This window comes from Archocentrus centrarchus, unplaced genomic scaffold (assembly GCF_007364275.1).
Source record: "Archocentrus centrarchus isolate MPI-CPG fArcCen1 unplaced genomic scaffold, fArcCen1 scaffold_27_ctg1, whole genome shotgun sequence".
NCBI lineage: Eukaryota > Metazoa > Chordata > Actinopteri > Cichliformes > Cichlidae > Archocentrus > Archocentrus centrarchus.
In genome coordinates this window covers 703,390-775,478 of record NW_022060257.1, presented here as the reverse complement: position 1 = coordinate 775,478, position 72,089 = coordinate 703,390, and the positions used below count along the sequence as shown (strand labels likewise).

At 38.7% G+C, this 72,089-nt stretch overlaps 1 protein-coding gene across 3 annotated transcripts; it reads right to left on the bottom strand.

Annotated features, from left to right (window-relative positions):
• Window positions 1-25,161: 25,161 nt before the first annotated feature.
• On the bottom strand, window positions 25,162-37,220 carry lhx2b (LIM homeobox 2b). Of its 3 annotated transcripts, none has more exons than XM_030723825.1 (6): window positions 36,683-37,220; window positions 36,168-36,330; window positions 34,612-34,814; window positions 33,407-33,777; window positions 30,313-30,518; window positions 25,162-27,519 (listed from the first exon to the last, which is right to left on the bottom strand). In XM_030723825.1, the coding sequence occupies exons 2-6, from the start codon at window positions 36,285-36,287 to the stop codon at window positions 27,229-27,231; spliced, it is 1,191 nt and encodes a 396-aa protein (XP_030579685.1). In that variant the 5' UTR covers window positions 36,288-36,330; window positions 36,683-37,220; the 3' UTR covers window positions 25,162-27,228. The 3 variants fall into 3 exon arrangements, with proteins under 3 accessions (XP_030579685.1, XP_030579686.1, XP_030579684.1); XM_030723826.1 differs by having other exon boundaries at window positions 36,916-37,220; XM_030723824.1 differs by having other exon boundaries at window positions 36,168-37,220.
• Window positions 37,221-72,089: the final 34,869 nt, after the last annotated feature.

Sequence of the window (72,089 nt, the reverse complement as noted above, 5' to 3'; positions counted from 1 at the left end):
GAAACCTGCTAGACTGATTGAAAATCATTACTCGTAAAAAGTTACAAAATAGAGAAAAACAGAACCATGAAAAGTCATTATTCTGTAAATTCTAGACAAAGAAACTTTAAATCAAGGATGCCACCTGAATGCCTTCTAATTGGGGAAGTTTTACATCTAGCAATTCTATCCATAAAGGTTACAACCGGAATCTAAAACCAAGGGGCACAAGGTGTCAAACTGGTGGTCTCAGGATCTTGTCTCTGCTTTTTGCAGATGAACTGGTCCTGCTTCATTGAGTGATGACCTCCAGCTAATCAAACTGGAGTGTTTGCAGCTGAGTGTGAAGTGGCAGGGATGAGAATTGGCACCTCCAAGTCTGAGGCCATGGTTCTCAACCCAAAAAGATTGTGGTGCCCACTCTGTGTTAGGAATGAGTTTCTGCCTCGGGTATCCTGGGGACTTTTTCATGAGTGAGGTGAGAATGGAGCAGGAGATTGATAGACAGACTGATTTAGTGGTCTGTTGTGGTGAAAAGAGAGCTGAGGGTGAAAGGAAAAGCTGTCGATTTACTGGTCAATCTACTTTTCTACCTTTACCTAGGCCCACAAGGTCTGACTAGTGACAAAAAGAACACAAGCTGGAAAATGCATTCAGCCTTAGATATAGGGTGAGAACCTTGGTCATTCAGAAGGGGCTCAGAGGTGATCAAAATGAAAGAAGCCAGCTTTTTTGGGCATCTGACTAGGATACCTCCTTGGCAAGGTGTTTTGGTTTTTTTTTTCAATATTTTCACATAAAATTACACAATACACCCAACAAATAACGATAGTTTTTTTTTTTTTTTGTATATTTAAGCATATTTATATTACAGTAATTTTGATTAGCTTTATGGGTAATTTCATTGTTTTTAAAAATGTAACTATTGCTTATTAAAATAAATACCCTCAAAATACACAAACTAATGTATTTTGAGGTCCCCAAAATACACAGACTAATGGTCAGACTGAGAGAACCAACCAAGAACTGGAAGCTGCTCTGCATTATGTAGGCCAGTCCAACCAGTCTAGATGAGAGTACCCAGTTGCCATGGATTGAATATGCCAACAACTCCATTGACCTCCTCTGGATTATTTCCCTTTGAGGCATCTTTGGGGTACCATCCTCCCTCGTTCCCTTCTCAGGAGAGTGAGCTGTCTGTGCTCTCCATCCAGCATCTCCATCTCTCATCTCTCATCTATGGCTACCAAGGCAGCATTGCTTTGGTCGCAGGAACAGAACAAACTTCAGGTCGACCTGCAGCTAATGCTGGCCCATTCTAGTCAGGCTACACTGTTCGTAGACTGCTGTGTATGAATACCTCCAATATCTTGTGACAACCAAAGTCTAATCAATTTATCCTTGACACAAATAGCATGATGACTTAACATTTGGCCACCAAAATATAACAAAATGCAAGAGTTCATTCTTGAGTGCAAGTGTTGTTTGCACAAAAAAGAAATTTAGGTCAGCCAAAATTGCACCAAAAGAAACAAAACTGAACTAAAACTAAACAAAAGAAAGATATTTCTCATAAACTCAACAAAAAATGTCAACACTGATTTGACACATGGTCAGAACAGTTTCATTTCACTTGGCACTAATTCCCTAAGTCCTTGGAACTCTCCTGGATGGATGAATATCATTCTTTCAAAATGTGTACAGTCATTTGGTGTTCAGATATTGGTAAATGGTAAATGGACTAGTTCTTATATAGCGCTTTTCTACTCAGATATGAGCACTCAAAGCGCTAACACAACACGTTCACATTTACCCCATGCACACACATTCATACAAGCACTTCCATGATTAATTAATTAAGCTAAGTGCTTTAATTGTCTAACATTCACTCACATTCATACATTCATATTGGTGGGGAATGTGCTAGACTGTTAGTCAAAAATCTCCCTCTGGTCTTCAAGTGGATTGAAATGTGATGATTACAAATGCCATAGGATATAATTAAATTTTGGTTGACCTCAAGAATATAAGTTGATCAGCCAGAAGAATTTGCATTCCAGTTGCAGTCACCCTATCTTTGGGGACAAGTGGACCTAAGAAATCCACCCAACTATTGCATTAACCATTTGCTCAATGAGCTTCAGAGCTATAATCAATTAAGAATGATCCATAATGTCTTTGGTCTTTTGGAGGAAACCAGAGTGCCTCAAGAAAATCCATGCTGGCAGACCCAGAACATGCAAACACAACACCAAAAGGCCCCAGGTGATGAGGAGCTTTGAACCAAGACCCTTCTTACTGTGAAGAGACAGTGCTAACTACTACGCCACCATGTTTTAATGAACCCAAACCCTACCAGCAATGTGATCCCGTCACTAGACGTCTCAGTTTTTCCTTTGTTTCCCTTCTGTATATTCTGCTTATAAATAACAAGGAAATCCATAATAATTTAACCCAGTACTTATTTGCCAAAACTTAACCCATGCACATTCTCATTGGCTGCCATGATAATTCTGTCTGACACTGACAGGTGTTAGACAGGCCCTGTGAGTAGGTGGATATTTCATTACAGGATATCTTTATGATATCTACAGCTTTTATAGAGAAAAATTTGGTTTCCATTTTGTGTGTGTGTGGTGCGATGGTGGTGGTGGGGGGTGTATCAAATCTGTGACAGATTTTACACTGAATGTGTGGGTGGAACTATGTGAGAAAATGTGTTCTCCTTCTCTCTGCTGTGCGTGTGCGTGTGTGTGTGTGTGTGTGTGTGTGTGTGTGTGTGTGTGTGTGTGTGTGTGTGTGTGTGTGTGTGTGTGTGTGTGTGTGTGTGTGTGTGTGTGTGTGTGTGTGTGTGTGTGTGTGTGTTAGTTCCATGCTACTCATTGCACAGCCGGGTGGCGGCATGATGGGTCCCACACATACTGGAACTCCTCAATTATTCTGGTTATGTGTACTCTACAAAGACTTCATCACACAGTGTTTCAGGGATGTTTTCATACTGCTAGGTGAATCAAAATGGCAGTGACATCCATCCTCAGCCTGCATGTCATCTGTGAATAAACAGGGTGTCAGTCTGGCTGTGCTCCTGCTACCTGCAGACAGCCTCTGTCAGCGTCAGACCAGGAAATGCCACCTCGCTGCTGACAGCTGACGGTGCTGCACTCACACTGGCACCCGCGGGGAAAGAGCCCGGCAGCTCACCAACCAGCTCTGTGCACCACCACGCTAAGTACAGATCCCCAAACCTGCTGCTCGCTGCCCTGACAGCACTTCAGTATATATCTAAATAGAGCAGGAGCCCGGCATGTCCCAGGGAAACTTTTACATTCCCCTCCATTCAGGGAGGATTTGTCACCTGGGAAGGAGGATAATGAAGCAGTGTTTCTTCTCTGGTTGTTCAAGGCAGTCCTTTCCTGCAGACATGGTAATGGCTGGATTGGATTAAATGAGCTCTCCTCCTTGTCTGTCAAGGTGAGATCTGTGAAACTTTTGGGTTTTGTTTTAAGCTGTAGGGGTATTAAATGAATATGATTAAGGTGCAAAATGAAAAAAGTGAGGTGTTTGACTGAAGACACTGGCTTTAGATAGTTTTAGTCATACCTGAAGGCAATCCCTACAAGTTCCAGGTAATAGGTTGGTAAAGTCTATTCACATTTCCAAAATTGCAGAAATACTGCTATTCCCTTATGTTTTAATACAAATTATGTTATATTAAAAGAACAAAACAAAACAAAAAACATATTTTGTTATATTAAACAGAAAGGTTATGTTAGGTAAGGGGTGAAAAAAAAAACATAAAAGAGGCTGGGCCAAAAAATAAGCAGCAATCTAAAAAGGCCAATAATTTGCAAACGTTCGAGCTGGAAACAACGCCTATATGATGGGACCACATGATTAGTAACATGCAATTTAAGATGGTGTCGCCATGTGCATTTTTATTTAATGAAGAGCACCAGTTCAAACTGGAGCACCACAGTGTGTGAGTTGCTAATCTTTTTCTTTAGTAGTAAATAGCAGGGTTGTGCTAATAGACAATGATATCAGGAACTGATGATGGTTGAGTCAAGTCAAAATTTTTTTTTTCTCATTTGCCCAAACAACAAAAGAAAATGCAACTTGAGGTGACTGTTGTGATTTGGTGCTACATAAATAAAATTGAATTAAATGGATGTTTTAAATTAATATTATTATGAGATTCAGAATGAATTGAATCTGCCTTGCTATAGTTTCATGTTTAATGGCCACATATAACTGACATTTGCAACAAAGACATGGCTTGATGTGCACTGGAGTACACAGGTTAATGCCAGGACTTCTGTGCCACTTTAAAATTAAAGTGTGTGTGTGGGTGTTTGTGTGTGCGTGCGTGCGTGCGTGCGTGTGTGTATCTGTGTATGCAACACCGATCTATCATCAATAGAGAGAAAACAGGAGGATACTTCTGATTATTCTTTTTAAACTAGTGTGTGATGTCATTACATTTACACAGATGCAGGATGCAGTATTTTTTTTTATGTTGTGCATTTCTATGAAAAATTCTATGTGGGAATGGCAGGTAGAGAGTGCAGGGGAGACAGGTGTCATATTTCATACAGAAAAAAACAAACAAAACAATAAAACAAACAAACTGGACCATTCAATTAAATTCAGCTCGATTTTATTTATATAGCACAACAACAGCTGCCTCAAAGTGACTTTTGGGCTGGGAGTCTAAGTCTAAGGCAAATAAGTAAAGACCCAGCAAGTGTAATGACTTAACACTATTTTAGTTGTTATAGCTGATATTCATCCAGTTATTATAGTCTGCTAAATCAATCAGCATTGTATGTTAGTGTGTAAGTGCCTCATCATCCTGAAAGTGAGAAATAAACTCCTGGTATGTTTTTCACTTGTCCACTATTTTTGACATTTGGGTCACACATTGTGCATTATGGAGGGTGGATAATTTCCTCTTTAGCCCTGCGGTGATGCTATCTGCCATCGCCGGAAGTGGCAAAGGTAGAACTAGAAGTAGAGATACTTGTGTACCAATTCAACTTCTTCACTCAAAAGTGAAAAAGTATAGGCTGTGAAATGTACTCAAAAAAGAAAGTAAAATGTAGTTCAGTTATTTTTGTTCAAAGCTAATTGTATTTCTTGCTATATTAATTTAATAATAGAGTAACAAACAACAAGAGTAAAAAAACTTTTCTTTTACTTTGCCTCCTCACCTAAACAGAAAAATAAATACAGTCAGGGGTTAAAATAGGATTGGGCAGGTGGAAGAACCATAAGATTGATTGCAGTGGCTCAGCGTTTGGAATCACAATTCTTAATAATTTCTATTGAGAGCTCCAATAAATTTTGTTTTGTACAGGCTTTGATCAACTGACCTGTGTTGCTGCTCTGAGGTTTACTGCTCTTTGTGGATTTACACAACTGAATTCAACAAGATGACACTGACAGTATACTGTTTATACTGTCTTTATACTGACAGTATACAGTTGGTATAAAGTTTGAATTCAGGTAATTAATCTAAGCATCCTCAGCTTAAATTCAAATTCATCTCTGCTGCACTTGGCACCAACTAACACTGACCCAGGAACACCACAGCTGCTGTGCACAAGTCAACAAAGAGCTTTATTTTAAATTCACCACCGTACAGCAAACTATCCAGTTTATCCAGCACTAAACTGCAGTATTTTCATGCAACATTTGAATAAGACAATGCTACCTTTGCTTGTTACCTCACTTTGTTTTGCAGGACTTTTCACAATATGAAAAACAATTTAATTTCCTTTAAATATAGCCTCTCTTCTTTCTCTCCTGTCCTGTCTTTCTTATATTTTTCTCAATCTCTGAATGAAGTTGTCTCTTCTTGTCTCTCCCTGGAAAATAGAGCGGCTCTACTTTTAACTAGCTGACATACCGTGTGATAAACTGCACAGTTTGTGTGTTTGCTGATATTTGTTGAGCACTTTGAAAAGTTGCATTTGAAATGACCTGCCCCTTAATGAACACTGCTCCCTTACTGCTTGCTCCTCTTCTGTAGTGCGAGTTAGATGCTGAACTACTGCAAGCACAACTTATGGAAATTTGCACCAAGAGGCATTTCAGATTGTTATGGTCCACTTCAACCCCTGAGTATAACAGGTTTTTGGTTCTTTCATCTCCTTATTTGCTATAAGCCTCAGTAATAGATACACCAATAGGATTGTCTTTTATGTGTTACTGTTTCCTCCACTTAGGCTCAAATCAGTTTGATGTTTGAAAGCATGCAGTGACAGGAAATAAAAATTTCCCCCAAATGCGTTAAAAATACTACCTGTTTTGAAAATGTAAAAAGTACAAAGTACAGATATTTGGGTAAAGATATAGGGAGTAAAAGCAAACAGTTGCCAGAAAAATAAATACTCAAGTAAAGTACAAATACCTGAAAATTCTGCTTCAGTACAGTAATTAAGTATTTGTACTTCATCACTTCCCCAGTTGTACTTACTGCCCCATTACAGGACATTGTTTATTAAAAACTGTTTTTAATGTATGGTCATGTTCATATATTCATTTTCTAAGAGCAAAAATGTCCCAGGCTTTACTCTGTAAATGGACTAGTTCTTATATAGCGCTTTTCTACTCAGATATGAGCACTCAAAGCGCTTACACAACACGTTCACATTTACCCCATGCACACGCATTCATACAAGCACTTCCATGATTAATTAATTAAGCTAAGTGCTTTTAGTCATCTAACATTCACTCACATTCATACTCCGACGGAACGGTCGGAGAGCAACTTGGGGTTAAGTATCTTGCCCAAGGATACATTGGCACGCAGCCTGCAGTAGCCAGGAATTGAACCACTGACCTTCCAATCAGTAGGTGACCTGCTCTACCTACTGAGCTACAGCCACCCCTGTAAAAGTGTTTTAAGAGGGGATTGATAGACATGTTTTATCTGAAAAAATACATTATGTATTTTGAAGCACTATGCAATTTCAATTCATGTCTTTTAGATTAAAACAGAATTTGATGAAACTTGTTCTGATTTTTAAAATATTTAATTTTGTCTATTCATTGCCTTCAATTAAGCAAAAATGTATGTTTGATACTCTTTATTTTATTTAAAACACACACACACACACACACACAGGGCAGAGGAGAAACAGGGTGGACAGCACATAACAAGTGACATCACACCAGCCAATGCTTGCCCCCACCCTCCTATGCTATATTACGATAACATGCAATTTTGGTCATGTGATTTCACAGCTAAAAATACTATAATAAATAATATTATTTTTTTAATTAAGTGGCAATTCTTGCAGTTGCATCACCTTACTTGCAACTGTTTTAAATTTGAAAAGACTTGCTTCAACACCTGTATTAGCTTTTGGGTTTGGTCCCAAGGCAATACATATAATTTTTAAATGAAATAAATTCAGCTCAATTCAATTTTAATTGCATAGCCAAATCACAATGAAGAGTCGCCTCAAGGCGCTTTATATTGTAAGGTAAGGACCCTACAATAATACAGAGAAAACCCAACTGTCAAAATGACCCCCTATGAGCAAGCATTTGGTGACAGTGGGAAGGAAAAATTCCCTTTTAACAGGAAGAAACCTCCAGCAGAACCAGGCTCAGGGAGGGGCAGTCATCTGCCGCAACCAGTTGGGGCTGAGGGGAGAGAGACAGGACAAAAGACTTGCTGTGGAAGAGAGCCAGAGATTAATAATAACAAATGATTAAATGCAGAGTGAAGTATAAACAGAGTAGAAAGAGATTAATAAAAAGAAACAATCAGTGCATCATAGGAACCCCCCAGCAGCCTAGGCCTATAGAAGCATAAGTGAGGGATAGTTCAGGGTCACCTATTAAGTACTAACTATAAGCTTGATCAAAAGGAAAGTTTTAAGCCTAATCTTAAAAATAGAGAGGGTGTCTGTCTCCTGAATCCAAATTGCGAGTTGGTTCCACAGAAGAGGGGTCTGAAAGCTGAAAGCTCTGCCTCCCATTCTACTCTTAAGTATCCTAGGAACCACAAGTAAGCCAGCAGTCTGAGAGCGAAGTGCTCTCTTGGGGTGATATGAGACTATGAGGTCTTTGAGATAAGATGGGGCTTGATTATTCAAGACCTTGTATGTGAGGAGAAGGATTTTAAATTTTATTCTAGATTTAACAGGGAGCCAATGAAGAGAAGCCAATATGGGAGAAATATGCTCTCTCTTTCTAGTCCCTGTCAGTACTCTAGCTGCAGCATTTTGGATCAGCTGAAGACTTTTCAGGGAGCTTTTAGGACAGCCTGATAATAACTAATTACAGTAGTCCACCCTAGAAGTAATAAATGCATGGATTAGCTTTTCAGCGTCACTCTGAGAAAGGATGTTTCTAATTTTAGAAATATTGCGCAAATGCAAAAAAGCGGTCCTACATATTTGTTTAATATGTGCATTGAAGGACATATCCTGGTCAAAAATGACTCCAAGATTTCTCACAGTGTTACTGGAGGCCAAAGTAATGCCATCCAGAGTAAGTATCTGGTTAGACATAATGTTTCTAAGATGTGTGGGGCAGAGTAAAAGATCTTCAATTTTATCTGAATTTAGAAGCAGGAAATTAGAGATCATCCAGGCCTTAATGTCTTTAAGACATTCCTGCAGTTTAAGTGATTGATGTGTTTCATCTGGCTTCATGAATAGATAAAGCTGGGTATCACCTGCATAACAATGAAAATGTAGGCAATGCTTTCTAATAATACTGCCTAAGGGAAGCATGTATAATGTAAATAGAATTGGTCCTAGGACAGAACCCTGTGGACCTCCATAATTAACCTTAGTGTGTGAAGAAGACTCCCCATTTACATGAACAAATTGGAGTCTATTAGATAAATATGATTCGATCCAATATGATTCGATCCACTGCAGTGCAGTACCTTTAATGCCTATGGAATGCTCTAATCTCTGTAATAAAATGTCATGGTCAACAGTATCAAAAGCTGCACTGAGGTTTAACAGGACAAGCACAGAGATGAGTCCATTGTCAGAGGCTGTAAGAAGATCATTTGTAACCTTCACTAATGCTGTTTCTGTTCTGTAATGAATTCTGAAATGTGACTGAAACTCTTCAAACAAACTGTCCCCCTGCAGATGATCAGTTAGCTGTTTTACAACTACTCTTTCAAGAATTTTTGATATAAAAGGAAGGCTGGGGATTGGCCTATAATTAACTTAAACAACTGGGTCATATGATGTTGATCATCTTTAAGTTTGAAGCATCAATAAATGAAGGACTTCTTTGAATAGTCTAGTAGGAATGGGATCTAATGAACACATTGATGGTTTGGAGGAAGTAACTATTGAATTTAACTCCAAAAGATCAAAGATAAGTCTTTGAGATGGTTATGAATATTTTTTCTCTAATGTCTAAAATTGTATTTGTAAAGAAATTCATGAAGTTATTACTAGTTAAAGTGAAAGGAATACTCGGCTCAACAGAGCTCTGACTCTTTGTCAACCTGGCTACAGTGCTGAAAAGAAACCTGGGGTTTTTATTTTTTTCTTCAATTAATGATGAATAGCAAGATGTCCTAGCTTTATGGAGGGCTTTTTTATAGAGCAGCAAACTCTTTTTCCAGGCTAAATGAGCATCTTCTAAATTAGTAAGACACCATTTCCTCTCCAGCTTACGGGTTATCTGCGTTAAGCTGTGCATTTGTGAATTATACCACAGAGTCAGGCACTTCTCACTTGAGGCTTTAAAAATGTATTAATAGGAAAAATAAAATTTAGTGCAGTATATTCCAAACATGGTTGTGCCACAGTAATGAAAAATGCCAAATTATTTTGATTTTTTTTGTTAGTTACTTTGGTAACTGAACTTGAACAAACATAAGGACACAACGTTTTAGGTTATTTCTACAAAAAAATGATTATTGTAAAAATAATCTGGATACATATTCAATTTAACTCAATTAAATTTTATTTATATAGTACCAAATCACAAGAGTTGACTCAAAACTCTTTACATTGCAAAGTAACAGCCATACAATAATACAGATTTATTATTAAAACTCCAGCAATCAGATGAACTCCTATGAGCAAGCACAATAGGAAGTAGGAAGGAAAAACTCCCTTTTGACAGAAGACACAACTTCACACAGCACTACTTTAGGCAGGCATATACATTCCCCTCACTAGCAGCTGCTGTTCTTTCACAGCACTGAACAACACATTCTGAAAAATCTGGTGAGGACAGTAAAGCTTCCATTTCAACAACACTGAAGTATTAAACAGTTATTGTAAATGATAATCTGGTTGGTGCACACACTAACTTTAGCCATTTAACTACTGACAATTACCTGACAGCCACATTAGCCACCTGTTAAGTCATTATTAAGATAGTGGCTATGGCTAAAAAGAGTGCAACAATGTTAATGTGGGAGTTTGGCAACAAACTTTCATGTTCCTGGGGCTGTCACCCTGAGTTATGCATGTTGAACTATGTCTTGTTTTAGGTTGTTTGTTAGTTGTGTTATTTTTCTGCTTTGTGCTTTGGATATTATTATTAGCATTGAGTTTATTAAGTTCCTGCTTTCAGCTTTTCCTGCCTCTCTGATGTTAACCATGTTTTCAAGTGTCCGTCTGTGATGTTTCCCTTTTTAGTTTTTTCCTGTTTTGTTTTGGTAGTCTAATATACATTTTGGACATTGTGGCAGAAAAATGCACAGATCTGGGGGAAAAAAACATTTTTGGACAGTTCTTACCAAGAATTACTTGTACCAAAATGATGGGAAGAGAAACATACAGAGACACAAAATATGGAGGAGGCAAAGCTATAGCATACACATAAGAAGGTCCCAGTGGCAGTGGGTCTTTACTAATGATGTGATTGCTGATAGAAGTAGCAGGATAAATTTTGAAGTGTATGGAGCTGTACGCTTCTCAGATTCAGCCAAATGCGGTAAACCTGATTGGACAGCACTTTATAGTGCAAATGGATAATAACCTAAAGCACATTCAAAAAGCAACCCAAGAGTTTCTTAAGGCAAAGAAATGGAATATTCTTCAAAAGCTAAATAAGTCAGCTGAACTCAGCTCAGCTGAGCAGTGTTTCAGTTACTAAAGACAAAACTTTTTTATTAAAGGTATGGCACTGCAGTGGTTTGAATCATATTTATCTAATAGACTCCAATTTGTTCACGTAAATGGAGGGTCTTCTTCACACACTAAGGTTAATTATGGAGTTCCACAGGGTTCTGTGCTAGGTCCGATTTTATTTACACTATACACTATTTCATTGTTATGCGGATGATACCCAGCTTTATCTATCCATGAAGCCAGATGAAACACATCAATCACTTAAACTGCAGGAATGTCTTAAAGACATAAAGGCCTGGATGATCTCTAATTTCCTGCTTCTAAATTCAGATAAAACTGAAGTTCTTTTACTCTGCCCCACAAATCTTAGAAACATTATGTCTAACCAGATACTTACTCTGGATGGCATTACTTTGGCCTCCAGTAACACTGTGAGAAATCTTGGAGTCATTTTTGACCAGGATATGTCCTTCAATGCACATATTAAACAAATATGTAGGACCGCTTTTTTGCATTTGCGCAATATTTCTAAAATTAGAAACATCCTTTCTCAGAGTGATGCTGAAAAGCTAATCCGTGCATTTATTACTTCTAGGGTGGACTACTGTAATTGGTTATTATCAGGCTGTCCTAAAAGCTCCCTGAAATGTCTTCAGCTGATCCAAAATGCTGCAGCTAGAGTACTGACAGGGACTAGAAAGAGAGAGCATATTTCTCCCATATTGGCTTCTCTTCATTGGCTCCCTGTTAAATCTAGAATAGAATTTAAAATCCTTCTCCTCACATACAAGGTCTTGAATAATCAATCAGGTATTGAGTCTGAGTCTGTAAGGCTCTGCATAGCCCATCTTTCTGGTTGTGCAGTCTCGCCAAATGCCAAACTGCTGCCCAGATTCTCTTAATTTCCTGGTAAAGCAAACTTTTGATCAAGCTTATAGTTAGGGCTGGATCAGGTGACTCTGAACCATCCCTTACTTATGCTGCAATAGGCATGGGCTGCTGGGGGGTTCCTATGATACACTAAGTGTTTCTTTTCATTCACCTCTGTCTACTCGGTTTATACCCCACTAATAACCACTAATAATTTAATCATTTGTTATTATTAATCTCTGGCTCTCTTCCACAGTGTTTCTTTTGTCCTGTCTCTGACTGCCCCTCCCTGAGCCTGGTTCTGCTGGAGGTTTCTTCCTGTTAAAGGGAGTTTTTCCTTCCCACTGTCGCCAAGTACTTGCTCCTAGGGGGTCGTTTTGACTGTTGGTTTTTTCTGTAATTATAAAGTGCGTTGAGGCAACTGTTTCTTGTATTTTGGCGATATATAAATAAAATTCAGTTGAAAACTGAAGGCAAACAGACCACAAACACAAGCAGCATTCAAGGCAGAGGTTCTCAAGGGAGGAAAATTATTGAAACATACTGATTTGGTGATTTCCATGAGTTCTATACTTCAGGCAATCATTGACTGCATAAGATATTCATTCAATGAATAAAACAATCTTTATATTCACAATTATATAATTTTGTCCAATTAGTTTTGAGCCTCCTAAAATTGGGGTCTATGTATAAAAATAGATTTAATTCCTAACCAGTTAATGCAATACTTCTGTAGTTGAATTAAAGCGGAAAGTATGCACATCTGCCACATCTTAATTGTTTGATTTCAAATTAATGGTGGCGGTGTACAGAGGCAAAATACACCCCCCCCCCCCCCCCCCCCCCAAAAAAAAAAAAGAACAAAAGTGTCCTTGTCCAAAACTTATGGACCTACTGTATGTTTTACAAGTTTATTAAAAATGTGAACTAAGGTCAGAAATGAACTACTTAGTACGCTACTTTATAACTTTGTGAGAGCTCTGTCATGTGTTTATGTCTTCCCTTTGGTGGCTTGCTCCCACTAATTGGTCTTAATTGTTGGTAATACCCCCATGTCGTTTTCCTTTAGGTCACCCTGGTGTGCAGCTGAGAAGATGCCTTTTTTATTGATGTGACGGCGCTAAATTGAGAACCTTTGGCGGTGTGTCAAAGCCTAATTAATCACTCTAATTTCATCTCTCAGTGCGTCCTCAGCCATTGAGTGAATGTGATCAGAGGGAGAGCAGTCTATGTGTTAGCTCAGTCTCCTCATGCTAATTAGCTGCTAGCCCTGAGATGGAGAGGCCCTCAGGGTGAGAGGCGAGGGTCTAAAGCTGGCCTAAATGGCCACATAATGACCAAGGGAACAGGAATTGGAGCCCAGCTCATTTTCTTTATATATTACATTCAAGTTCTCCACCCCTGTCTCAGCACTTGCCTCCCTCTCACCTAAGTAGATGTGGTTTCTCCAAACAATCAGAGCCAAGGCAGGTCATCGTTCATCAGACTCTCTAGTGTCTGCTGGGGCAGACAGTATTACTGCACTTTAGAAAGATGAAAATGGAAAATGGGCTGTACAACAGCCTCATCTGATCTGAAAAAAAAAGATAACTGTTTGACCAATCTGCCTGAGGTTGTATTTTCTTTTTTAATCTTGAATATCTAGAGCACTTTGTAAGCAAAACAAAATCAAAATGGATCTAAACATAAACCAGTATTTAGAATCCAAAACTTAACTTCTACAGAGGGACTGTAAACAAATTATTTGCTGAGATAATATGTTTTGTATTCCACTGGATCAGAGATATAATAGTGTTGAATGTTTGAAAACTTGTGAAATTAGTTTCCAGGGTGAGTTTTCAGTTTAGTCCTATTAAATTATAATAATAATTATAATACAGGAGGAAATATCGTGGTCAAAATTTAAGTTCAGAATAGATATTAGAAAAGTAAAGGCAGTTGACTCACAAGTTCTCCTACAATGGTGTGTACTAGCTTTCACAGAAAGGCATGTGGAGACAAAGAACCATTCCTTTAGTAAAATTAGCAATACCATGTTATAAAAACACAGAGAACTGTGTATTATTGGCAAATAGTACATAAATTATCAAAACTAAAAATAATTATTCTTCAGAAAAATGTTTCCCATCAGTGTTATATGGATCAATATTACTGCTGCAGATGTTTAACTCTGAATTAATTTTAAATACTTAATATTCAGTTTAATCCACAATAATGTATCATATTCTATAAAATCATATGCTTTACTGGCTGTCCTGTGACAACAATTTTGTCTAAAAAAACAACTTTTAATGAGCTCAGAAACACAGTCCTACACCTTGATTTTAAAAAAGTATATTAATTAAAAAAAAATCACAGCTGAATGAAAAGATGTGAGCAGTATCTAAGATGGTTAACTGTCTAGCTACTGGGGGATTAAAAACCGTCCCCTTAGAATTATAAGGTTCTATCTGCATTCTGACCAGTTTTGAGATATTAAATAATAGAACCTTATAATACCAAGTTAAAGCTTGATTTTGCAGATAGAACCTTTTTGTTTCTGAATAAAATGGCCAAAGTTGTATATAATTGAAAAAAATCTCTTACATATTGTTGATTTAGCGGTCAGTGAATAAGAATATGAGAATAAGTCAGTTTCATCAAAAATGTCAGATAGAACCTTATAATTCTAAAGGGACAAAATATTAAGGTGGTGTATTAGCAAAACAGCTAGTTAAACTTATTAAACTCGGTTGACTAACTAATTTCTCGTAGCAACTAATCTGAACATTTTGGTGGAGTCAGCACCAGTTCAACATGTCTATTTTTATTTTTATTAAAGTGGACATGGCAGGAATGGGGGACCCCTCTCCATTACAAGACTTTCCTTGCTAGAGTGCTAATTAGAAGTTTCTTCACGCTGCAATCTAACTGCTCTACATTATGTATTTGACCAAGGTAGTTAGTAAGAGAGAAGTTATCTGTTTAGAAAATAATTCACAGAGAGCTCATTTACTTGGTAATGGCTGCTCTGTTTACAGACAATGCATAAATCGTAACTGATCTTAGACCAGTGAAAGTAGAGCAACTCTCTTGTCAAATACCACAGGTTTATCCAGAATGGGCATGCACAAACAGCCAGAAAAAGCTGGTGCCGTCTCAGCTTGAAAAGCTCCAGCCTTTGTTTACATCAGATGGAGATGCCAGTGAAAATGACAGAAAGTAAAGATTTCAATGGAATCTGAGTCAAACAGAGTCAGGCCCTTTTTCAGAGACAATAGTCAACTGTAGCCAAGAGATTTCAGTAGTTTAAAAGAGGGAAGCAAACAAAGATAAGTTTTATTTCAGAATGCTGGTTGAGATGGAAGGAGAGATATCATTTTCACTTTGGTAAGATTTTAATTGATGTCTGTTTTTAGATGTCACTGGCCAAGCACTGATGGCCTTGTAAAATGTGACATTATTAATGGAGACTAAAATTAAAGGCAAGTCATCTATATTTCATTTTTATTTTACTTTAGTTCACTGTATTGTTTAAGTGAAGGTTTTTTTCTTCACAATTCTGTTTTTGATTTACATTTTTTTTCACACCTATTTTTAATAATTTTATAACAAATGGGGTACTCCAGTACTCCAATTTGAAATAAATAAACAATATCCATGATAAACTCATAACTTAATTTTGGAAAATTGGATGATATGAATTGTTATGTACAGTGCTGTATATCATGCATTTTAAATCACTACAGTACAGTTTCTTGTTACAAACCACTATAAAAATGATGTTCTTTTAAGTGAATACAATAATTTTCAAATAGTTTGAAAACAAAAGCACCCTTAACTCACAGTGCAAAATGAAGTGTTGCCATCTTTCATTCTTTATGATGTAACTCTGTATTTTCTGTTAGCTAAAACCAGTATTCCAAATTACAGTTTTATCCAACAAATATACACAAATATAATGTCTTTATTTTCAATGACAAATTCAATAAAGCTACCTGCATAAATCAAGTACTTGTGAACTATATGGTAAGATACACTGATGACATTTCAATTGAACTTCTGATGGTGATTAATAACCTGTTTCAGCTATGTAAGCAGTCTTTGGATCCATTCCCCATAGTCCAAATAGGAAAATTCAGAGTATTTAGAGGCCTGCTTTTATGTTGGAATTTGGCATTGTTCCTTCATATTAAATTTTACACGGCCCAGAGTTTCTATATTGCTTGTCATGGTTGTTAAGACTGGCCTCTCTCTATTAAAGCCTTCATCACACCACTTTATATGAATGTGTGGGTACATCTGGCCAATATATTTGGTATCCCTGGTTAATTCTGGCTCAGACACTTAACATGAGACCTAAAAGCCCTCAGAACCAAGCCTGCCTGGCACCCGCTCCCCTGGGAAAGCTGGGCTGGGAAAATTGGGAGTTGGCTGTGTGTGTGTGTGTGTGTGTGTGTGTGTGTGCGTGTGTGTGTGTGTGTGTGTGTGTGCTAGATAGAGAGAGGGGACGCTGACCCTTGCTCTACTTACTGTTGGTTGCTTGTAATGGTGGTGATCCAGGAATTTAAGCCTCTTCTGCTATTCTGTAAGTAGCTGTAAGTGGTTGTGCGTCATTCTGCAGAAGTGTGCCAGGCTAAATGCCTGAACTACAAATGCCAACATGGCTCCAGTTCCACAGTGAATAAATCAGATTGCAAGGAGACGACTGTACAACTTAACCCTAGCAATGATGTAACAATTAATAATGACAAGTGATATAGTTGGACTAAAAACTAATAGCTTTAATGGATCCTACATGTAACTCCAAAACTCCTATGGATATTTCTATTTATTTAAACTTCTATTTATTTAAATAGAAGACCATTTTCATAAGGATATCATAGTGGGTAGCGTTTTGGTTAATGTACTGCATTTCAACAACAGTCACAACATATTGTCATGTCACAGCTTTATAGCAGTTATATTTTCACAGCATTAAATGGCCTAGAGTTAGTTTTTACCTTTAAAGAATTGTTACCAGAGGTGAATCCTGAATTGAAATCCATGTAAGTTTTCTGCAGCAGCAAATATGCTGGTAAAAGTATAACTTTCAGTGAAAAAACATTTTTAAAATCTTATTTTCTGGCAAAGTGAGAAACTTTTTTTTGTTGGTCCTCTCCATGTTACTGTGGTGGAGGGATTTGTGTTACCAGGGCCCCACCCTGGAGTCATGCCTGGGGAGGGTGCACAAGGGAGAGTGCCCAGTGGCTGGGTCTTACCCCGTGGGGTCCAAGTATTCCTTCCAGGTGGTGGAAGGAATACTTTGAGGACCGACACAACTTTTGTAGAGGAAGCTGAGTCTGGGGACGAGGGGGATGACTCACCCGCCACCGGGGGTGAGGTCACTGAGGCAGTTAAACAACTCCTTGGTCGATGAGATTCGCCCTGAGTTCTTGAAGGCTCTGGATGTTTTAGGGCTGTCTTGGTTGATACGGCTCTGCAATGTTGCATGGAGATCTGAGGCGATGCTTTTGGATTGGCAGAATGGGGTTGTGGCTCCCTCCATGTATCCTTTGGCAAGTACTGCAGGAGAATGGGGTGTCTGGCTCGTTAATATGGGCCGTTCAGTCCCTATACAACTGCAGCTTGGTCTGCATTGCCGGCAATAAGTTGGACTCGTTGGCTTCATCAGGTGGTGTCCTCCCGCTTGCACTGGAGCAGTTCGCAGCCAAGTGTGAAGTGGTGGGTTCGAGAATTAGCACCTCCAAGCCTGAGGCCATAGTCCTCAACCAGCAATCTTAGAGTGTGCACTCTGGGTCAAGGACAACTTGCTGCCCCAAATGGAGGAGTTTAAGGTGCCGTTTACACGAGACCGTTTTCATTTTGAAACGGCGTCGTTTTGATGCGTTTCGCCCTTCTGTTTACACGACAACGGAGTGAAAACGATGTGTTTCGGAAACGGGGTCCAGAGTGGAGCATTTCAGGAACGCACCGGCTTGCGTACTCGTGTAAACACTTGAAACCGGGGTGATTTGAAAACGCTCGACTCGCACATGCGCACTATGGTTGCGACGGCCACAGTTTGTCACGCACGCGCAAATTGATAAACAGTACTCGCGGATTCACGAGTGCTTCTTGTGCTTTTTTTGTGTTTTTACCGTTTTGTAATTCAGCGTTGTGTGCACCAGCGATCCAACCTCATCGTCAGTCCACACAAAACCTCTCACATTGGCCGTTTTGTAAGTAAAGAACAATTTGCCGCACTACCTACTGTGTCACTCCACGCATGCGCGTCTTGCATAAACAAACTTTGCAAAGAGAAAACCAACGCCAACTTGTGGCCTGGCATGGGAACTACATCGTTTTCATCATTTCACATGTCATCGTGTAAACGCAGATCGTTTCTGAAACGCTATCGTGTAAACGAAAGGCTGAAACGCATCAAAACGACACCGTTTCCAGTGAAAACGGCTTTGTGTAAACGGGGCCTAAGTATCTCAGGGTCTTATTCACAAGTCAGGGAATAGGAGAGGGGGAGATTGACAGATTGTTTGGTACCGCGGCTGCAGTGATGCAGACGCTGTAGCAGTCGTGAAGAGAGAGCGTAAAAGCGAAGCTGGCAATTTACCAGTCAATCTACATCCCTATCCTCACCTCTGGTCACAGACTTTGGGTAGTGACCAAAAGAACGAGATCACGCATACAAGGGGTGGAAATGTGCTTTCTCCGAAGGGTGGCTGGCCTCTCTCTTAGAGATAGTAGAGAAAGGGTGAAGAGTGAAGCCATTCGAGAGGAGCCACTATTCCTCCACATTGAAAGGAGCCAGTTGAGGTGGTTCAGGCATGTGACAAGGATGCCTCCTGGGAGTAGACCCAGGACATGTTGTTAGATTATGTACCTGGATAAGTTGGAGGGGGTGGCTGGGGAGAGGGAGGTCTTGGTTTCTCTGTTTAGGCTGCTGCCCCCACAACCTGGCTCTGGATAAGCAGAAAATGGATGGATGGATGGACTGGTTTTGTTTGTTTGTTTTTGTTTTGTTTTTTAAGATTTGACTGGTGATTCTATACTTCAACTTTTTATGTCCACTGAACTTGAAGTTAACTTAGAAAATGCTTTGAAAGAATTGCCCAATCAATTGTCCAGAGGCAATACCAAGATGGCTGCCAAGTGGTGAGTTCCATAGAACTGCTTTTGAACTTCTTTTTTTTTTTTTTTAAATGACCAGAGATATGTTTAGAGAAGTAAAGGTGAGGCTTTCAAACCTACAGTAAGAACACTGTATCAGCTGTCAATCATGGTGATGGTAGCATCATGAGGAGCTGTTTTGCTGCCAGTGGTACTGGTACATTACACAAAGTGGATGGAAACCAACCAATTTAAGTGAACTCTACAAAAGAGTCAAATATCTAGCTAGAATTATGCCAGTTGCTTATTAATGGCTACCAAAAACATATGGTTGAGTTGCACTAATATTCAGTGAAAAATTAGTGGGGGTGTATGTATATATAGTTGAGCCGCTATGTACAATCTTGCCACCCTGGAAAAAGAACAGTTCAAAGAAGTCATTAAAAGCCCAATATTACCATGACATTCATGTTTTCTTGACAAACATATTTGTTTTTCCATGTGGATTTTCACAAAGTGTGCAAATAAAAACCCATCAAAATCCTAAATTACTAAAAGTGAATGAAATACTGTTAATAACAGTATGAAGTAAAACATGTAGAAATTCTAGTTTGATTTTGTAAATCACATCTATTGTGCTTTTTTTCATCTACATGGAACCAACAGACATCAGGATTGTTACACTGCCTCACACTAAATTGACAAATAACTGTGTGAAGCACCAAAAACTGAGTGAAACACTAAACCAGATAGACTTGGTCTTAAAAATTTTTAGCTTTTTTTTTTTTTTAGTTGTTGTATCCTCTCCAGTTGCTCTGGAAAAATCCTTAGTACACAGTTTATTATCCTTAGAATAACAATTTCTGGGAAAATGAGAACACAAGCATCCATTAACACACAGTAAATTTTTGGTTATGAGCCTGTTGTGTTTCTCTGTGATGCTTGCCAAGGGTCTTCCTTTGCCTGTAATTACTGGATCAAATTCACATCACACATTAACATGAAGCAGGCGGCCAAATATGTTTTATTCCAACACTGAGAATTTATATCCTGAACTATGTTTTGTCCTTATATCACACTGATACGCAGTTTCAGCCAAGCTTGGGCAACACATCCATATGTTTGTCTGACCTGCCTGAGTTCCTGGAGTGAGGGCTACAGCACACACATGCACACACACGCACACACACACACACACACACACACACACACACACACACACACACACACACACACACACACACACACACACACACACACACAAACAGAAGTCATATTCTTGTTTCACAGGCAGACATGTAGGGATGTGGTCAGTGTTCTGGACAAAAGAGATTTAGTCGCTTGGAGTGTGTTTTGTCCCTGTCCCTCATGATGTCCTCAAACTCCTTTCCCCTGGTGCAAGGATAATTACCAAGTCCGTACACTGCAAGGGACTCCTCCTCCTCTTCTTCTTTTTTATGTGCACCCATTTCTAATTATGCACTGCAGGGGAAGTTAAGGTCTGTTTTTCATAATTCATGTTTTGCTTACAAAGTGTAAAGACTGCTGTTCTCCAGACCTCTCACCCACTCCTACACCCACCCACCATCTCCTTGTTAAATTTCTGTGTTGGTGCTGAGTGTAAACTAATACTTTTTTAAAGTGGAAAATCATCTTACCGTTAGGATCAGCTCAAGTCCCTGCTGCTGCAGCCATGAGAAAATTGAACACATTTTGCTCCAGCAGAGTAAGGAAAGGAAAAGCTGCTCACGAACACACATTTTTTTCCCCTTTTTTTTAGGATTATATTTTCAGGAAGGCTGCCAACTGCTTTCACTCTCCGCTTTGGCACAGATGCTCATTTAAAGTGAATGTAGAAATGAAGTTTTTCAAAATGATAATTTTTTAGTGCTCCAGTTCTGTAAAAGTGGGTGAATATAACATTCCTTATGAAATAATCACAGATAATAAGCACAGACTGCAGGTTGCAGCTCCCACACTGACGCATTCACACTGGCGCAGTGACATTTTGCTGTATGGGATTATAGACATATACAGATCTATGTCGCATTGGTCACTGGAATGAGTCATATTGTTCAGGATTGCCCTGGATTTTCAAACAGTTTAGTTTGTTACAAATGCTTGAGCTCAATGTATGATATGTGATAATTACTTAAGCTGAAAATACAGGTTCCATACCAAAATGCTTACCTTATTGATAGTAACCTTAATAGTTCCATAATGTTTAAAATTAATTCCCAAACTGCTTTTGTACTGAAAAAAAAATGACTGTAAAGTCTAAAACCTGACATTATTCTGAGAAACTGGGATTACACCATCATTTAAATCAGTTCAATTCACAATCTGTCCTACAGCTAGCTAAATAGATAAATATACACAAGAAATATGGTTTATGGTAAATGGTAAACGGACCAGTTCTTATATAGCGCTTTTCTACTCAGTATGAGCACTCAAAGCGCTTATACAACCTGTTTTGCATTCACCCATGCACTCCCATTCATACAAGCACTTCCATTTTTACTAAGCTAAGTGCTTTTAATTACCTAACATTCACACTCCGACAGAACGGTCGGAGAGCAACTTGGGGTTAAGTATCTTGCCCAAGGATACATTGGCACGTAGCCCGGAGTAGCCAGGATTCGAACCGCTGACCTTCCGATCAGTAGGTGACCTGCTCTACCTACTGAGCTACAGTATCCAACTTATTTTAAAAATGCAAATGTGTTTATCCATTTTGATAATTTTGATGTTTGAGCAGTTAGTTGAGCAAAGCAAACATTAAGCTGTGTCAGTATATTCTGAATTTTTACAAGTCCTTATGTGATTAGAGAAGCCTGCTCAAACTACTTTTGCTTTAAGTGTGTAAGATCATATTTTTGATACAGTTTTGAATGCTATTTAGGCAGCATTTCTACATAAAACACACTAAACAAGCAAATTAACCAAGTCCAGAACTGGCCCACTTTGCTGCTACACAACCAAAGGGTCAGCAACTGCCTGACAGCAAAGCAACTAATAACAGCAGAATCGAGTATCCCTCCAGCTGATCCAGCCAGGCAACAACCTTTCTGTCAGTTGAAACCAAAAAAAAACAAAAAACTTTGGGGCTTAAAAATTAAGCAACCCCCCCCCCCCCCCCCAAAAAAAAAGAAAAAACAAACAAGCAAACAAAAAAACTGCAGTTCTTCCAATGGATACTTGAGGTTGGCTTTAAAAGTTAGAAAATCCCTAGTTCCCTAAGCTAAAGACAAAACATCTGTTTATATTTTATTCCAGCATAAAGTTATGCATAATTAAGAGTGTGGCCTCTTTGAGTAACAGCTAGGTGGTTTTTTTTTTTTCAGATTTCAGTTGCATTCCAAGGAATCAGCAGTTTTTCTGGTAAGGGAATAATGTTTTAAGCCTGTTTCCCAATTAGCATACCGTTTAACATCAGACTGAATTACTAATTTATTACCGTAGTATTACCGCTTAGTGTTTGTTAGTTTTAGTGTATCTTGCGTTGAGTTACTTGGAGACATGTATTGACAGACATGAAAGTTGCAAGTGCCTCTGTACTGGTTTTAACAGTTAAGTCATGTTGCTACTGCTTGATGAATTATTTGGAAATACTGACTTTTCTTTCTTCTGCAGAAACCACACATTATGCTTGTAAAGGAAATACAAGAAGACAGTAATGTTGCACTGGTTCATTAAACTATTCCTAGTAGTGAACACTATCTCATTGTGTTCTTATTGACCATGCTACTGTCATGGAAGGTGGGTCTTTGTCCTTGGGCTTTGAGTTTTGTGAGTTCTTGGATCTTTTTTATTTTGAGCATGAGTTTTGTTCCTTCTGAAAGTTAGGTTATCCTTTGGACTGGATTCACTGTTTGTCTATGCTCTAGTTAATACTTAGTTTACTGTTTGTGGAGTTAGTGCTTTAGTTTGATTCTTTGTGTTTAGAAATTTTAGAAGCCTTGTTTATTTTGTGATGCTCTTTATGGTTTCCTTATTAAGCTTTATTGTATTCCTCTTTATGCTGAGTCTTCAGCTCTTGTTAGCTTTAGTTACTGATGACTTTGAAGGTTATATTTAGTTGATTCAGTTTGTGCCTCCCTTCTGTTCCTCTATCAGTCTCATCTCTTTGTTGGTCATTTGTCTTTCAGTGTTCCCCTGTCTCTGTCCATCCTGTGCCAAATTAACCTCTTTCCCCTGTTTAGTTGTGGCTTACTTATTTTGGTAGCTGTTATTCTCTGTGTCTTGTGCTGGGTTTAACTTATCCCATTTCATTATGTTAATTATCCTCAGCGGTGTTCCCCACCTGTTTCCTATTCCCTCATTACCTCTTGTATATATTGTCTCAGTCTTCCGTTGTCCATTGTTGTCTCGTCCATGTAGCTGTGTGTCTCCTAGCTTGACTTTGTATTCACAGTGATTTCCAGTATTTGGATTCCCTGACTTTGTTCTTTAGATGTTTTTGGATTTTTTAGACTTTGTACTCTCTAGACTTGCTCTAAGTTTAATTCCTGTGTCCTGCATTCAGGTCTGTTAAAATTAATCAACAATCCAAACAGCAGTAGTGGTTGCCTGTCAGTATCTCAAAGAGTTCTGCTTTAGTTTTCACATTTCCAGACATGCAGGTTCTATTTCCGAACACCTGCTACAACTGCTCTATTTCCTAATACCTGCTATCTAGTTTTACTGTAGCCTTGTAGCTGAAGTCAGGACTGTGCAACAGTTGACAAAATATTAAAACTAAATATGGAATCAGCAAATTATTCGAGTTTGATTCTAAGCAGGGAGCTTTGTAGCCTATCACACGTCCCTGTCTGCTGCTGCACAGTCAACCAACGGATAAAGGCAAAAATACTTTGCCAAATTTTTAATCTGCATTTTGACTGAGTCTTGAGCCATTCCAAAAAAACTTACATTACATTACTTGGTGACAGTGGGAAGGCAGAATTCCCTTTTAACAGGAGAAGACCACTGGCAGAACCAGGCACTCAGAGGGAAGCAGCCATCTCCTGTGATTGGTTTGGGGGTGGGGGTGGAGAGAAGATAGAAAACAGGAGTGCAGTGAGGTGAAAATTTAAGATACAATTAACTTGCATTTGTGAATGTTGGAATATTTTCCTGTTGTTATTTTTCTTCTGTATCCCACTCCAAGGACTAACTGAAAAAGAAAAAACTGGTTTTAGCTATTTTACACATTCTGAATGTGTTCTGCATTGTTAAATGGGAAAAACCCCATAGCATGCTGAACCAAGCAGCTAAATAAGTTAATGTTGGAGTGTCTGGCGTCCTTCAAGTTAAAATAAATCTAAAGATTTGCTGGCTGCCTCTTTTGGTACTGTTCATTCTTGAAGGCAAAAAATGAAAAAAATTTTCCAAAAAAAAAAAATTAACTGGGGATGAAAATGTCAAAACACAGGGACTAGAAATGCATGAAAATCCCATTTTATCTACGCCCATCGAACCTTGCGGTGGCTTAACTGCCGTTCCACTTATAGCTCTGATTTAGAGGCCTCACTGCATTACAAATGCCTCTGGTCAGTCACAGTATGGCACCTCTGTATGTATATGATAACGGTATGTGCACATTTAGAACACTGGTACTTGGAGGCACAAACTCTCTTCCAAAAGACAAGTGTTATAATTGATAGTGTTTATATTTCTCACAAAGCCAAGAACAACAGTGATGTGTACAAGAATGTGCAGAAGCAGCACAGCATGAAGAGCTCAGTGAGGTTTGTTACAGCAGCCTGGGACAGATCACTGTGTTCCACAAGCATCAGTAACAGCTCTCCCCCATTCACAGCATGTATTTTTCCATCACACACACACACACACACACACACACACACACACACACACACACACACACACACACACACACACACACACACACACAGACACACACACACACACACACACACACACACACACAAAAATTACCTTAACATGTCAGTTTAACTCAAAGAAAGAGAATCTAAGGTTATTTTCATTGTTTTTTGGGGGGGGGGGGGGGTTGGTTTTTTGGGGGGTTTTTTGGAATTGAGTTCTGCTAGTGGTGTCATGACAACTATATATTGGCAAAAACTATAATATTTTTAAATGAAATATTCATATAATAATGTACAAATGATAATGTCCCAAATAATTGTATAGCTGCTTTTTTTCTGCACCAATTCCATGCACCTATATTTTGACTTCATTTAATTTGCCAAAAGGACAACACACTGAGCAAAGTTATACATGAATTTGACTGATATTACTCCTAATATATTTTCAAAATTTTGATAGCTGTTATGACAATATTGATATCATAAATTCCTTTGACCACAATAATCTGATGCCATGACAGTGCTAATTTAAACGTGCGTTTTGACACAAACTAAAACATATAGTACTGCGTTGAATCCCCATAAAGCCTGCACCATAGTGAGCAGTGTCACTGTTTGCACTTCTGCTTATGCGCTGCTGTGGCTGCATTGCTCTGCCATCACAAATTAAACTAAGTTGCTCATTTTAGAGAGAAGATTCAAACACGTATCAGCAGAGCTATGAAAAACTGAAAAATGGCCTGTGTCCATACTGGCAGATTACTAGCTATGCATTAGCATATTGAGCAAGCTAGATGGTTCATGGAGGCACTTTCCTTTTTCTGATCAATATACTATGTTTACATGGCATAATTCTACCCCATATATCAGAGCTGCAGAGGTGTGCATCGCTGTGACATTTCTGGGAAGGTGCGCATCAGGCTACAATGTATGTTATGGCATATAGGACACAGTATAGATTTAACACAGTACTATAAATCAAACATGTTTGTCACATTACCTTACAGCTAAAAGCAGTAGTTTTCATATAACATATACATAATATGAAAGGAATTACTTAAAGTATTTCTTCAAAATCTGTAAACTCTATGTCCTTGGTGCATTTCAAAGAAGATCAAGAGGTATTTTTGAAGTACTTTTTATCCTTCCTGCTTGGAATTTGACACCTCTATATATGACTTTTCAAAGTCACCAAATGTCTTAACAGTAGAAAGCAGCGCTTGTTAAAACCATGTTCACGGTCATGTTAACCTGTCAAGCCTAAACTTGGTTTACCTTTTGACATCCACCAGGTCACCGGCAACCCATCTAGAGTTAGCCACATGTTAAATAAACACATTTTCATAAAAAAGAAAATGTTATTTAGACAAATGAACACACATTCATTTTACAACTACAGTTTTTTCCTATTAAAAGCTTTTTCATTTTGGTTGTTCCAAATAGGTGAAAATTCAGCAAAGAGGGATGAGAATTAACTTAATCCAAACCTAACCCTTAGATGAGTCTCTGGTGACCTGGTGGCTGTTAAATAAAATCAATCCCACCATTTGTTATTATGAACTGATCTGTGTTGGGCCATCAGTGCATTAAACTAAACGTCAAATCAAACACCCGTGTCTGAACACTACGTCCTCATGAACAGCAGCTGCTTACCCCAGTTTACGTGATGAAGATTCAAAAGAGTTCAGATTAAAAATAATAATCATTTGCGTCCCGCTTTTTCTTTTAAATTAAAGCACAGCAGAATGGGTTTCACTGTATGTTCACATAAACACAAAGAGGAACAAGTCATAACTCGCACACATACATAAATGCACACAAGCAGTAGAGTTAATTCACTCGCACTCCTTTCTTCAGATGCAAATCACTCACGTGTGACTGACTTTAGGAACAGCAGTTAAGATAAATGGACTGTAAGGCACATGGCAGCTGTAGGATATTGTAACCTGTGTTTAATCTCAGATTTCCAAAAAAAAAAAAAAAGAAATCAAAAAAGAAAGAAAATGAATTTTTACAATCCTAACAGTGACTCTTGTACAACATAACATAAATACTGTGCTGGAAAAAACAATATTCCAAATTTTTTTTACCAGTTTCAGTCTCTTTCTGTAAACATTGAAAAATGCAAGTCAAGTCTCCTCAGTTCTCAACAAGACAACATCAAAATAACAACAAATGTTCCATCTGCAAGGCTCAGCCACCTCACTAATCAAACAGTCTCTAAAGGAAACCTTTTTAGTTTGCTTCCTTTTGTTTTCTAATCCATTAAGTGTCCGAAGGAGTGAACCATGCTCAATTTTAGATCCAGAAGGAACAGAGGTGAGCAGGGGGGGAGCTGAGGGAGTGGATCCACAGAGGTGCAGGGGTGAGGGTGCTGTGAAGAAGGGCTCCATCCATCAGAAGAGACTGGTCAACGTGGTCTGTGATGGGCTCCGGCACTCATGGACATCCATGCCACCCGGCACTGAGGTGAGCACAGATGTGACGGTGGGCATGGTGGGGTTGGTCAAGTCCGTAAGGGTGGTGGGTGTGCTGGAGGGACTCATGGAGGCATTGGAGATCTCAGAGGCTGGGCCCGATGGCGTACCACCCTGCAGCGTTGAGCCATCGGACGCCTTGTCCACTCCGGTACTCTCCTGTCGTAACAGGTTCCTCCTGAATTTGGCCCGAGCATTTTGAAACCAGACCTGAAGTTACAAAAATAAAAATGAATGATCTGCTACGTACACCACAGATTCCACAGCTGTTTGATGTAATAAAGAAATAATGTGTGTTCACTGCTTTAAAAAGAAAATGAATACAATATTTACAGGGACTTTTAAGAAGTTAGTTCAACCAAATTAATTTGTCATTCCTCTAGTGTGCAGATGGTTTTGCTTTCTTGTGTCCAGGTCTCTAGATATTAACATTTTTTTTAAAATTGGAACAGTTTCCCCCAAAGTATTTCCAATGAAAACTTTCTGGAAATTTGTGTTGGTGCTGAATTACATAAATGTATTTTTTGTGGTGTGGGCACCAAATACTAAACCAAATACTAAATTTCACTTGCTTCCAGTATACTGGGCTAGAGGCAAAAATCCCAAAAGCACATACCTCATAAAATTAAAAAGTTGCGTGGCTGCACACCACTACAGATAAGAGATAATTTTATTTTTAATGCCCTTTAAACATGTTTGACTGCCCTTTCTACCTTGTTCAATTAACTGACTACTTGTGTGTCCAACATTTTCTAAAATACACCATTACGTTATCTTTGTTGGTGGCCATGCAGTTTTATGCAGATTATAGTCTGAAGTGCTCTGAGTGGTCATACGGCTAGAAAAGTACCCTATAAATGCCAGACCATTCCTTTAAAAATTCTGTATGTAAATTGGGTTTCTAACAAAATGTAATGTGTCACTGTGAACACACTGAACATGATGTCTTCTTTCATTCTTGTCATTCCTGCAGCAGGTAATACAGTTCAGGCTTTTCAACTCAGGCTGTGCTTCCAGCTGCATCACCACACAACACTGACACTAATAAAAAGGGGACGTGATACTCATGTTGATGGATTATCTCCTGTATCCCAGGCAGATTTCTAAGCTAATTTTGATGCTCTGGTAAAATGAATGGAGACCTATTGCTGCCTGAAAACTGGGAAAACCCCTCTCAGGGGTTTCAACCTCTTGTGTTAGAGACTGATTAGCTGTGAGGTATCAGCTCAGACTACCATTCCCAGGAAAAAATAAATAAACAAAAAAACAGTGCCACTCTTTAGCACATCAAAGATATTTTTAATATTTCCAGAACCCACACCTTAACAGTTGTGTCAGGAGCAAAGACAAGAGTCTTAAAGCTTTAAAACCTCAAAAGAAGGGACCACATACATGACTGACTAGAAAAAAAAATTATTAACTTTAACAAATAATTTTAAAACAGCTTTAACTGAGTAATCTGAATCCAAATCACAATCTGTTGTTGATTAAAACCAAAAATTATCCATGCCTAAACCTAAACAAGCCTCAACCTTAACTGTGACAAATGAAGAAACTGTCACATCTCCGAGCAATAGATGTGTATCTCTTGGGGAATTAGTGAGACCTGAAAATTTTAAATATATCCAAACATGATACAGCTTGTGATGTCAGAGAACCTCAAGAATACCCATATCTCGATTATCTCGTGAGCATCTCTTTGTATCTGTTTAAAGTCTGTTTGCAGATGTTCTGACTCGAGACAAAGATAAAAGCACGCTTAGAAACACAAAGGCTGGGCACTCTTCTACTGTGTGTAAAAGCTATGAAAGCCTTTACTTTTCATGGCTAGTCACAGAGAAAATGAAGCCATTTTTTTATGTTTGCACATGAAAATAGAGAGCGTCTTCTTCCTGTTTTTATTGGGTGATGTTTACAGTGCATTCAGGCAGAAATGCAGTTATAATTTCAATCGTTACTTACACATTTGCAATTATATTAATGATATCCTCATTTTTCTGAAGAACTCAATGAAGGAACCTGTTCAAGAATGAAACCCACCTTTTTAGAAACCCAGCATTCTGCGCTGGAATTTTTGTTTATTTTCATGTTTTTGAATGTAAGTTTTCCTCTTTTTCCAGTAACTCCAGTAAAGTTTGTTCCGTGATTTGTGCAGCGAATGAGGCAGCAGTCCACGCTGAGCTGAGTGTTGGGAAGTGTTAGTGATGGAATCATGAAGGAGCCATGGGAATCAGGCAGCTAGAGAGTCGCTTCAGCTGGAGTAACAGACATGAAAACTTGAACGCATCAAAGCAAAACGACTGCTTTGTTTTCTGTGAGCCTTAATTAAAGCAGCGGGATGTTTTTTTTTCTTTCTTCTCAGTAAAATTTTGATTCAGAAACCTTTTTGTCTCATTTTTCTTCTTTTCAATACCCCAGATAATTTGCTGTCGTCTTTTGTGGAAATCAAATGCTCTCTTGTGTTGTCTCTTTCTTTACATGTATTACAGAGCTTTTTGTTTTTCATCCCTCACTCATCACCATAACATCGCATCATTCACTGAATTACATTACATTTAGGTTTGGTTTTTTTTTTTTTTTAAATATTTCTCTTTGATTTCTAGGTAATTTTGTGTTCCAGCATGAACACAAATACTGAGTCTGTTTTTTCCTGAAGGCAATTAGAAATTCTGCTTCCCTTCAGTTTTTCTTTTTTGTGTGTGTGTGTGTTTTTAAAATGAGAAAATAAAATTGAAAGACAGCAATAGAATCAATTTCTGATTTTGTTTTGCTTCTTTCTTAAAGGTCTTCCAAGAACTTCAGGTGAAAAATAGCAGTATCATAAAATAAAGCTGATTTGGCTCCTAACAGTAAAACCTCGCTTCATTTATTTTACCACTGACAGGAGGCAGATTAGCATTGGGGGGAAAAAAGTAAAAATTGTCACCCTGTTGGTCTTTACAAACTATTTTTAGTAACATAAAACTGGACTGTTGTTGTGATGTGAGAGGCTACTGAGGTTACCTGTAAGACCCGCTTGGTGAGGCCAGTTTTCTGGGCAAGCTGTTTGAGGTCCTTGGCGTCTGGATTGTGGTTGATGGCAAAGTAGGACTTCATAGTCCTCAGCTGGTGATGTTTGAAGGACGTCCGCATGCGCTTGGTCTTCTGACTGGAGCTGTACTGGGAGTCCCTGTCCATGGATTCACCATCATTCTCGTTACAGCTCAGCGCTTCAGGTCAACAGGAAAGGAGGACAGAGGGTTAAGACAAATTGAGACTCATCATTATGGTCATCATTTCATTCTTCTGCTGCTGTTTGTGGTAAATACATTTAAAACCTGTAATTTCAATATGATTTATTATTTTTTATATAACACCAGTTCACAACAACAGTCATCTCCAGACATGTTAAATTGTTAGGTAAAGGGAGAGAACACCAATAATCAAATGATTCCCATAACCAGCACTCAGGGACTGTGGGAAGATATTATAACAGGAAGAAACCTCTGGCAGAACTGTCGTGACAATGGTAGTGGGAGTGTGTGTGTGTGTGTGTGTGTGTTGGGGGTGGGGTGGTGGTGAAGAGAAAATTATATTTCATTTTTAATTTTTCATACATAGTGTCTTTTGAATGTCTAGATTGAAAGAACAATCTTTAGAAACTATTTGCATTGAGGAGCTACATGAGGCACTGTCTCTAAAGTTTCTTGACAACAACGTGAGTAATTAAAACAAGTTGCAGAGATGTTATTGAAAAAAATGTTTTCTTTGTGCAGATTGTTGTAAATTCCTTCTCTCTACTTAAATCTATACAAAAATATAAAGTGACCTAACAGCTGTTTCTTCCAGCTGCAGATCGCCCTCCTCTGCTTACTCACCAGTCTATCTGTCTGTCTGTGTCTTTCTATCCTGGGAGGAGGTGCGAGCCTGGTTACAGCCATCTCACACACACACACACACACACACACACACACACACACACACACGCAGTAGCAACAACAACACACATGTATCTGTCCCCAGCCTGAAAAATTCTTGGCAATATTCAAAGTGTTGCTGCATGCATAACAGTTCGCGTTCAATATCAGAACGCTGCAAACGATGAATATGAAGTGAGTGAAAACCAACGGAATAACACTTCACTTAATTAGCCGATACACACCAGGCAGAACAAATGCTGCTTTCTGGCCAAAGCATATGCTGTAGCATTTTTTTTCTTTTACAAAAAATGGGAAAAAGCAGCTTGTAGATGGTTTCCTTTTTCCTCTTCCTCCTGCAGTCCACGGCCGTTTGAAACAAAGTGGGAGCTGACGGGAGGTTAGGGTTAGGAGTGTTCTGCTGTGACTGTTCAGGTGACGCTATCATGTCGTATCTGGCTGCAAACAGAAGAGGGCGCATGGCCTCTTCACTCTCATCACTCTGCTTCACATTCTTTTTCTTCGCTTTTTTATTAAATGCCCACATTGAAAAATAAAAATGAAATCAGGGCATCTTAAACTGAAATTAGTTTTCCTTCTTTTAACTTCATCATGAAACATTGTGGTGATTTTTTTTTCTTTTGTTTGTTTGTTTTCCTTTTTTAATGTATTTTTTAAAAATATTTTAACGACCATCAGTCGTAGTTGAAATCATATCAAGCTAAGCAATTTGATCCCCTAATAAGTTTTAGGAAGCCACAATGATTTCTCCTTTTGCTGTTTTTATGACTAATCCGAGGGTTTGACGCCATGGTTAGTTGTAAGCGGCTTGCTTTTAACGTGAATATGGGAAAAAAAGTGAGATTCCAACGAGATAGTGCTGCTGTTAGCAAGTTGCTCCCTGCTCTCTCCTCCAGTGAATAACTCATCAAATCACATTGATCTGGCTGAAACACACCCAGTTTGGCCTGGTCCCAATGCAAAAAGGCTCCCTCAGTCTGTGTATATGCCTGTGTGTAGTTGGGAAGGGTTGAGGGAGAGAAGGGTACAGAAGAGGTGGTTTGGGGGTGGGGTGAGGTGTGTGTGTGTTCGTGCGTGCGCTCGCGCATGATGGTGGTAGGGTGTTAGGGTCTGTAGATGTCTATGGAGCCTGACAAGTGGAAAAGGGCGAAAGCAAAAGCCGGTAGATCAAAAAACTTTTCTTTTCACCCCACAAAGACGACATGGGAGGAAAAGAAAAGAAAAGAAAAGAAAAGAAAAGAAAAGAAAAGAAAAACCCTGTAACATCCGCACACTAGTGCCTCTGAAATTTTAAGATGATCATTTTGGAAAATCCCCTTTTAAGGAATTCCTGAAGTTGTATGAAAAGTCCAATCCACATATTTGAATCCATAAATTGAAGTTGTCGGCACTAAATAAAATCTAAATGAGTGTTAATTTACTGGTAATTTATGTTGCACTTTTCCTTTTTCTGAGGCGCATCTGTGTTTGTCCTGTGGCCTCACACTTGGTCCTCGTCCTTTTTCTCTCTGTTTATTAGTTCAGGCTTATTCATGCACAATGTCTGGCCTCTGAATGAATATGCTGCTGTTGCTTCAGAACTCAATGGAAACTGTGCAGACTGACACAATGTGTATGACCCAATAGGGGGTACAGGAAAGTGCACAGAAATCTGAAAAGCACAGCAAATGAAAAAGTCGCTGTGCGCTCAGTATTGCGCACAAATCGGTGTTAAAATATATCATAAATACACCAGACGGGTTTAAACCCTTTGATATGTCACTGTGAAGTTACAGTCAACTCTGTATGGAAATATCACAGTGACAAAGATGATTTAAAATATAAAATGAGTTTTATGATGACGTTAGAACAGCGTCACCACTGAGGACATCACAGGCACAATAAAAAAAAAATCTCTAAAGGAATGTTGCAAAAACATTTTTCATTAATGAAGTCTGTCAGCGTTAGTCAGCTCCTTTCACGCTTCGTGGCTCTTGATCCCAACTGTGGAGCGGACAATGGCTTAAAGTTGTTCTAAAACAACAACAACAAATCCCAAATCTTTTAAAAGATTTAGAAAGAGATTTAAGAAAGGGAAAACTAAGCATTAAAAATAGGACAGACGTGAATTATATATTATATACGTTTTTCTTTTATTATTTTGAACAAAATATTATTGTTCTGTCGTCTGAAGTCCTTACCTGCGTTATAAGCAGCCAGTTCGGCCCCTGGCCCGGGACTTTTCCTCTTTCTCGGCCTCCCTTTCTGCACCGTCCCCACGCTGCTGAAGTAGGATAGTCCGAGCGTGTTGGCCGGGCCCAGGCCTTTGTGCGGCACCACGTCCGCATGGTTAAAATGTGTCTCATATTCTCCCTGGATGAGAGTTTCAAAGTGCAGCCGACAGTACACCAGACTGTCTTTCATGCCAAAGTGGTCCCCGGTGGTGAGCATCTTGCTGCAGGTGGTGCAGGTGAAGCAATTGAGATGGTAGACTAGGTCCCGAGCTCGCATCACCATCTCCGAGGCAGAGATCCCCAGGTGGCACCGAGCGCATCTCTGCACCGAAAATCTTCTGCGGACAACACAGAAACCTCATCAGCGGCTGGATTCGCAGCCTCGTGGGCTGTTGTACAAAACTACGCTCTGGTGCGCCTTTTTGTGCAAACAGACCAACTTTGGCGCAATTAAAAAAACGTGCAAAACGTTTCCCTATGTTTCCCTAAATTCACTCGTAACAGAAATGGGAATTTATTATATATATATATATATATATATATATTTAAAAAAATGCTTTTAGTGTTTAAAAGAACGCCTAAATTAGAAATATATATTTTTTGTCACACGTTGAATTTATTTAATTTCCATGTTCCCAGAGTATTCCTTTAGGCTCTCTGTTAGCTTAACGTGGGGGTGGCGGAGGTCACTCTCCCCCAGAGAGATGCTAACACTAAAACTAACAATTTCTTTATCTGACTTTCAGGGGAGTGTTTTAGCACAACTGTCAATATGGCTCACAACCTTTCTTTGACTTGACTAAATGCTGTTTTCTTTTGATAGAAAGAATTTGAACATTACATTTTTTTAAAGTTTTGCAAAAACTATTTGTTCATTGCACAAAAATATGCCATATATATATATATATATATATATATATATATATATATATATATATATATATATATATATATATATATATATATATATATATATATATATATATATATATATATATATATATATATATATATATATATAAATCTATGAAACTGAAGCAAGTAATTTCTTTGACACACATTTCAGAATTACCGATGTTTTAACACAACCCCCTTTTGGCTCGGATCTGGTGCACAAATATTCACCAATCACAGGGCTTTGATTTGAAGTACACACCTGCGCGCTCTCCTACCTGTAGTAGTCCTCTTTGCAGTAGATGCTGCCGTCTTTGCTGAAGCAGGTGAGCTCGGACTCTAGGTTGAGTTTGCACTCGCAGCACTTGAGGCAGCGCATGTGCCACTGCTTGTCCACAGCCAGCAGGTAATATCGGTCCGCTATCTTCCTGCCGCAGCCCGCGCACAGAGCCACGCGTTCGCTGGTCATACATGGCATGGACTGGAGGTCAACGACGTTATGGAGATTAGGAGATAAAACAGAGAGAGACTCAAAACATCAACGAATCAAAATACTGGAAAGCTATAAGACTGCATCTCTATGACATTCTCCTGATGAGGGCCAACACTCCCGTGTGGCAAGTACGGGCCACAGAAACACTAAAGATTTTTTTAAAAAACATTTATAAAATAATTCATTATTTCAATAGCCTCAGTAATACAACAAATTGATATTATAGTGCATAACGAAATAAGAAGAGCTCTTATTTTCATCGAATTGTAAGCATTTAGAAAAATTAAACGAGTATTTTTGTTTCAGCAAAGAAAATAAAGAGCTACCATTATTCTGAAGAGTCACTACCATAACAGCATAAATTACACGGCTACAACAGAAGGTCAGAGAGTCATTATTCCAATAATACTGATAGTCAAAGACTAACGTGACAAATGAAAAGAAGATCTAAACATAAACTGGTATAATTACACTTAAAAAGATCGTCGAAGTGCGTTTATACGCTGTGTGTGGCCTTGGAGGAACACTGAAGAACATTTACGGTCATGGGAAGTGGTGCCTGTGCTGTCAGTTTCTATCAAAAAATAAACCCAGCTACGTTCATAAAAGCTTTTAATAAGAAACACAGCCTTCTAAGACATTTTCAGAGGCCTGTGAATACAGTGCACACACGCACGCGCTTCCATATTAATTTGCAAGCACAAATAATAATAATAATAAAAATAATAATAATAACAATAATAATAATAATTATTGTTATTATTATTATTATACATCTGGTCTAATTTTATTCTATGTTCTTAAACATTCTAACAGTTGGTGATTTTATTATATAAATGTAGAACACAAAAAGAAGGATATTAAATATGAATTTAAAAACTTGCAAGTTTGTTTAATGATAATGTACCAGCGTAAAATGTATTTATTTTGGGAGATTATCAAAAATGTGGATGTTTAATGTTTGCTTTCAACGCACCCATAAAAAGACATTTATAAAAAGAAATGTATGATTTTCACAAACGTCATCTTTTTGTTTTTTAGATCATTTCACTGCTTGCTCAACTCTGGCTTTGTCATATCTGAAGCTTTCCTGAGACTAAAATAAGTTTGAGGTTAAAATTTGGTTGTAGAAATCAATATGTTCAGGCTTGATACAGCAAGTTTAAAAGCATTTTTCTTTTAAAAGGGAACATTTTGTGGATACTTTACGCACTGTTTGAATTCAGATTAAAATCAAAGTGCTTGGAGCTGGAAGAGTGCAGCCGCTGTCACATGTTTCCAGGCTGCCATGCTGCCTACGCTAACGAGCCAAAGCGGGCCAAAAAAATGAATCTCGCCTACCGTCTCTGATTCTCCCATATCGATGGCTGAGCTGATGGCCGCTGACTCGCTCTTTCCTCTCCGGTCCATTTCTTCCACCACACCGCGAACGTCGCCTCCGGGGAGGCCATGGAAAAGCATCGTAGCCGTAGAGGGGAGGATGTTATAACTGTTCTCTTCGGATCTGCAAGCCAAGATGTCCATGAGAGAGGAAAACCCTGTGCAATAATGCCACTCAAAATTCTCGATTTTTTAACGTTTCCTTTCTTGCCGTGACAAGCGAGAAATCCAGATCAGGGAGAAAAAATATGAGGGAAAAACTGGACACGTGTTCTCCACACTACGTCTCATCTGCCAATGGAAACCGTCATCCGAATCTCTCCAGCTCTCGGTATTAATAAGCTATGATTAATTCATTAATAAGCGCACAGATTTGCCTTCTCTTTGTGGGATCTATTTTATCTCAGGTATGATATGTTTTATTACCAATTGCTCTTACTAGATTTTCTTTTTCCATTTACGGTGACTAAACATACCAACTATGGAAGCTCCCGCTGCATGGGTCTCAGTTCTCCTCCTTGCTGGAGTAATATTTCAGGATTTCGACAATCTGCAAAGCAGTGGCAAAATATCTCCTCTTTTCTTCTGCAGAACAGTTAGTAACTGTACTAATAGCAGAGCCAAAAGCTGGGCAGCAGCCTTTTAATGCATCGCACAGTCAGAAAAATATTTCCAAAAGAAAAAGAAAAAAGAAAAAAATCAACTAGACCTGGGTGTTTGAGACAGGCTTCTTCTCCTCCTCAACAGTCCAAGTTGAGACTTACAGCTGATTTGCTCAGACTAGTTTGCTTTGCAGAAAAAAAAATCATAAAAACAAAAACAGGCTTAAAAAACTAAAATAAAATCCTGCCGGTCATCTGGGAGAAGAAGCAGTTTTCCTTTACAGTAGTTTGTTTAGATAATGTTTTGTCTTTTGCCAAGGAGGCTGCATAGATGTGCGTAACAGCAGAAGAGGAGGAGTTGGCTTTACGTTGACTGATGATAGGCGAGTGGTAGCTGGCCCCCCAAAACCGCCGTTCCTCCTTCTCAGGTCCGGTTGGACTCTCCGCTCCTTATCAACGGGACCCTGTTGCGTCACGACATACCATTTATGTTCATTGGCTGTTCCGCCGTCACCGAACTGTTTGGCCACTTTTACCGACCGGTCGAAAAACGCAGCAGTTCTTCTCCCTTCGTTACACACGGAACACCGGCCACCCTCACACACTCACCACCTCCTCCCCCTTCTTATCTGCCTGTCTATCTGTCCGGAGCTGCAACTTGAAAGGTCAGTTTTAAGGGAAAGTGAGCAGGAGAAAATCTTCTGAGATGTTGGATCTGTCTGTGTCTGGAGGTCTGCTAGGACTCATCTGACGCACAGAGGGTTCCACACAGCCCCACAGCGATGCTGCTACAGCTAACAGCCTCTTCATGGCACCAAAGGGCTCTGCTCAATCTGCAGGGGAGGGTAGGAGTGCGTAAAGTCTCCTAAACAACCCATAACAAAGAACCTCTAAATCTTGCATTTGTATATTTATTTCATAATTAATATGATACAAAGTATATTCAAAATCAATCCATAAACATACACACAAATAACCAGAACCAACCCAGGGAAAGCCCCCCCCCCCAAACTGTTAATTTAGCTTCTTGTCAAAAATCTTGACTTATTTCAGACTTCTCATTTGCTTAATTTTGTATCGAATGTTTAAAGGAGGAATTCACAACTTCAAACTGGGAAGTTTTATTTGGAAAAATGTCACCTTTTCCCAGAGAATTTAAAACCAATCAGTGAAAAGGATGAAACAAACAGGAGAGAAATTTATTTAGATACGAATGTTTTTTTATTAGGTCTTTTTTCCTGCAGTTTTCCGTGTTAATGCGTTAAAATCATTCTGTCAAATCTGGGTATCATCTCCTTATTTTACCATAAGTAAAATGTAGCAATGACACCCAGTAGATGTCATCAACAACAACAACAACAACAACAACAACAACAACAATAATAATAATAATAATAATAATAATAATAATAATAATAATAATAATAATAATAATAATAATAATAATAATAATAATACAAGTATATACAATAAACTAAGCGATTAATACGCAAACTTTTTTTGTATTCCCTTGAAAGCACTGCATCTCCTTAACTTCTCTTTGTGATGTCACTTGATATCATTTGCAACCCGGCGGTTTCACCATTGAAGTATTTCGACGTCTTGGATAGGGCGAGCAGTGAGAGCTGATATTCCGGCATGAGTGAGGCTCAACTGATCCAGGATCCGCTCAATCTCTAATTAGCTCTCTTCTCTTAATTGAGCGGGGTAGGGAGGGAGGGAAGGGGGGGGGGGGGGGGGGGGGGTGTTAGCGAAGAATGGACTTCGTCATCAGAGGATGTGTTTGAGGACCGGAGGAGAGGTTTGATCTGCGTAAAAAAAAAAAAAAAAAAAAAAAAAGCGGAGAAAATTACACGTCATCGTATCACTACTGGATTCAGGCTTTTGCTTTTTGTGAAGTCAGCCTGAGCACTGAGCGAAACGACCTCCTGACTTTTTTAGCTGCGCTGAAACAATGTTAGACTTTATGTAGCTTCCTTCATATTTCTAACTTCTTCTTCCACACATACCTGTCCTCTCCCCTCCCGCGCGTAACAACCGACGTTTAGGCTATTGTGAAGTTTTATAGCACAAATATGATGTTAAGCTCCTAAATCCTTATGCAAATTATCCCCTCTGTAATACCCCTAATTGAATACATGCATATTTATCATCTGCGTTTTCTATCTGCTATAAGGCCGGCTTTATACATTAAACATAACGGTAGCGGGCATCTCTGCGGGCGTGTATGAAATATGATATTAGCTGGTAGTGTAAGATTAAGGGAAAAATATTAGTTTGTATGTATTTGTATCTGAAGGGGCCGGGCTGGCTTGTTCCTTTGATTTGATTGGAGAATGAGCGAAGAAGAAACGCTGAATTTTAGAGAGGATTTATGCAAATTTAGGCCGGGGTCCGGACTACAGCGAAATATTCTTAGAAAATGTGTGCTCACAATATTCACACAGCGAAGAGGGAGAAAAGTCACAATATGATAATTAACAACAGTTCAAATGTGTTAAGCCCGGGCTGTGCTGGTTAAAATAGTCCAATATTTAATTCATCGACGGTACGTTTATTTAAAGGTAAAACTGAATTAATTACTACAGCCTCTCTCTCTCTCTCTCCCTCTCTCTCTCTGACACACACACATATGTTTTGAACAAAGTGTTTAAGTGAGCTGCTCACACTCTCATTTTATTAGTTCCGTAGTGGTTATTAGGCTAGTGCACTCTGAACTTCTTATATTTACCCGTGCAGTTAAACAATGGCTTTACATATCATGAGTTTGGCATCAGGGCAAATTTCAATTTCGATTAATAAACACATTTTCTATTGTGCAGAACCTCAAATATCACATCAGATTCAGTGTTTCTAAATTACTGGGGAGTATATTCCCCCTTGAAAGGTGAAAAGCTTTGGAGTTGACGAACTACGTGTATTCACAACAACTTCAAGTTTTTTCAGTGAAGATGGTTCACGTGATTGGTAGAACCAGGAGCGTCTCTTGTGATTAAACACCAACATGTGAGTTTAACAGAGTTATAATATTATAATAATTCTCAAACCTCCACCTTCATTTCATACATCTTCACTACAAGCCTTAATACTGGATCCGCTGATTTCAGGATATTTAATTATTTATTTATATGTTATCCTGCTTTCTGCTATGCGCGTGTGCGTGTGTATGTGTGTGTGCATGTGTGAAGATTATGCGTATGTGTGCACAGATGGCTTTACAAATACAATGAGGTCCTGAGGTTGGTATAAAAAAATCATATAAAGTATTCAATGAAAAAAATCACTTAAAAAAACAAGCATATTTTTTCATTGGCCTTATGTCAGACTCATTGGTTGTCAGGGGTCCGAGTTTCCTCGAAAGCCCTTGTTACGGCCCTGATAACGAAATCATCAGAATATTCTTGAGCAATAAATATAACTAATCTCGTTATTCCAAAAGAAGTTTAAAAAAAGTATTATTCTCCATTAAAATCATAAACAAAATGTACCATAACGTAATACTAGTACACACATAACGAGAAGACCGTTTCAAGAATAGGACAAATCTGTGAAAGTGAACAAATCGAGACCTATATGCATAGAATAAAACCTGCTGCAAACATCACAAAATAAAACCTCATACCTAAACCTCAAAGACCAAAGTAACAGATTTTTTATTAGCCCACCAGAAACAATTTTATCATTTGTTTATTACATTTATTTATTCAAATCAAAAATATATCTGGTACTAAACAGGAACACTGAAAAACCTTTTCATTTACTCTTCTTTCATATGTTGGAAATCTCATGAGGTGACTTTATTTTCTAATGTACAATAGTTGTGAGTTTTTACAGACCGGCGGAGGCTGCGTGTATACAGCATAAATGAAACCTCCCTGACGACAGACTGGTGGGGACTGGTGCTGATGATGGCTTGCCGTTTGATTCTCTTTCTGGCATCTTTTTATCTTCCAGTACAGAAGATGTGAGTCTACAGCCACGGTGTGTGTGTGTGTGTGTGTGTGTGTGTGTGTGTGTGTGTGTGTGTGTGTGTGTGTGTGTGTGTGTGTGTGTGTGTGTATGATAGAGTTAGGGGGTGGTGTTGCTGCTTGTCGACAACTAAAATGCTGATGCAGCTCCACTGATTACTCCTTGTCCCGTAATGATTTCCAAACGAGGCGGCCATCAATAACACAAATCTGCATTTCTCAGAAAAACATCACCCTCGTCGGGCTGCTGGCATCTTTTTGATCTCTCCCCGTTTTTTAATTGTATTCAGCATAAAGGTAGAGGGGAGGCGTCGGGGTGCGTGGCTTTAATGGGATGCTGCTGCGAAGGTGGGGAGTGGGTTACAATCTCTCCGAGAGCGCGGCTGTAATTAAGAAAGGGAACAAAGCATGGGAGACTAAAAACACATGAAAGGGAGGAAGCGGAAAACCTAATCACTGTACGTGCGTCGTTTGCACCGACGCCGCCGTGCACAAGCACAGAAAGAATCGCACGTGAGCATAAACGGCTGAGCACACCTGAGCCTCTCACATGTTACCCTCATCCACCACAGTCTCTGAGGTGGGGCTCTTTTCTTCTGGGAGCTCACTGTGTCCGTATCACATATGATGGAACCATCAGATTGATTCCCATCCAAACAAACGTCATCTTACCCCCTCTGTGCCAGCTGGTTCCCAACCTGAGAGTTGGGGCCACCTAAGGGATCACAAGCTATATCTCGGGGGTTACTAAATCCAAGGAAAACACACACACACACACACACACACACACACACACACACACACACACAAAAAAAAAAGAAAAATGTTTCATTTGAGCATTAAACTTTATTCTTAGTTTGTCCAGAGAAATCTCCCCCAAACTTCAATTATTTTCCCCATGCTCATTATTTATTTATTTACCTCATAGCTCTACTACCCCCCCCCCCCCCCCCCCCCCAAAAAAAAAAACCAAACAAACAATGAATCTGGCTCCATGTAGTCAGTACCATCTTTTTCTTCCCTAAAAAAACCCTGTAAACACCATCATTTTAATGATATATGAATACAGAAGCTCAGAGATTCACACATGTGCAGAGGGAGATGTTGCTACAGTTTGAAAAAATGAGACTTTCTATGCTTAGTTTTAACTTCTTCTGCTATGCCAGCGCTGAATGGTGACACCTATCATTCAGGAGAATACTGCAGTGAGTTCTCACACCCACAGTGCTCATATAAATGGTACAGAGGTGCAGCAAAGCCACAGTTACTGTGCAATGCGGCAAGTATAACGGGCCCTTTAGCACTTCCTCTTTCATAAGGGGTTATACAGTTTAGAATAAAATGGGAGCTATGGAGCTGTAAGATCCAAAGTGTAATGGTTTACTAGATTGAAAAATAAAGACAACTTTCATGATGTTTTGATTAAAATGATTGATGCAGTAAAATTTGCTCAATTAGCAGGCTTTGAGCTTGGCGTTCACCCATCAAATGAGCAAAATTTCTAACAGCAGCCACCTGATGGCAGTTACGATCGATCACCTACACCAGCAGCAATACACAGGTAGGAATTTCATTTGATTTCAGTTTTTGTCTTATTTCTGTTATTAGTTGGAAACGGCTTCCACTGAGGGACAGTACTCTGCCGCAATCAGCCGTAAATCCTTAACCCACTAGTTAGCATAAAAAGAAAAAATGAACAAACCTTAGTATTTTATTCCTTTCAGTTCTGATGCATAATTGATACTTACTTTGCCAAAACTCAAAGTTCTGTTTCACGTCCAGAAGGCAGTGCAAATAATTATTTCAGTGATTTCAGGTCACAGTGGTGCCTGTCCCAGCTGTCATGGGACAAGAGTCAGTGTACACCTGGACAGGTTACCAGCCTGTCACAGGGACATAATCACACTTACAGTCAGGGTAGAATTACCATGCCTATCTTTGGACTGTGGGGTGAAGTTGGAGTAACCTGGAGAGGTATAGGGAGAACATGCAAATGGCACACAGAAAGTGGATTCAAATTCATACCACAAATATATATAAACACAAAAGTATTGCATAAACAAATGTGTCATGCATTACGTGCGTACATTTTAGTATATGTGTCTATATAGAAGATCAGTTTCTACTTCAAAGAGTTAAGGTGCAGACACTCCATTGTTCATGGTTCAAGCTAATCTGGCAACCTTTGTTGCATTTCATTTTTCATTTTTCTTTCCTTATTTCCTGTCAGCTCTCTGACAAGCCATGGAACAAAGGCATTGAAATTTCCACAAAAATATAATAAAAAGAAAACAGAAAAAAAGGCTAAGAAAAAAAAGATTGTAACAAGTAAATAATTTTTCACTCCAGAAGCAGGGGAATTTTCTAAACCAAAGTCAAATAAATCCTCGACTTTGTTTGAAAAAATAATGCAACTTGAGCTTTGTTTAGAACCATTATTTTTCATTGAAATAAAAATAAAATCTATTGGTTTATAAACATTTACCTTAGGAACAATGACAAGAAGTTGCAATACAGCAGGAAGTAACCTAGAACAAGTGAGAAGGGAGAGGGAAGTGTAAGAGGCAGGACAGAACTGGGACACTTGCATTTGGAAGTGCACAGCCAGTGAGTGAGTCAATCCCACAAAAAATTTTTCTCAAATTCTTTTTGATATACAAATCAATTTAAAAGGGTGGAAAACAACTCGGATGAGACTATGAACTCTATAAAGATATAAAGCTTATTAAGTACATGACTTTCTTTTCTTCATCTCTATGTATTATAAGCTTTACATTTCCTCATTCTGATTAAATGCTGAGGGAGCTGGCTTGTGGGCAAGGCTGCTCAAATGAAGACTTTTAAGATACAAACCTGAAATAAACACCTGGTTTTCAACTGAAACAAGAAAGTTAGGTAAGAAAATTAGGAAAGTGGAAGCACTTTAAATGGAATGGAATGACGTTTCATGACCTAAAGTAGTCATAACCCAAACTTGACTAACTAAAGGGGAAATATGTCACATTATCATATAATTCAAATGACAGCCAATTTCTGGGAAAGGATCCAAAAATACACAGCAGAAGGTGATGCAGAGGACAACCCAACAGGAGTATCACAGTAATGATCCATCCAAAAATTACAAGTAGTTCCAATAATGGTGGAAGGAAAGAGCAGTAACTGTAGGAAGAGGGTAGCAGTGAAGAACAGAGCTGTTCATAATCACAGCACCCTGATGCTTCTTTATTCTTCACTGTTCAGCACATATTGCAGGAAGTGATGCTTATACTGAGGCAGCAAATGTTATACCAACAGTGTTGAAACATGACAAGACATGGTGTTCTATATTTGGCACAGAGGTGGAGGTGGAAATTATTCTATATGGATTTACGCTAGATGGATGCAAAGGGTAAAAGTTTTTTCAAAGAATAAAATGTTATTGATTATCCACAGATCTAAGCCACTTTAAAAAAAGAGAAAAGAAAAAAGAACAGGTTTGAAAATCCAGTATACAAATAAATATCTAAATACATATGAAGGCATGTTGACAGTTTCTAGTAACAATTATTTTTGTCTCTTTCTGTATTCTTTAAAATACAGAAAGCTATTAAAGCTTGTATTGCAATCCCAAATTGAGCTTTTCTATTGAAAGAAAACCCATTTGAACTTTGTTAATAATTTGGTCATAAAAGAGATATCATTATTGGTGAAGTACCTGCAACATTGCAATACTGAAGGAAGTAGTCAAGGAAGTATGAAACAGTCTCACAATACATCCACAATGTTCACATTTATGGTAACGTGTCACCTAAACTAAAAATAAATCTAATCTGATGTAAAATATAACAAATCTACAAATACATCAGATCAGATAGCATTAAATATTAAAAATAATCAATTTCTTTGCAAGAATGTATCTAGTTTTGAGTTAACTTTTCACACTTTTCATTTTCCTTAACAATAAATATTTATATCAACCCGTTTTCAGGTGCACCCACAGAACAAACAAAGATAATGCCAATTTGAGTTTTCAAAACATTTTCTTCTTAGTTTTTACACATCTGCAATTTGACTTTTAATGGAAACGGTAAAGTTACTAGGATAGCTGTAGCTCAGGAGGTAGAGCAGGTCATCTACTAAGTAAAGGGTTGGTGGTTTGATTCTTTGCTGCCCCAGTCTGCATACCAAGGTATCCTTGGGCAAGATACTAAACCTCAAGTTGCTCTCTGACGCATTCATCAGAGTGTGAATGTTAAATAGAAAGAAATTAGGTGTAGAAAAAAGTGATTGGATGAATTATGCATGTTGTATAAAGTGGAAAAGCATAAAGTAGAAAAGCATTATATAAGAATCAGTCCATTTACTATTTACTGAAGACAGAATTCCTTGAGTAGAGGCAATAGGTCTTAACACACTAAATGTGGGACCAAAGATTTGCTTTTCTGTATGATAATCATGTTAAGGCTTCAACAGGGAGGCATTCACAGATGTTTTTGTACGGTACTTCTCTTTTGAGACTTGTGTTGACTTTTGTTAATTATAGCCAATTAAATTGTTGGACATTGTCTTGATATGTGGGATGGGAGGGACAAGAGCTAAAAAGTGGGAAACCTGGTCACCTGGATAAATACATAAAGCTGCGGTTCTGCAGTTGTCCGATAATATTGCAGTGTTTCGAGTGGGAGTGTTGAGTTTTATAGAAACACTTCTGTATGACAGACACTCCCTCTACTTTTAAGATTAGGCTTAAAACTTTCCTTTTTGATCAAGCTTATAGTTAGGGCTTGATCTGGTGACCCTGAACCATCTCTTAATTACGCTGCTATAGACCTAGGCTGCTGGGGGTTCCCATGTTTCTTCTTCACTCACCTCTTTTCACTCTATGTGTTCATATACCACTCTGCATTTAATCATTAGTTATTATTAATCTCTGGCTCTCTTCCACAGTGTGTCTTCTGTCCCGTCTGCCTCCCCTCAGCCCACACTGGTCATGGCAGATGGCTGCCCCTCCCTGAGCCTGGTTCTGCTGGAGGTTTCTTCCTATTAAAAGGGAGTTTTTCCTTCCCACTAACACCAAGTGCTTATTCATAAGGGGTTGTCCGATTGTTGATGTTTTCTCTGTATTATTTTAGGCTCTTTGCCTTGAAGTGACTGTTGAATTGAACTGAATTGAATGTCAGTCAAAATATTGCACAGTTTCTGAGTTACTGGGTTGAAACTGGTGAAACTGCAGGAGTGCACTTGGTTGTGAAAAGTAATGATCATCTAAATTTCAGCAAGTTCATTTTTGAAGTTGAAAATAAATCACTTTATTTAATTACATTTCTTTGTTACTTACCACAGCATTACATCACAGAACCTGATTTACAGTAACACGTTAATCTAAACACTGGATTCCATTTAAAGTATTTTTTTATTTATTTATTTTTTAAAAGTAGGTTTCAGTTGAAAGTGTGAAACTATTAAGAACTGTTAAGAAGATTATTAGATGAATTCTAAAATTGATTGACTTGAAAACCTTTTCTTTAAATAACAATAAATTAATGATTTTACACAAAGACTAGTCTTACTTGATCCCATAATAATCTGAAGAAAAAAAATGTTTTAGGTAGCTTAAGGTAGATTAGCATCATTTCTTTTTAGCAGTTAACACTAATGCATCAAGATAGGCAGTATATTAATATTTCATTCCACAGGCTTGTTAAACTGCAATAGAGCATAATCATTTATAAACTGCTAACTAAAAAAAAAAAATAAATAAAAAAATAAACATTTCAAGGCAGCAAACTATGAAATGTAATATATTCCTATTGTTTGAAAAACTTGAAATTTTTTACTTCTGTAGACTTACTGGAAATTGCAGTTATATATTCATTTAATAATCTTATTCCTTTAATTTAGTTTTTACTTCCCTTATGTTACAGTGTCCTGTATTCATTTGAAATTCCTCAGATTACACATTTTTTATAAATGATCATTTATGGTGTCAAGCTTTATCCTTCATGACAGCTTTTGCTGTTTTGAAAACAGTCACAATGAGCCTAGAATAACTGCTCCTCAGTGTGACCCTTGTGACACCAGTGTGCTACAAAAGGGTGCAGGAAGTATGTTTGCTTTTGTGTGAATACAGATCAGAGGCCATCTGAGTCCTACATCATGTCACTATTTTCATGTGAGAAAAAGAAGAATTTGTGGAGATTTTGATCCTCAGTGTAGTGCAGTGAAATAGAGTGGATTGCATTTTTTTATATGTATAAATTCATTTCAAGAATTAAATAGCTTAAAATGTTAAAGCAATAACTATTTCATTTTGAAGTGGACTGATTCATCTGGGTATACAGAGCTAATAATATTGGTAGAATTTTTAATATTTCACAGTACAAAAGAGAGCAATGTTGTTGTCCTGCCCAAAGAAACCAAACTTGAGTTCTTTCACAGATTAAAATCTTAAGTTATCACCTATCAAAAGGTTAATTTGTTGCAATTATTTCAAGATAATATTTTAAAGATTATGCTTATCATTTTAAATTTCTCATGTGGAAATATTCCAAACACTTGTAATATTGACATTTAAACATAAAAAATAAATTTCATTGTTTTTATTTGTTCATCCTTTCTTTTCTTTTTTTGTGTCATTTTTAAATTTATTTGATGGTGTAAAATAAGAATACTGAAAGCAGTGACTGGTGTATGACTGGAATCACACAGAGGATGTTGCGTTGGCATCACATTCTTTATAACCTTCCAGGTTGCCTGTCATACATTCTGAGACGTCACACCTCATGGACATCACCATTAACACAAATATTTAGCAGTTTTGAAAAATTCAGTTCTGTCACTGAGCTGAAAATGTTTTTCTTTTACTATGAATATGGATAAACAATACTTTGAATATAGTAATAATATACCTAAAAACCATTAACGGCAGCTGCTGACTGCAAGTAAATGTCTTCAGAGAAGGAGGAGTTAAAATATACAGAGGAAAGAAAAAGGGGAGAGCCCTCATCAGTACACTGGACACGGTGCATTAAATGATCTTTTCTGTCCGTTCAAAGCTGTATTAGAAGTCATCCCTCAGTAGGAGAATAGCAGGTAATTTTGATCTACATAAACTGGTATTTTATGATATTTGACAGAAGGAGGTAAAATCTGGCACTCCTGAGAGTCATGTGATCTTCCACTTCTGATACAAAAAAACGTTAGTTTTTAATTGAGATTACAAGGTTTCCTTCTGACAACAGTTGCATACTGGATGGAGATAATCAATAATTAGCGTTTTGTCTTCTTTCTCATCACTGAGTTGTGGTATACTGTTTTTCTCCTGGTTTTGTGTGTAGTGCTGTGCTCCCACCCCAGCCCCTGTCAATCAGCCCCAGACTGCCAGGATTACAAAAGAAGCTCATTCTGCCACAGGAGCCCCTCTTTGGAGAGCAATTCTAAAACTTACATGCCTCTTATTTGTTGGGTCAAAGGTTAAATTGCTGACCCTCCCCTCAATTCCTCCATCTCGCTCTCCCCACCGTGGCCAAGCTGTACTCCAAGTCTTATATTTACATGGATTAGAGTCCTTTCACGCTGAAGAAAAGAGCTGGTTCACAGTCAAAGCCCAAGGAGCAGTCCATGCTGCCCGAGTGGCCACATTATTCAGTGGCAGACAATGACCATATTGTAGTTATGTGGAAAAGGAGGGGGCAGGAGGAAAGAGAAATCCCCCCCTTTGCCATGGCAAAGTCCTACACTTGTGCCACGGAGAGGGGAGGGCCAAGCCCCAACCACTTTTTCGAGCAGAGCAAACAAAGCCTGCCCACTGTGAACAAGATGAAGATGTCAAAAGCTTTTAGGCTGGGGGGGGGGGGGGGGGGGGGGGGGTAGAAGGGGTTTAGGGGATAAACCAACAAAACAAGTGAAAAGGCTTTTTCTTAAATGGATAAATCCCACTAAGTCTACATTTCCACATCAGATTTAGTCTCTCCTTTAACATCCTCCATCCTCCACCCTCCACCCCCACCCCCCACCAATAACCTTTCCTAATCAAACCATTTACAAAGACAACAAGAAGGAAGTTTAGCTTTAGGATCTATGCTTTCCAGTGCTGCTTCAAAATGATTTTCTATCATAGCTGATAAATAACTTTATGAGACTTTAGCTGAAAATTCTGAATCTTCTTTTGTGAAATTCCACCCGATAATTGCAGCATCTGACAGACAACAGTTAGAAAATGGTGAGGTTTCACATGGAGTCTCAAGACTCTGAAATCCTCTTACCATGCACACTTGTGATCTTTGAAAAATCTGTAAAATTCTTGGTTCAGACAGACCAAAAGCACTTTTCTGGGTTGTTCTAGATGCATTAAAGGAAGATTTTCTGCATATGTACATACAGGTATTTTCTTCAACATACACCTATGGCAGTGGGACGTCTCAAAGGACAGAAGCCCGAGGCACTGTGGAGTGAATGACATAAAGAGGCCTGGTATACAGCCACAGCTGATTCACATGCAAATAGCCAGCCTTGCACTGACTCTGATTAACTCCCTGTGAGTTCATAGTTTGCCAGTTAACAAAGATTTAGATGCTTTTGAGTGAAGCAGTACATTAAGTGGGGAGAGAGTGAGAGAGAGAGAGAAGGAGAGAGAACTGGTAGCAAACCTTACTGTAAAGCCCCCGCAGGACACAATGCAACCTCCATCTTGCTGGGCTAATCCGCCTCACAGATGCAGGACAGAGCCAGCACTGGTACAAGGAATGAGATAAAGGAGACACAAGAAAGCAGTGCTCTTGTTTCTCATTTCTCACAGCAAAAGTTCTCCAAAAACCCCCATCACTGAACTGGCTGAATGACTCGAGACTGAGCCAGTCAAGAGCTCTGTGCCCAGTGGACCCTATGAATAAGAATGGGTCATGCTCCTACTTAGTACTGCCTGTATTTGCTCGTCAGCTACATCCATACAGACCTACAATCTCATTGATTTCATGCTGACAAAAAAAAGCAGCTTTATTTATTATACCGGGAACAATACATTGCTTTAATCAGAAGGTTAAATTTATTGCTGCTACCTATTTATGTTTGAGACATGAAGAAATAAATATTTTGTTGGATTTGTTGTTGAAAGGTAATCTTTTTTGGAATTCCACAGTCACTTGCTATAAAGCTGCAAAAGAACTGCAGAAGTTTTGATTCAAGCAGAAAACTTCAGATTTTCTTTGTGGGCTGAAAACATTTGATTAAAAGCCAGTTTTAGCCCATGGATCACTATGTGCCTACCATGGTAATAGATCATATACAAAGACATTCTTGGTTTGATTTGGTGTGGTTGGTGTGGTGTGGCCCTCAGTGAGGGGCTTATTAGCGCAACTCCATTAATAATACAACTGTCTAGTACTGAAAAATCGCCATATTTTGGAGCTAGCTTTTAGTGACATCAATGACATTTTTTTGTTAATGTACTTCCACACTGGAAGTTTTGGTCTTTGATAAAATATTCTGTTCATAAAATGCATTTAAGCCATCAAGAGTGTGTGCAGGATAGTCATAGGTCATCACTTGGTCCTATCCTGTTCACTTTGTGCATAATAACTTTATTAATGCTGATGGCACACTTACGTACTATATAGTACTTGTGGGGTACTATCTCATGATTATGTCAACTAAGTAAATATATACTGATCAAGCATAACATTATGACCACCGACAGGTGAACTGAATAACACTGATTATCTCTTCATCATGGCACCTGTCAGTGGGTGGAACATATTAGGGAGCAAGTGAATATTTTGTCCTCAAACTTGAGGTGTTAGAAGGAGGAAAAATGGGCAAGGATAAGATTTGAATGATTTTGACAAGGGACAAATTGTGATGGCTAGACTACTAGCTCAGAACATCTCCAAAACTGCAGCTCTTGTGGGATGTTCCTGGTCTGCAGTGGTCAGTATCTTGCAAAAGTGGTCCAAGGAAGGAACAGTGGTGAACCAGCGACAGGGTCATGGGCAGCATGTGGGGAGCGAAGGCTGATCTGTGAAGTCCAATCCAACAGATGAGCTACTGTAGTTCAAACTGCTGAAAATTTTAATGCTGGTTCTGATATAAAGGTGTCAGAATACACAGTGCATTGCAGTTTATTGTGTATGGGGCTGCATAATCACAGACTGGTCAGGGTGCCCATGCTGACCCCTGTCCAATGCCAAACGTGCCAACAATGGGCATGTGAGCATCAGAAGCTTAAGCTTACCAGGTAAGCGTCGTTTACCTGGGGAACACATTGCATCATGATGCACTTTTTCCTATAGTGCATCATGATGCACTATAGGAAAAAGGCAAGGTGGTGGGGGCAATGTGATGCTTTGGGCAATGTTCTGCTGGGAAATCTTGGATCCTGCCATCCATGTGGATGTTACTTTGATATGTACCACCTACCTAAACATTGCTGCACAATATATGCACCATTTTATGGAAACAGTATTCCCTAATGACTATGGCCTCTTTCAGCAGGATAATGTGCCCTGCCACAAAGCAGGACTCCAAATTCCTAGATTTCAATCCAATCAAGAATCTGTGGGATGTGCTGGACAAAAAAGTCTGATTCATGGAGGCTCCACCTCACACCTTACAGGACTTAAAGGATCTGTTGGTAACATTTTGGTGCAAGATACCACAGCACACCTTCAGGGGTCAGGTGGAGTCCATGCCTCAGTGGGTCAGGGCTGTTTTGGCAGCAAAAGGGGGACCAACACAATATTTGGCAGGTGGTCATAATGTTATGCTTGATCAATTTATGTTGTTGCTGAAATGCTTGGGTTGGTGGGTCGCATATGATTGTTGAAGAACTTGTTGCCAATTCTTGGTTTGTCACAAAAAATATTTTCATTTTGGAAAACACTGTAACAACATGTTACAAAGATTAATACAGGTGATGTGTGATTCATGCTATAGCATGTTTTGCAATGTTAGGAATGAGCAAAAGAGTTGTATAAATTGAATGAATGTGACTTTGTGTGCAGCTTTGATTCATATGGTCTGGTTGCTGTGCCACCCTTAGCCTCTGCAGCAGCACCCTGCATGGTACAGCTCTGCTGGTGTGAAACCAAGAGAATAGCCTTTGTCAAGGTGTACTCGCTTCAATTCTCACTCATCTCCCCTGGCATATGGGTGTTAAATTATATGCTCCAGAGGACTCCACATTCATATTTTTACAAGACCCAGGTTATTAGGCAAACAGGCTCTGCACATGTCGCCCGCTATGACAGTTTTCGCAGTCAAGGATTTCGACCTTTATTTCCATCCAAGTACTGCCTGCTCTCCCCTTCACACCCCCTGTGACACACACACACACACACACACACACACACACACACACACACACACACACACACACACGTACATCCTCTACCAACCCTCACCAATTCCTTCTCCCTCTTCCTCTAACTAGGCGAGAGCCTCTAAGTCTGTAGAGGGTGTGATCACAGTGTAGTTGCTCTGGGTGTAAGACTCCAGGCAGAACGGCTGTGGATCTGAACCTCCCAATCTACTTGGTGGATTGACAGCACAGCCCTCGACCCCCTCACCCCTCATTTTGCAGCTTTATTTATAGTTCCCCTCTGCATAGTTCATAGGGGGAAAAACTATGTTTCTGATGACCATTTGTTCCTGAAGAGGAGACAAATTACAAATGTGAGCTTTGCCTTTGTACTTTAAAAATGCCTTTTTCATAACCAAAAATGAGCCTGATGAAAAGACCAAGGAACATCAAAGTGGTTCGCCCTCCGACAGAAAGGTTAAAAGTTGAGCTTGAACACTGATTCTCTTGCATTCTTCCTGGCTCGATTCTCATTAGCCACTCATTTTAATCAGATGCACCATCAATTAGTATGACTTTTATATGCGTTTGATGCCTGAAAGTTGGATCTCAAGGACGCACAACTTTCAGCGATGGGAGGCAGGGTCAGTAAAGCATCCAGTGATGCCCTCATAGGTGTGTGTGTGTGTGTATGTATTTTTATTGCCACTGCAGAAGAGGTGCTTCGCTCTGAGACAGCCAGAGTAAAGGAAAACAATGTATGTTTAAGCCCATGCATTTTGGCTGCCTTTATGAAAATGTTAGAAACAGAAGAACTAGTAACTAAAAGTTTTAATAAACAAACTGTAATGTCAAGATGAGAGTTAATTTGAAAGGCAACATCCTCTAGATTTTGAAAATGTGCCTGTTTAGCATGTAGGTAAAACAAACTCAACCCTAACCAAATCCCTGGAAGGGTTGCCTGTGACCTGGTGGATGTTAAGAGATTAATCTAGTTCCAAGTTTGTTTGTTTGTTTGTTTTTTTTAATGGTGTGCTTGAAAGAAAAAATGGAAACATGAATGAAAATAAGACTTATTGATAAAGCACAATCCAGACCCGATAAGCAGAATAAGGGATGTAGAAAAAAATAGACAGATTTACAACAGAATGAAAAGAAGATGTCAGACAGACCACAGTACTGAGGACACAGCAGGTCAGAACAGAATGACACCCATCTATCCATCACTGTCTGCCTTAACAGTGCTGAGGAAAAAAAGGGAATAATGTGATAGAGGACAGAGGACAAGTGAAGCCAACATCAAAACTGACAGAAGCATTGCTGTAAAACATAAGGCCAGTAAAATTCTAAAACAGTATCCTGTTGATTTCTTTCTTTCTTATTTTTTAAAGTTATGAAGAATATATCAAATTTGATTTTAGATTCAACACTAACTGGTCCAACCAATTCTATAGTGTTTGCAGTACCTGCTCTGAAGTAAATATGTTTAAATAATTAAGCCTTTTAAACAAAATGCACAAGTGTGAAATGCTAATAATAATAAAAAAGAAGGGTTTATCTGTGACTATGACATGTGAATGTACAAAGTTTCTTTTGTTCAAATATTATTTTTGTCCATTTCCACCTGAGATGTCATCCTCTAGAGGATATGAACACATGGGACATATGTTCATATATATGGAACATATATTAGCCACTGGAAACTAGCTTTTTTTAAATTATTGTTTTAAGTGTCGAAAAGAAGATTTCACTGAATTTTTGCTCTAAAACTCATACTGTTCGATCGAGAGCAAGCATCAACCTCTATAGCTGAAAAATGAAGCCAACGTGAAAGTATGTGAAAACTGCAGTCATTAATGGCCACTTGAAGTTGGCTTGAAAATTATTTCCCATAGACCCCCATGTTAAAGAGACTAACTTAACAGCATTAAAAAGTTTACAACCTAAACTTAATTTTGGCCTATGTTTTATAGCTTCCCCTTCATAACATCTCAGTGGTATTTTTTTTTAAGAACTCAATCTGGAGTTAGAAAACTGTAATACTGGTAAGATTTAAAGCTAGGGGCATAGATGTTTTGATTGACAGGTGTACCGACACAGGGAGCTGTGGGCTATACCTGTCTGCTAGGCCACACTACAGTAATTTGAGTCACTAAACTTGACATTTTCACTGTGTTTGTGCTGTTTGTGCTTTTTAGATCCTTTTTACTGAGCAAACAATGTTCCTGGTGTGCGATACAATGAATCCAAGAAGTTAGTGTTTCAGGTTTGATGAGTGAAATTCCAGTATTTTATTTATCTGTTACTTGTCCTAATTAGCAGGTATGTGTGTCTATGTTGCAGCTATACAGTTTATGGACACAGCTTGCTAACCAGGCATGCTAGCATTAGCTCATAACTGAGCACTTCAAATGCTCCAAATTGTCCCAGTATGGTCTCTTCTGGGTCCACAAAACCATGTGGCTGTGGCCGAAATGCTACAGCTCTGGCTCAGGCTTCAAAATGCAGAGTCCAAACCCAAAGGGTGATGATGACAAGAAAGTGGTTAAATGGCCAGGTCAGTTACAGAGTCAGGAAAAAGAAAACATACTCAAAGTCTGTTGGACATTTGGAAGGGAGAAGAGATTTGGAAGTCAACAAATTTAAGATATTAAATTATATTACATTACACACACAGAAGTAAACTCAACTACAGTCTACTGGAGCTGAACTCTGCTTCTAGATATCCAAATTGCACTCTTCTAGAGTTCCACTAGCACTCATTCAGTATCACTAAACTGTCAACTTGAATAGAACTTCTGAAATCTGATCTCAGACATGTGTCAGTACAGAATCAGTTTGTTGTGAGGATGCCTTTCTGTCTATGGATACTGTTCTGTTGCATCACGCACCAGCGTTATAAGTGTGCAGGTAAATGCTATGCTGAGCTTTCTCAATTCATCTTCTAAATTACACTTCCCTTGTGATTGTGAAGTCACAGTACTAGGTAAGTTTTCAATTTGAGCACAAAAAATAAAGTGATGGAGGCAGGGGGAGCCTCAGTAGAGGTGTTAGAACAGGGATCTGCTGGTAAAAAGCAGGTAACTCAACAGAGTCGAAGGAGTGAACACTCAGCTGTGGTTAATCTCCTCAGGGGGACTTTGGGGCAATATCCAGTTAGACTGGAATGTGAATGTGTGTGAGTCCAACCAGGGACTGGCATAGACTGTCTCTCACTCCTCCTGCAGAGAGCCTATGGTCGCTTCTCTCAGCAGTGTTATTTCTCCCCAGCACCCTATTAAAACTGCTCTCAACACATGGAACTGGCTTCGACTAGGGTAGACAAGCAAGTCCCCGGAGCCTAACCACTGACGCTTGAATCCAAACCACACAAGACCTCAGAGTACACAAGTGTTATACTGAAGGATTAACTTTGCCATCTACAGATGTACTGTAAGAAAGACTCAAAAAATAGGAGGAAAAATTAGTCAGAAATCCAAACAGGAAACTAACACAAGATGTGTCAATCCAAAGATTACTGAGATGCCCTACACATTAACAAGTAGCTGTTGTCTTTGGTTATTTCTGTCAACTAATGTCTCAGTCACACAGGCCTAGAGACCAGCCAGTGACCATCTGGCAGTGACCGGTTTTAAGGGTAATACCGTACCAGTTAAAAAGTTTGAATACACTCAGTGTCCCATTCACACAGCGGCACAAACAATGGTCGCCCACTGCTTTGATTGCTAGTAAAATATAAGCACCTATAGCGTTTAAGTTGTTTTTTCTTTTCATTTAGCAAATAGGCAGCACTCTCTCTATCACCGTGGCTAAGAACCCAGTTTTAAATCTAAACCATTAGCAAGCAAATAATGTTTTATGAGCTTGAGTCAGTCTCTTTAGCTCTTAAGAATAATCTTCTAAAACAAAGAAGTCAAAAATTAGTATGTTTTGAAAATACTGTGAAGAAATGTTAGCAATTTTAAAATGGCCCTACATATGAAATGTGGTGTTTTAAAACAGTGGCTAAGGGTTTTACTCCCCATGAGTTCCTCTCAGTAAACTTCAGGGGGTGTATCTGTTTCCGCTGTGAATTACGCTAACTTCAGCAGATGGTAGTAATTTACAGAGGACTACTCTTTGTGTTAAAGGCAGAGCAAACACGGTATAGTTTTTTTGTGTGTTTAGAGAAGAGTGTAATGCACAAATCCTTTAAAGTTTTATTTGGGGACTGTGGGTCCATCAGTTAGTGACAGATGAGAAAAAGATTGTTACTGAAGCTTGTTATTTGAGAACTCAGAGAGTATGATATGAGAGTAAATGAAACATGGCTTCACATTCACAAGTTTGATTTTCAAAATAGAATTAATTTTCTGTATACAAAAAAAAGAAAGAAAGAAAGACAGTAAACATTACAATTTGAATGGGCCAGCCAGGCTATAAATAGATACAGGTGCCATTAACAGTACCAGTCAAAAGTTTGGACACACTCTGTATATATACTCACTGCATATATCAGCAGGCAATCAAACTACCAAATCTTGTTTTTAGGTCTTCTACTCTTTAAAGCCATGAATCCCCAGGGTTAGTTACCCCCCATGTTCAAGCATGTGGAGTGTTATGTAGAACGATGTGTAGCACAAAAAGCATTCCCCTGCAGTTTACTGTAGGCTTGGCTGGGCATGGCAGATGTCTGCAATACTGCTCTGCTCTGAGTTGAGGGCTCCATTTCAAAGGCCTGTTTACTGGCAAGCCTTAATAGGAAGTGATCTTAAAGTGTTCCTTTAAACATGTCGGAGGCTAATGGTTTAATTTGCTCAGGGTATTGCTCTGTCTAATGAGATTTAGCATGCGCTCCCAACTGCACTGCTCAAACACTCATCTTTTGGAAAGAGAGACATAATCTCCTCATGTTCATTAATTACACATCATGTCTTTTAATTTTGTCACTGTCATTTTATTTCCTTCTTGCTGTAGCACATTTGATTTTTTTTCACTGATGAGATTATTTAGAAAGCAAACTACAAAAATGGGAATAAAATAATTTCCCTATGTTTTAACAAATAATATTTTGTTTTGCGGAAAAAAAAGGTACAGTGAATGCAGAACTTCTTTTTTCACAAAGACTTCTAAATCCACATCTTCCACATAGACATAGGCCCCTTTTACACGAGATCCAGTGGAAATTTAATTATTTTTTCGTTTTCATGTTCGAAAAAATAACGTGTTCAGGCATAAACGTTCAAAAAACAATCGCTATTTACACAGAACTGGAAGAGACACTGAAAATGCTCAAGTTCCCATGTCAGGCCACAAGTTGGCGGTTTGTGTATAGCAACCACATGTGCATCCAGTACCTCCCTTTAGCCATTTGCACGGAGGTGAGAGCATTTCAAAAATACTCCACTATAGAACCCGTTCTCAAATTGTGCCATTTCCAGGGACTCAAAACGCTGTTGTGGTGTAAACAAATAGTTGAAATTCAACAAAAGTTTAACGTTTTCACTTGAAAATGTCCTAGTGTAAATGGCAAATGGCAAAATCACCCTCAGAAATTCACCATTTCCAGGGATTAAGAGGGTGGATAGGTTCATCCATATCCATACCTATGTGCCACATATTTTTAGATAAGACATGCAATCATTCTCTTCAGTCTGTCCTCTGTCCAGTGTGAGCAAAATGTCCAAATATTAGAATATGATAAAAATGATAAATCTAAATATGCAGTGTTTACAATTGATCACCACCAACAAAAGCTGGTTCCTGAGTGCACTGCCAAGTTGAAAATACTTGAAGTCACATGATTCAATCTTGGTTATTGGTTCTAGGGACATAGAGGCTTTTGGTGGCAAAGGGAAGTGGCATTTAGAGGCTTTTGACAACACATTGATAATTCAGACTAGGCAGTGACTGGTATTTGATTTTGATGCAAAATTATATGATTGGCTTATAGTACATATGGAAAGCATTTGCTCAATTTGGTTATCTTATTTTTGATGAAAGTGGCGTTTAGTGGCTTTTGCATCTGAACTCTTCATATGCATATAAACAGTACCAGTAAAAAGTTTGGACACATTCACCCATTGTGTGTGTGTTCAAACTTTTATTAATATTAACAAGTTACTGTATTGCTTAGCAATATTTTAATGAGTTGCTAGACTTGAAGATTGCTTAGTTAATTTGCTTGAGCATTATAATTTGTGCGTGTGTTCCTGTTTGAACATGTGTACACACACTACAAGAGTGCTAGGTGTAGGGCTAAACAATGATGGATTGGGTCCCACAGGTCTCTGGTGTGTTCATTTTCAGAGTCCAGCCGATGGCTTAGGTCATCCCAGGGATCAAAGGATACGACTGGATCACAGCAACATCCTTCCCTCTGGTCCAGGGTCTTACACCCCTCCTTGTCTCTGGATGAAGATAGAACATTGTCTTCTTCTGTCTGGCAGCTTTTTCACTTTCCTTTCTCTGATGAAGAATGCCCTCCTGCACTCATTGCCTGAGGCAAGCTATATCATTTTCATTCTGATTTGTTGACCATGTTATGGTGATGGTTTTACATCAAACTGTCCTCAGAGGATGTTCATTTTCTGTATTTTGACAAGCTGTACTCAACTTTGCTTTAGTGAAAACACAATGCAGGGTATTAACTTTTGTATTTAAATTCAATTTTGGTCATAGATTGGCAGTCAATGTACAACAAACTCTTAACATCCAAGTCACTGGTGAACCACTTAGGGATAGGATTAGGGTTAGTTTGTATATTCATTTGTGTGTTGGTGAGGTGAAAATACCATACAAATTGATAGGTTTCAGCCCTAGCATAAACCTTTAACAGGTGATTAGGTGGATGTTAGAACTTAGATTGCAACTATTAAACCCCAGGCTACCTGTAGTTAATACCACTAACATACAGTACCAGTCAAAAGTTTGGACACACTTTTCCATTTATATGAATGAATGAATGAGTGTGTTCAAACTTTTGACTGGTACTGTATAACTTATATTTATTATAGTATTCATCTCCAACACAAGTCATGGGGGTGACCTTTTAAGGGTTAAAGTTAGATTTCCACCTAGTCCTGAAATTTTCTCCTCTACTGAATACCTTAAATCGGAATCTTATACACTGTAAAAAAGAATTTGTTGACTCAACTTGGCTTTGTCAAGTAAACTTGTTGCTTTGACTGACTTAAGTTTTGAATAGGTAAAGTTGCAAGTGCACTACACTTAAATTAGTTAGTAGTTAATTAGTTAATAAATTAGTTGATCCAATATGCAGTTTGTTGACTTAACTTTTTGTATAAACTAATTTGGATTAAAAATGATTAGTTAGTTGAACTGAAAGCATGTAATCTGAACTTAATCAACTGAGTTCAGATTGCATGCTTTCAGTTTAACTAACTAATCCTTCAAACTTCAAAGCCATGGAGAAAACCAAACTTCTCCTCCTGACAGCAGACACGAGGAGAAGATGACATTAAGCCGATGACGATGACGATGGTGGGCCCATTCTAAAAGACATGCAGCAACCTTTACAGCATGCACACTAATATAACTTTAACATCACATTACAGAACCTCAGACAGTCATGAGTACAGACAGGCATGTGCGCATGTTCTTGTCAAATCACCGACAGCCGTTTTTGTTCAGTGCAGCCGCTCCCCATCCACACTGTCAAAACATATTTACCTGAGAAAATAAATTTGTTGGCAAGTAAGCACTAACCAGATACATTTACAAATATAACCACAAGCGGCAATGATCGGCCCTCACCGCCTGTGAGCCTCCTGCCCTGCGAACAGCCTGCCCTGCGAACCGCCTGCCCTGTGAACTGCCTGCGACCTGCCTGCGAGCCACCTGAGAGCTACCTGAGAGCCCCCTGCAAGCCATCTGAGAGCTACTGCTCCTGCCAAATGTAATCCCCGCTGACAAAAGATGCAAATCTTGGCAATGATGGCAATGATGGAAATTATGGCGCTGTGGAGTCTATCTAGCTTTCTGTCTGTCTGTCTCTGTCTTTCTATAATTTCCTACCTTGTTTCAACATTTCAGAGAACCTAAATTTGATTCTCAGCATATACATTTTTGTTGGATCTGTAGGGGGTGCTATTGCATTTATTGTTATGAATCCATAAATGTAAAGTCAGACTGGTTCAGTACATAAGAAAATCAAATTTCAGGCAAATCACATAAAGATTGTGCAAACGATTTCACAATATGTTTGACAATGGTATGGTTTCTCCATTGAGACATAATGTGGACTTTGGGGTGTGTCCATGGCTGCTGCATGCAAAATGGGGCATGGGTTTGATTGACTTTTCCAATCGTGATGGTGTACAGAATGTCTGTACCCAATTTCATACATTTCCAGGAAACTAAATCTATTGCTCTCCGTATAAACCCAATGCAGGATTTGGGGTGTGGTCATGGCTGCGGCATTCAAAATGGGGCATGGGTCTGATTGACTTTTTTGATCGTGATGGTGTACAGAATGTCTGTGACCCATTTCATACATTTCTGGGAAACTAAAGCTGTTGTTCTCCATGTAAATTTTCATTTCTTTATGTTGGGGGCGCTATTGTGGCAATTGCAATTGTTTCTCCATTTATGGAGTCAGTCTTGGGCTATACATAAGTGATTCCAATTTGGGACAAATTGGGCAAAGCATGTGCGAGTAATGGCAGGAAAGATGAGGCTGGAAATTGCCCAAACAAAGGCCAAATTCATCGGCCTGCTGTGACAAGATATTCTACAAAACTTTCAACAAACTTTGATGCCCTACTTGTCTAGATGATGCTGATCCATTTTGGTGGCACTGGGGCAAATGCCCTAGGGGGAGATTATTCAAATACGAGGTTCAATTCAATTCAATTCAATTCAATTTTATTTATATAGTGCCAAATCACAACAAACAGTCGCCTCAAGGCACTTTGTATTGCGAGTAAAGACTCTACAATAATACAGAGAAAACCCAAGTATTAAAACGACCCCCTGTGAGCAAGCACTTGGCGACAGTGGGAAGGAAAAACTCCCTTTTAACAGAAAGAAACCTCCAGCAGAACCAGGCTCAGGGAGGGGCAGTCATTTGCCGCGACCGGTTGGGCTGAGGGGAGAGAAAAGACATGCTGTGGAAGAGAGCCAGAGATTAATATCAATTAATGATTAAATGCAGAGTGGAGTATAAACAAAGTAAATAAGGTGAATGAAAAGAAACAGTCTATTGTGGGAACCCCCCCCAGCAGCCTAGGCCTATAGCAGCATAACTAAGGGATGGTTCAGGGTCACCTGATCCAGCCCTAACTATAAGCTTGATCAAAAAGGAAAGTTTTAAGCCTAATCTTAAAAATAGAGAGGGTGTCTGTCTCCCGAATCCAAGCTGGAAGCTGGTTCCACAGAAGAGGGACCTGAAAGCTGAAGGCTCTACCTCCCATTCTACTCTTAAGTATCCTAGGAACCACAAGTAAGCCAGCAGTCTGAGAGCGACGTGCTCTGTTGGGGTGATATGGGACTATAAGGTCTTTGAGATAAGATGGGGCCTGATTATTCAAGACCTTGTATGTGAGGAGAAGGATTTTAAATTCTATTCTAGATTTAACAGGGAGCCAATGAAGAGAAGCCAATAAGGGAGAAATCTGCTCTCTCTTTCTAGTCCCAGTCAGTACTCTAGCTGCAGCATTTTGGATCAGCTGAAGGGTTTTCAGGGAGCATTTACTGTAGGACAGCCTGATAATAACGAATTACAGTAGTCCACCCTAGAAGTAATAAATTAGAAATATTGCGCAAATGCAAAAAAGCGGTCCTACATATTTGTTTAATATGTGCATTGAAGGACATATCCTGGTCAAAAATGACTCCAAGATTTCTCACAGTGTTACTGGAGGCCAAAGTAATGCCATCCAGAGTAAGTATCTGGTTATACACCATGTTTCTAAGATTTGTGGGGCCAAGTACAAGAATTTCAGTTTTATCTGAATTTAAAAGCAGGAAATTAGAGGTCATCCAGGCCTTAATGTCTTTAAGACATTCTTGCAGTTTCATTTATTGATGTGCGTCATCTGGCTTCATTGATAGGTAAAGCTGAGTATTATCTGCCTAACAATGAAAATTGATGCAATGCTTTCTAATAATACTGCCTAAGGGAAGCATGTATAATGTAAATAAAATTGGTCCTAGCACAGAACCCTGTGGAACTCCATAATTAACCTTAGTGTGTGAAGAAGACTCCCCATTTACATGAACAAATTGGAGTCTATGAGATAAATATGATTCAAAGCACTGCAGTGCAGTACCTTTAATATCTATGGCATGCTCTAATCTCTGTAATAAAATGTTATGGTCAGCAGTATCAAAAGCTGCACTGAGGTCCAATAGGACAAGTACAGAGATGAGTCCACTGTCAGAGGCTCTAAGAAGATCATTTGTAATCTTCACTAATACTGTTTCTGTGCTGTGATGAATTCTGAAACCTGACTGAAACTCTTCAAATAAACCGTTCCTCTACAGATGATCAGTTAGCTGTTTTACAACTACTCTTTCAAGAATCTGTGAGAGAAAAGGAAGGTTGGAGATTGGCCTATAAGTAGCTAGGACAGCTGGGTCAAGTGATGGCTTTTTAAGTAGAGGTTTAATTACAGCCACCTTGAAGGTCTGTGGTACATAGCCAACTAATAAAGACTGATTGATCATTTTTAAGATTGAAGCATCATTATTAGATCCCATTCCTACTAGACTGTTCAAAGAAGTCTTTCCAATTATTATTGGAAAGACTTCTTTGAACAGTCTAGTAGGAATGGGATCTAATAAACATGTTGCTGGTTTGGAGGAAGTAACTATTGAAGTTAACTCTGAAAGATCAACTGGAGCGAAAGAGTCTAAACAAATACCAGCAGTGCTGAAAGCAGCTGAACATGAAGATAAATTTTTGAGATGGTTATGAATAATTTTTTCTCTAATGTCTAAAATTTTATTTGTAAAGAAATCCATGAAGTCACTACTAGTTAACGTGAAAGGAATACTCGGCTCTACAGAGCTCTGACTCTTTGTCAGCCTGGCTACAGTGCTGAAAAGAAACCTGGGGTTGTTCTTATTTTCTTCAATTAATGATGAGTAGTAAGATGTCCTAGCTTTACGGAGGGCTTTTTTATAGCGCAATAAACTCTTTTTCCAGGCTAATTGAGCATCTTCTAATTTAGAGAGACGCCATTCCCTCTCCAGCTTTCGGGTTATCTGCTTTAAGCTGTGCGTTTGCGAATTATTACTTCTGATTTGCGGCTTTCCTTTTCAGAGGAGCCACAGTATCCAAAGTCGTACGCAGTGAGGATGTAAAACTATTGACGAGATAATCGACCTTACTGGGAGCAGAGTTTAGGTAGCTACTCTGCACTGTGTTGGCACATGGCACTGAAGAGCATAACAATGAAGGAATTAGATCCTTAAACTTAGTTACAGCACTTTCAGAAAGACTTCTACTGTAATAAAACTTATTCCCCACTGCTGTGTAATCCATTAAAGTAAATGTAAATGTTACTAAGAAATGATCAGACAGGAGGGGGCTTTCAGGGAATACTGTTAAGTCTTCAGTTTCTATGCCATATGTCAGGACAAGATCCAGAGTATGATTAAAGTGGTGGGTGGGCTCCTTTACATTTTGAGAGAACCAATAGAATCTAACAATAGGTTAAATGCAGTGTTGAGGCTGTCATTTTCAGCATCTACTTGGATGTTAAAATCACCCACTATAATGATTTTATCTGAACTGAGCACTAAATCAGATAAAAAGTCTCAGAAATCAGACAGAGGTGTGCAAAATTGCTGACTCTGCAAATTTATTGGCAAGCGAGCACCAACCAGATATATTTACAACAATCTCTGGACTGACAGTTGCTGGTTCAAATTGCCAAATACCCTTTCTGCAGAGCAACGTGGAGCAGCAACGGTTGGTGCATTCATCGAATATTTGGTCTGACAAAGACAGCTAAATATCAAGAAGGGAAAAATTTATAATAAAGACTATATCCACTCACCAAAACTAACCACCGATTTAATCAAATTCGTATTAACGTTAAGCCAGCAGGTTTTGCAAGCTAGCTAACCAGTGTGCAAACTTGTACTGCCAATAGCCACAATGAACTAAACATGAAATATGTATTAAAAATTGTGGTGACTGACTGAGACAGAGAACGAATGTGTAATGGTTCGGAATAAAAACACTAGAAATACTTGATGATAATGTTTAGTCCGGCTTCTTAACCAACATGGCTGCCAGGTTCTTCACTAAATTTCAGATGTGACCCGTGACTGTGAGCATCATGTGACCATGATGTCATATTAAGGGCGCATGAGTATTACATAAAATATGAATCCTAATGTACTTTCTGTAGTTAACTGAACGGATTATTTTGAGTTTTTAAATATTTTTTTCAAGTTGATGTTGTTGTAACTCATCTTAGTTAGCTGTAATGGGCAATGAGTTCACTCAGCATAATTACATGAGTCCATCTGACTAAAACCCCATATCCCTTTTTACAGTGTAACAGAACATTATGGCCCACAGACATGTAAGAGAATATACATACCTTTGTCTAGTTTTTCTACTACCTTCTATGCCATCATAGGTTGTGCTTAATATTTTATACTACCACATTTAGCAAATTGATTCCATGCTATCAGCCATTTTGAGGTATGAATTTCCCACTACTTTTTTCAATATTCACAACAGCAAATACTGTTTACCAAACAGAAATTTATATTTTAACCCCTAGATGCACAAGTGGGTCAAAAATGACCCGTTGAGGTCGTTTTCTTGCAGTATCTCTGTAGTGAAAAATTGTTTTAAGTTCATATTCCAGGTATTCCTCAAAAAAATCATGCCATTTAAAATTTTTACTTTTCTTTTCTGCATTTTACAACATTTAAGTTTTGTATTACTACCCCAAGCTTTCACAGTTGGTTCAAAAATGACCCGGATACATTTCCAAAGGAATTTCAAGTTTTGATTCATATCAACTGTGACTATCAAAAATATATATTTTGTTGACCACACAGAGGGTCACGCCTTAAGATTATTTTACACAGCAACAACTTATTTTAGTATCATTTTTATTTTTTTACATCAGAAATGTGTGTGCATTCATGACAATTATGTGAAAGAGTAACCTTTTCTTATCATATGTCATTAAATTTGTATATTTTACACAGTACCAGTCAAAAGTTTGTACACTCATGTGTCCAATATTTTTGACTGGTGCTGTAACATTACTGTATCTAATGTGCATCTCTGTGTGTGCGTCTGTGTGTTGTGTGCAGGCATGTGTGGTTACAGTGGTTATATAGCTACATACTGGTACAAATGGTTTGCTTGCCATTCAAAAATTCTCCTTTGATGTTTTGTCATTGGAAGTTTCATGGATGCTAGGAATACAGTTGAAATGATCTTATGGCTGCTGGATGAAGAGGCAGTTATGGGATTGGACTCAGAATCTGAACTATTCCATTCAAATGATCACAACAACTGTTACCTCAAGGTGCTTTATATTGTAAGACAAAGAGCCTAAAGTAATACAGACATGACCACACATGAGCAAGCACGTAGCAACAGTTGGATGGAAAAACTCCTCCAGCAGAGCCAGGCTCAGGGATGGACAGTCAGGAAAAGGAAAATTTTAAGCCTAATCTTAAAAATAGAGAGGGTGTCTAACTCCCGAAACCAAAATGGGAGCTGTCTCCCATTCTACTCTTAAGTATCCTAAGAACCACAGGTAAGCCAACAGTCTGAGAGTGAAGTGCTCTATTGGGATGATATGGTACTATGAGGTCTTTAAGATAAGATGGGGCCTTATTATTCAAGACGTTGCATGTGAGAATAATAATTTTTAATTAAATTCTGGATCTAACGGAGATGATGAAGAGAAGCCAATATGAGATATAATACAATATACTAGTGAATTACAATAGTCCAGACTAGATGTAATAAATGCACAAATTAGCTTTTCAGCATCATAAAGTCTGAGACAGGATGTTTCTCATTTTAGATAAATGCAAAAAGAAGTCCTGCATATTTGTTAATATGACAAATTTATCCTGGTCAAAAATAACTCCAAGATTCCTCACAGTGTTACTGGAGACCAAGGTAATGATATCCAGTTAGTGTGTGTGTGTGTGTGTGTGTGTGTACAAAATGGATGTTGACATTTTTCTGTTGCTGCTGTTGTGCATTTTTTTTCTTTTCAAAATATTTTCAAAATTTTAAAGTGAAAAATAAAAATATTTCAAACATGAAATCCTTCTTGTGTGGACCAAAGTATAATACAAAATATCAAAGGGTTAAGGCTAGCATATAGCACGTCATCACTAAACCCAGTGTATGCAAAGTATGTGGTGTGCAGGGCCACCTTCTGAAGCATGTCTAATGTGTTATTTTCACCAGATTTCATTAGAAAATTTCATGGAAGCTTTCCCATCTGTCCTTTGCCTTTGCTCTGTCTGGTTCCCATCTTATCAAGTGAAGTATGTGTAGGGTTAAATGCTGGAGATAAGCTTGTCTGGGTAAAACTCCATGAAAGGGAGCAATAGGATTATGGTGTCCATGCACAAGTCTTAAGCAAACCTCTGTGAAATGGATTGCCCTTATTCACATCTGTTTTTCATCTCTTTGTGTTCTATCTATCTATCTATCTATCTACAGTTGTGGTCAAAAGGTTACATATAAGCATCATGGGCTGGAAGTTGTGGTGATTTGGGGTTTTTAGTAATTTTTTTGAACTGTTCTTTTTCCTTGGTGGAATGATTGTACAGTATACATCTTTAATGACCTTAAAAACAAGAATTGGGTGTGCAAGTTCATATTTATTTTGGATTTTCTCTAATTTATACAGGCTCAAAAGTGTACATATACACTGAATAGCTGTAGCTGAAATATACACATAATGCCCTGCTAATGTTTGTTTAAATGTCCCTTAGGAAGTTGCACCTTGACTTGACACTTTTGGTAGCAATCAGCAGTCTTTTGGCATAATTCTGGCTGGATATTTGACCACTCTTATTTGCAGAATTGACTGCATAACTGCAGATTCCAAGATTATAAGTTCAAACAATTGTACATAAGTACAATGTTTTTGTTTGTTTGTTCATTTTGGAATAGCAAAGTGATTTGAGCCGAATGCCACCTTGTGTCAAAGTTGGTTTCCCGTCCAGTTCCAGGTCTGCTGCCAACCTGGCCATAGCCCTGACCTCAACCCTACTGAAAATTTGTAGACCAATCTTAAAGGCTGGGTCTGTGCCAGCAGTGATGGCGTGAGCGCGAGTCAGTCAGCCGGGTTCATTCATTCATGTACAGTTTTGGCGACTTTTGCTGGCAGTCTCTCACCAAACCTTTCATCCTCACTGACACTGCCACATCAAGATTTTATCGCGGAAGTCTATGTCCTAATATTAAAAAGTTTTGCGAGATCTCGCAAAAGTAACTCAGGATCTCGCAAAAGTTTTGCGAGATCTCGCAAAAGTGCCTCTTTTTTTTTTTTCTCCCATGTTTTTTTTTAACCATGTCCCTTGCGGGGTTCCGTAATGTTGTGCAGAGAATAATCGATAGAATACTCGATTACTAAAATAAGTGATAGTTGCAGCCCTACTTGTATTCAGAAAGCCATAGTCAGACATTAGTTTTCTGCACCAGTGGAGCTATGAAAGGCCTTCAAGAAAAAACTACTGTTCCCAGTAAGATGATGTCACTTCCGTTTATGCTCACAACATGGTGGCTGATATTCGAAGGTTATGTTTTTGTTGTGTATACTTTTTGCATGATTTCTGCAAACCCATTAGTGGGACACATTAAATGCATGACATATGCATATGTAAGTGTAACTTCTGGATTATATGCAAAAATTATCACTCTATCAATCTAATAAGGACTGATTTAGAGTTCTGCGTTGGTCCTACGTAAATAACTGAAAATCCTCTCTGAACCTAACCTGACACGCACCTCGAGAAATGTAACTACATGTCCACAAAGACTGTGATTACTGCTTATGCGTCAAAGGTGCTTTCCAGTTACATGTACAAGTACAAGTTGTATCTCTGCTATTAGTACATTGAGCAGCACATACATGAGGAGTGATTGAGAGTGCTAAGACCCTCCTCCTGGATCTGATTGGTTGTTTTTGACTGGGAGTGGTGCATTTCTGCAGGGAGGAGGAGCAGGAGCACGATTTTTTCACAGATTATCTGTCTCATAAGGTTGCAACATTTTAACAAATATGTAAAAAACATTTCATAAAAGTTACATACTGCAGCTTTAATCTGTATAAGAGAGAAACTTGTGGCTTTAGTTCTTACTGTCGATGATTGTTTGCCATTTTTTCAGTTTTACACATTAGCTATGTGGTTTTCAAACAGCACCCATTTTTACAAAGATAGTTGTTGGTTTAAAAGCAATACAACTTTATGTATTGTTTATGAAAGGCAGAGAAAAGTTAAGACTATTGTGATGAACTGTGAATAATTGTTTTACATTCTGTGATAAATAATGGAAGTCACCCAGGAGTATTAAATAAAGATGGTTAAATTAATTTCAGCTCAAAGTGTTTAATATCTAGGTGTTCTTATGGGAATGTGGATCTTTCAGATCAATTTGAGAATTTTGATCATGTTTCACATTTTATTGTGTCATGTAGTGTGGGGCACTGGTCTTGGTCTTGACTCTGTCTCGGACCCTAAAAGTCTCGGTCTTGACTCTGTCTCGGACCCTAAAAGTCTCGGTCTTGACTCGGTCTCTGACCCTAAAAGTCTTGGTCTTGTCTCAGTCTCGGTACACTGTGGTCTTGGTCTTGTCTCGGTCTCGGGTTAGGTGGTCTTGACTACAACACCGGCTCAAAGTATTATAAACAACTGAGTTCTAAGTGATATCGCTGCCTATAGCCACTGAACTGGGAGCATTTTGAATGTCATGCATTTTCAGATTTTAGCAAATCACTTTACAGTGTTAAATGATAACATACTATTATAGATGGTAAATGGACTACTTCTTATATAGCACTTTTCTACTCAATTAGAGCACTCAAAGCGCTTACACAACACGTTTACATTTACCCATGCACACCCATTCGTACAAGCACTTCCATATTAACTAAGCTAAGCGCTTTTAATTATCTACCATTCACACATATTCACACTCCGACAGTTGCGTCGGAGAGCAACTCGGGGGTAAGTATCTTGCCCAAGCATACATTGGCATGTAGCCTGGAGTAGCCAGGAATCGAACCACTGACCTTCCGATCAGTAGGTGACCTGCTCTACCTACTGAGCTACAGCCACCCCATAGGATAAAGAAACTTTATAAATTCTGATAATGTATAATGTAATTATAATCATATCATATCCATAGAAACACACTAACGGTTATATTCTAATGGCTTTAACAAACTATTGTTACACACAACATTTTATATACTATAATATATATTTCATAATGACTGCCATATATCAGTCCTTTTAGTTTAATTCCTTATTTGTTGTGTTGTCTTGATTTTAATCAGCATTCTCTTATCTTGCTCTGTTCATTTGTAGTGCAGTGCAGAAAGTGCAGACTTGTTTCTTTATCAATGTGTTTGAACTCGTGTTTTAAAGTCTATTGCAATTGGGCAGAAATAACTACATTACACATCCAAAGTCTACCTAATAAACCTTTGACAAAGGGCAAAAACCTGTATTGTAAGTACTTACCAACCAGTAACTTATTGCTGCAAGTGTCAGTTGGAACCATAACAGTCACTCAGTATTTATAGATACACAAACAGTGTTTGTTAATCATGAGGTTTTATAAACATCACTTGCAACTTTACGATAATGTTTACTGTACATAATATGGTTTGCAGACCAAACATTGGAATGTTTGATAAAATAGCTTTTATTATTATTATTATTATGGATTACGCCATGTGAGTATGCTCTCTCTATACTACCCAATATACAGTAATACCCAAGGAAAAATGGCTTTTGCATTTGTAACCCATATAAAGTATCCCACCATGGAGCGCACGATTGCGTATACAAATGGCACAAAATAATTTACATGCAATAATAATTACATCATGCATCTGTGAGCATCAGGTGTAATGTGCAAAATATAGTCCTTTTGGGATTGTAACTCAGCAGTTTAGTGTTTACATTTCTCATAGTCAGATATTAGTTCTGATTAGTTTTGACTCTTTACAACAACCAATAACACCACTGCTGCTACTGAGCAGAAGGCTAGCTAGGCAGAAAAAATAAAATGGATTTTCACTGTAGATCAATTTCTCTCCTTTTAATCTTGTTTCAAACCAGTTTGGGGATTTATATGTAGCAGACAACACAGCTTTTTTTTTTCTATTCTCTGTTGTATTTTGTTGTAATTGTCGTGCATAATCTCTCAGCTTCACATGTAGGTGTGACCCCTTTTGTTGGACTCATGTTGGTTAAAGATGGCTTGAGGAGGTGATGGCAGCTAATACATACATACATACATAAAATCATACAGTTAACTGCAAATGGTGGGACAACAACCCAAAAAAAGTCACAAGTTTTATTGGCAGTGGCATCACAAGTGGGAGTTTACCTTTTATATGTACTGCATCATTACCTTTTAGAATAAAACAAAGACAAAGATTTACACATACAGTTAAGATTTATTGTGAAATAGAAAAATATCATCTATCATCAAAATGGATGGATGGATGGCCATCCATCCATCCATTTTCTTCTGCTTATCTGGGGCTGGGTTGCAGGGGCAGCAGCCTAAGCAGAGAAGTCCAGACCTCTCTTTCCCCAGTCACCTCCTCCAGCTCATCTTGGGGGACACTGAGAACACCTCACCAGAACACCTCATTCAAGAGTAGCCCAGGAGGCATCCTAGTCAGATGCCCAAACCACTTCAACTGGCTCCGTTCAGTGTGGAGGAGCAGTGGCTCTACTCTGGGCCCCTCCTGAATGGCTGCAGTCCTCACCCTGTCTCTAAGGGAGAGGCCAGCCACCCTTCTGAGGAAGCTCATTTCTGACGCTTGTATCTATGATCTCATTCTTTCAGTCCCTACCCAAATCAACAGCTTTCCTTTCGTGCTCAGCTCCCTCTTCACCACAACATACTGGTACAGCGTCCCAATCTATCTGCCATTGTCCCATCACTCGCGAACAAGAGCCCGAGATACTTAAATTTCTCCACCTGGGGCAGCAACTTGTCCCTGAGTCGGAGTGGACATTCCACCCTTTCAGACTTAGAGGTGCTAATTCTTGTGCCAGCAGCTTCATGCTTGGCTGCGAACCGTTCCACTACGAGCTGGAGGCCACCACTTGATGAACCCAACAGGACCGCATCAAAAAGCACCCCCCACCCCCCCAAATATTTCTGTAGCACCCCCCACAGATACCCCCTGCAACATGGTTAAATGCTTTCTCCAAGTCCACAAAACACATGTAGACTGGACGGGAAAACTCCCACGCACACTCGAATATCCTCGAGAGTTTAAAGAGCTGGTCTAGTGTTTAGTGACCAGGTCAAAAATTGTATGGTTCCCCTTGAATCTGAGGTTCGACTAACGGGCGGACCTTTCTTTCCAGCACCCTGGCATAGACCTTACTGGTGAAGCTGAGGAGTGTGATCCCCTGATAGTTGGAGCACACCCTCCTCTCTGCGTTCTTAAAAATGGCAATTCACAGAGGAGGAAATAAAAAATAAAAAAGGAGGAATAAAAAAAAGCTAAAGTCCACTCATTGAAACTCAGGTTTAATTCAGGAGGAACATCAAAAATTTTATTCATGCATCACAGACCCTCGCTCATTTACAACTGTTTGATTAATAACATACAATCACGGTCATGCAGGCTAATGACACAGACATCACAACCTGATACTTGCTCACTATCAGTCTGCTGATACTGTCAAGGCAAAACTGTTTAGACTTTTTAGGTCCCCTTTCCATAATCAGGCTGCAATCCACCATTTTCAAATGAAATAGATGCACATAATAATGAATCATAATAATGACAGTAGCACTGCATGGGTCTGATTGTAGACATCTGGTTTTTCAGAA

Bases quoted from the DNA above. Each gene is read 5' to 3' on its own strand.
- lhx2b (XM_030723824.1), bottom strand. From the start codon at position 36,350: ATGGACATCTTGGCTTGCAGATCCGAAGAGAACAGTTATAACATCCTC. The intron at 30,519-33,406 runs GTAAGGACTTCA...GTTGACCTGAAG, and splicing joins ACTGGCTGCTTATAACGCAG to CGCTGAGCTGTAACGAGAAT. The intron at 27,520-30,312 runs GTAACCTCAGTA...TTGTAACTTCAG, and splicing joins TCACCAAGCGGGTCTTACAG to GTCTGGTTTCAAAATGCTCG.